Source organism: Motacilla alba, chromosome 2, assembly GCF_015832195.1.
Source record: "Motacilla alba alba isolate MOTALB_02 chromosome 2, Motacilla_alba_V1.0_pri, whole genome shotgun sequence".
Lineage (NCBI taxonomy): Eukaryota > Metazoa > Chordata > Aves > Passeriformes > Motacillidae > Motacilla > Motacilla alba.
In genome coordinates this window covers 41350533-41417859 of record NC_052017.1, presented here as the reverse complement: position 1 = coordinate 41417859, position 67327 = coordinate 41350533, and the positions used below count along the sequence as shown (strand labels likewise).

The 67327-nt window shown below is 43.8% G+C and overlaps 1 protein-coding gene across 1 annotated transcript; it reads left to right on the top strand.

Moving 5' to 3' along the window:
• The first annotated feature begins 10765 nt into the window (after nt 1-10765).
• TRIM71 (tripartite motif containing 71) lies at nt 10766-65925 on the top strand. The gene is made up of 4 exons (XM_038129528.1): nt 10766-11981; nt 52581-52748; nt 61769-61903; nt 64059-65925. The coding sequence occupies exons 1-4, from the start codon at nt 11103-11105 to the stop codon at nt 65508-65510; spliced, it is 2634 nt and encodes an 877-aa protein (XP_037985456.1). The 5' UTR covers nt 10766-11102; the 3' UTR covers nt 65511-65925.
• Nucleotides 65926-67327: the final 1402 nt, after the last annotated feature.

Sequence of the window (67327 nt, the reverse complement as noted above, 5' to 3'; positions counted from 1 at the left end):
TGAATATGATGAAGGAAGTGCTGGAGAGGAGCACTAAGGTGGTTGGAAAACTGGGGTGTGATGTGTAAAGAAAAGCTAAGAGAACTGGGCTAATTTAACCTGAGAAGACTGTGAGGACAAGAGGCAGCAGACAGGAATCGCAGCAAGGAAAATCCCACCTGGATGAAAGGAAAAGCCTTTGTTGTGAGGGGCGGATCAGACAGAGGAGCAGGAGAGGCTGGAGAACCTCCACCCCTGAAGATTTTCAAAACCACCCTGGTAGCATCTTCTGTTCCTGCTACCAATGCATCAGTCACTCTCACAGGGGCTACAAGAAATAAACATTTTTACCTAACTTATTTTCAAACTCCTACCAGAAGAGTGGGAAAAACTACCATTTACTCAGCGAAAACCTGAATGTGTTTTAGGAACAGAGATGCTGTGACTGGCCCATGGGCAGTGTAAGGGCAGGAAGGGAGTGCCTGGGGCTTCGGCAACACTTGGACTCATCACCTTGGTATGGGACTCCATGGAATGATTGAAAAAGCTTCTATGGCCACAGTTTAGCTGGAATTTGGCCTGGAGTGAAGTCAACAAGAAAGAAAAAAACCTCTAACATCAAAGCTTTCCTTTCAGGGTCAATTTACACCCTCAAATTGTCTGTTGGCTGAGTCAATCTAACAGCTCACTGCTGAACAGGGGAGGTTTACTTACCTCCAAGGACCCCCGACCTCCTCGTGCTCCAGCTCCCCATCCCATCACCTCCTCTGCTCGAGCACTCATCAGACCCTGCTGTCAGCTGCCTGGGGTGTCCACTGATGAGCAGCAAAGAGCAGGAGCTGGAGGGAAGGAGCAGGACTTGCCCCTTCCTGATGTGTTGAGCTGTTAGATCGGCTCAGCCACCTCCTGTCACCTCCTGCCAAAGGGCTGGGTGGGAGGAAGAAGGAGCTGACGGAGCTGTCTGGCTGCAAAGAAAATGCTACCGCTGGAAATGCACAAGAACAAATTTCCCTAACCTAGTGCTAGCAAGGTCACTTGAACAGGCTTGTTGTGGAAGAGGTTCCCTGGGATGCAGTGGCAGCAGACAGAGGAGGGGTCCTCTCAGAGTGCCAGTGGCAACGGCAGGACAGGCACTGGCTGCTCTGCTTGGTCCCTGCACAGGGGATTGCAGGGTGCATTTGCCACTTTCAGAGAGGAGGTCCCTGACTCTGTCCCCTCAAGTGCCCACAAGGCCAAAACAATTCCCAGGTGGATGCTTTTTCTCCATCTACCCAAGGCCAAGGAAGCAGGCTATCTCATATTGCCTGGCACAGGGTCTGATGAGAGGTGATTACTGACTGACCACTAATTTTTACATAAAAGAAGCTAGCAACATGCCTGGGTCAGATTGTCTTTCTTCTTTGTGCATCTTCTTTCTTCTTTCACAACCAAGAAGACTGTTCCCTACCACTGCTGCAAATCAATCAGTCAAAAGTTTCCTGGCTTGGTCTCCAAATAACTTATTTCTAGTTTCACCGTATAGTCCACTGTGTCTTGAGGCCATGGGACAAAAGCCAGGAGTCCTATAGTGCAACTGCTCTCTTAATTCCTTGGGTGTCTTCCCTGCTGATACATAGCAGAGATTGGCAACTAATCTATATATAGTACAGCACTGCAGCCGAGACACAATGCCTGCATTCAGCGTGCATACATGATGATGTCAGCAATGGCTCTTTAATTGCATCATGGGAAGTGAAGGGAGAAAAGAATTGGAAGAAAAAAAAAATATAAGAAAGGGGGCCCCTGGCCCCTCCACTTTACATAATTTCCTTCACTGCCAGATGGGAACGCATGGGAATGCTGGCCCTGCATCTCAGGAGCTCCCTCCCCAAAGCCTGGCATCGCCACATCTGTTTCCCTGATTTCCTACTCTTCTGATCTTCTTCACCTGCCCTGCACCCCACCACCTTGGGCGAGCTTCCTGAGATGCCGCTACAGCCATTTCATTTGGCTTCCTGAGGCTCTCTCTCCCCTTCCTTATTTTTACTTCTCCAGCTTGCAGTAGCATCCAAAGGCCTGTAGTCGTGAAACACGCTGGAAGGGCAGGGTGTGCATGCAGAGACCACACAAGCCCCCTGGCTGCTTTTATTTAAATAAAGGAGCATCTGTAGTGCCAGGCAGTGGTTCACAAAAGGGGCTGTCAGGCTCAGCGCAGCTCCACTGCTCTGCAGCTAGCAGAGAACAGAAGATATACAAACTTCTCTTCCCAGCAGACATCCATCACCATGGGTTTTATTTGAAAGGAGAAACAACACCCTCCCTGCTTTAGTACAGCAACAAGGGGAAAGATCCTCAGAGTGACAGCGTTCCCCCTCGCTAAGACCTACAATGTCAGCCAAATCAACAGCTTTAAAACTTCCCTATAAAGTTCCTGCTCCTGCAAACAGGACCTGTGGTATCCTCCATTTTAAGAAAGCTTCCCTTTGTCTTATCCCCCAGCCTATTTATAGCTGCTGTGGTGGAGGTATACTGGGAAGGCTTTACACCAGCAGGCACAGGGCCCTTCCGTGCTCAGCGAGGAGGCATGTGCAAAGGAACATTTAATAGCCTCCAAGAAACATGTGGCTCCTTGGGGCTCATTTCCTGGGAGGAGACTCTCACCCAAAGGGTTTTAGCTGCCTTTTTTCCCAGTGGCATGCGTCGGGGGCTTTGGGCTGCGACGTGACTCACCGGCTGTTTTTGTAGGTCCACTTTCACGAAGGACTGTAGGGATGCCATTGGGGTCTCATGTAGGAGAGGAGGCAGCTGCCTTCTCCCACTGCCAGAGAGAGCTGGCCAGGCCAAGAACTTCTTCCTCCTAGGCTCCCTGGCAGAGCAGTGAGGAGGGGAAAGGCCTCTTCCCAGGTCACTTCTTGTTCCCAGAGTCTTTGCAGAGAAGCCAAGATAGGAGACTCCAGCCAAGACAGGAGACTCCAACCTCTTGCGTGTCTGTGAGTACACAAAAGCCTCAACCTGTAACCTGAGCCTGGAGGAATGGCATGCTGCAAGGTAGCAGAAGCTTCCTCTGCATCCACCTTACAGCTTTCCCTACAGGAAACACAATTATAACCACAATAAATACTCACATGAACCAGAAAGTTTGATTAGCACCATGCCTGGCTGCTTGCTTGTTCATTCACTCTCGTAAAGGAGCACATTATCTTTGTATGACCAGTGTTGGTTTTAACACATAAAACTCCAAACATTTCAGGTCCAAATTAGCTCCAAGCATGTTTCCTGCTAAGGACAGTGCAGAAATACCACTGCTTTTCCCTCTCAGCAATCAATTTATACATTTGGAACTGACCTGTCTTGATCAGAGCAGCCGCAGGAGAGAGCAGCTCCTGAACGTGGGTCAGGATTAGTGCTGTATGTTACATGGAATCATCTGAGGGAGCCTGCCACGGGCTGAGGTTTACGATTTGCCAGTGCTCAGGGAATTACACTGCATGGTCCCGAGGGAGAAGCGATCTGCCCACACTCCCCAGGAATAACGATGAGGAAGCAGAAGGGGAGAGGCAGTGTTGGATGCAGGCAGTCCTAAGATGTAGAAAGATGTAGGTGACCTTCGCGGCCATTCCAAGAGATTGGAGACACTATTGTCCCTCGGAACACACTGCACAAGCACTTCACCCTTCCCAGCACAGGTCAGGCACGGCAGTGCTGCAGGCTGTTCGGGGACACTCACACCTCCCAGTTTGGGGGCTGGTAATGAATAGCTGAGGGTGCCAGGCTTCCCAGCTCCCGCCGCCAGATCTGGAGGGGAACAGCTGCCTGCGCCCGCAGTTTACACAGCTGTGGGGGAAGCGTTAGCAGCTGACAAGCCACTCTGCCTTAAGTGTCAGCATACACCAGCTCTCGCTGCTAGGGGCACTCCCCCAGCCCAGTAAAAGGATCTTGCAGATGTGAACAAGAGCGAAGGTAAGGAGAGCTTCTGAGTTACAGCCCAGTTCAACGGTGCAGAGAGGATCAATGCAGAGTGAGGCATCGGAGCAGAAGCAGTGTCAGGAAACAGGAGGCCAATAACAAAACTTTTGCAGTCATTAGCCCATAATGTTAGCACCTGCTTTCTACCTCCACCTGCTCAGATCACCTGCAGAACATGTTTGCCAGGTATGTCTATTTTGCCAAGCTTTTCCTGAAAGGGAAAATTGATCTGATGGGACATTTTGTTGAAGGTGAGTTTGAGAACCTTCAAGACTACTCCAGCATCAGTTTTCACTCCCAGTCAGTGATTTCTTGTGATTGAGACATGGATTTAGACCATTCTTAATGGTAGGCATCGCATTTAAAAGCTGTTTAGAACAGAATAAGGTGAGAAGAACCAGACATTTGCATCTTCTGGCCTTGAGCCCATCCTTGGGGGGCAATAGTTGAGCTGTCATCATCAAAGATTAAAGCCAACACAGGTACTTAGCCTAACAAGAAATCTGATTGAACAGATGGTGAATAGGGAGAGATTTGAGAAGTCTGGAAGAGGAAACTGGCTTTAGAGATACAGTCATTGGGAGGTAAAAGTGCTAAAAGTCCTTGTGATGCTAAATCCCACTATGTGGTTAGAAATTGATGATTTTTAGCCAGAATTTCTGAAAAGATGAAAGAATTTATCAGAATGCACAGGGGAAAAAAAAAAGAAGAAAGGTAATTTAGTTTTGTCTCAAATGTGTACTGTGCAGTAGGAAAGCTAGAGCGAGGCCTAAGCAGAAAGGTGCTCTTTGAGACATGATAATAGAAGTGAAAAAACCCCAAACTTTCTATAGCACATCGAAAAATGACATCTCTGCATCAGCTGCCTGCAGAGCTTAGTGCTGTAAAGCAAGACAGTAGGTGCTTGCTTCTTTCTGGGAACAGAGGATTGATGCCTAAACCTGGCAGTGTCTCTTGGGTTAAAGGTAATGTCAGCTGCTCGAGTGCAAGATCCCTGCTTCCCAAAGCCAGCCCTTGAAGACTGCAAAGATGCAAAGATGCACACCAACAAGACCCACAGATTTCACTTGCACATGTGCACAGAGGAGGCTCTTTCTGTTCCTTTCTGGATCCCATCACACCCTAACAAGCACATCTTTAAACTCAAGGTGACCCTGCTGTAGGGGAGATGGATGGGTGGAGGAGGGGGTGTCAAGAGCTTGAATTAATATGCTGAGCAAGCCAGTTTCTGATGATTTATACCATGGGGACAACACTTACTGCTTCTTTGCTCCCCAACCCTCCACCCTGCTCAAGATCCAGCATATCCTACAGGAAGCTCAGCAACACATGCAGAAAGCTGAGCTTACTACTGTACTTACTAATGGATCCAATGACAGATATATGGTTGAGCGAGAGTCAGTGTGCAGGAGCAGGCATGGCAAATTTGGAATCTGAGGCAAATTTAGAAGTTTGTGCTTGCAAGAGGAAAAATGAGGGAAGGAGAAAAAAAACCAGCACAAATCAGAGCTAAAGTGGCTGAACTTAAGTGGCACAGTTGTCCATGGAGCACAGTTGTGGTGAAAACCTAAAAAAAGATGGATATTCCTCTGAGTGTAATGAATAAGTCAATAACTGCGAGCTAAAAACCAACGACAAAACCTTCCTCTTTCATTTGTCTGGCGCTATTTGACAAATGCGAAATCTCCGAAGGCTACACCAGCATCAAGATCTTGCTAAAGACTTTCTTTGTGAGTAGACCTGTTGTAAGTGATGTTTTCATACATTGATTTACTAGATGAATTCTTGAGCAGGAGAGGCAAACATCCAAGCAGGTTGTAATGCTGAGTCTCTTGCCTCTTTGTTAACAGATAAACAAGGAAGGGGATTCTCAGGGGTAGCAGGACAGGGAGAGTTTTAGATCTTGGTAATCCCTAGGAAAGACTGCAGAATTTGAAGCTATGAACCACTGTATTAGCTTTTTATGGTTGTGGTATAGCAATATTGGAGTTGGAGTTGTTTTCTGGGCCCTTAGGTGCAAAACAGCAACACTGATAACAGGAGTTCAGACCCCTCTGTTTATCATTACCTGTGCACATTCAGGGACTTGCACCAGCTCCTCACCTACTCCTGCTCACAAGACCTGCTGAGCTCTGAGCTCACAACGCTGCCTTGGCACTCAGCACAGCAGGGCAAACCACATCAGGCTGCTGGACCACTTCACACAGGTGGCATAGGGGAGAGCTCTTTCTGTGAATGTTTGCCTCTAAAATTTCAGTAAAATATCCCCAAAGTCATGATTACTCTACCTGGTTCTATTTAACAAAGCTTTTAACCTCCAGACCCCTGGGTTTTCCAGCTGTATTGCTTTTGGCAGGAACACCATTCTGTTTGTCCTGTAGTGCTGCTGGCAGAAAGCAGATGCTTTCCTTCAAGAAAACGGAGCTTCCAAGTGGAAAGCACATCCTGGTATTCTAAGCAGATGCCAAAGAATGACTCAGGTGCAGTCTATTTTCCACTAAAATTTAAGGGAAAAAAGGAAAAAAAAATTTAATGCATCCTTTAGCTGCAGTGGCTGGGCAGTTAGTCAAGGACAGACAAACATTGCCAAATAGAGATTTTTCAGCTAGGTAGAAGCTGGCCCAGATCTTCAGAGCTTGTTAAGTGTCTCTGAAGATCTGACCATTCATGCCTAGGTTTCAGCATTGTTAGAATGTTTTAACGTTTAATGTTTTAATGCAGTTCTGACGTGATCATGACACAGCTGTGATTTCAACACAGTTTGAAAGATGGGTTTGCCTTCAGTACAAACCACATCATTTCAAATTCAGACCAGCAACAGTGTATGAATGGAGGACAAAAGAAAGAGGAGAGAAATGGGTTGAAAAAGACTGGAAAAAGGAGGATAAAATGCGAGAAACCTCAGCAGAGTGACACAAAGGAGAGCTAGCAGAATGCAGAGAAATGTCTGAGACGCTCACGTAAGCAGGGAGATTTCATTTATTTGGCACAGAGAGACAATAGCCCTGCTAACCAGGATAGCTATTGTTCTTTTGTTTTTAACAAACAAAAAGGGAAAATGTGAAGCACTAGCTTCCCAGGGAAAAATCATAAAAATAAGTTCTCATCCTGCTGTCCAACAAGGAATGAGAAGCCTCCCGCACTTCACCTATCGCCCCCACGCTGTTACTCACTCACGGTGTTTGTGGGCTTAGAAAACAAATGAAATATATTGAGGCCTCACTCTGAGGAGAACTGAGGGCGTTGTTATAGCAGAACAACTTAATTGAATCGAAAACCACCGAGTCAATGCATTAAGCAGAAAAATGCACGGTGCTATCTGCTGTGTAGTTGAGCGCACAAGTGCTCCAGCAGCCAATGCTTCAGAAGGATTATAATGCCAGTGTGTTCCCTTTAGCTTTATTTCAGCATTTTTCATAGTGAAGACAGAAAGCCATCCATAATTGGAGGAAGCCTCAAAATGTTGCATTCCTTCAGTGGTGGAAGTGGAGAGAGAAGAAAAGGAGGACTTTGATTCAGCAAGACAGAGGTGCTCCAATGCGAGGGTGACAGCTGGAGAATAAGGACCCTCTGTTCAGGGACAGTGAATTGCTTATAGCCTTTTACAAGCTCAGGGAGGGTGTAAGATGTAAACGAGCTTCGGGAGCCTTGGCACAAACACAGTGGATCCTGTCAGCAAAAAGGACCTTCCACAGCGCATAGGTAGCATCGTGAGCCCGCTAAGGACCATTTGAAGCATCGATGTGCAGAATTGCCCCCTTCAGCCGGCTTGCTGGAAAGCAAACAGCTGTCACTGAGGGAGGCAGGGGTGTCAGATATGCCTGGGGAATTTCTGCCCAATTAAAATATTTCTGAACACAAAAGATGACAGTTTCCATTGAGGGAGATGGTGCAAAGCGTTCTCTGGGAAACCCAAACAGATCAACCGTGCGCTTGTTGTTCAGGGAATTCCTGCTCTTCACAACTGACTTCATCGGGGAAAGGACAAGCTCTGCAGCATCATAACTCTCTGCAGCAACCACAGGGCAAATAAACAGAGCTGAGGCAAGGCTCAACGATTTTTTAACCTCTAGATAGTCAAAGCTGTGGTGGATTTCACCTGCATGCTCAAATGTGAACATATGGATAGGTAATATAACGAACACAGCCCCAGAGCCAAATCCTTCAGTGATGCATAAGGCAAGTTCTCAGCAGAATATACTACTGAGGGGTATAATAAATATTCATGCTTGTTTACAACTTAATGCACCTGTCTTGCCCCATGGACTTCATCAACGGTTCCCTTTGCTTGGTCTTGCATAAGGGTGTGAGCACTCCTGAGTTTCTCTGTTCTCTGAAGGGCTTTTTGAGATGTGGCATGAGCTGTGTTTAGAGCCTGCCAGCAGAAGACAAAAGGCATTTTTAAGTAGACAATTTAAATTTGTGTTATTTGTGTGTCTGAGGCCTAAATAGCATTAGTTGTTTGTACATCTAAGGGCCAAACAAACGAGAAATAGAATTAAACATATTTTAATAACCAGTTTTCCTGTTATGTGATGGTTCGGAGGATTTGTTATCATTACTGAACAGTAATTAGTTTTGAGTTTATTTTGGTTATTTACAGATGCTTCCATTCACTAATCTGTATATTTTCCCATTTTTATCACTTTTCCTGTTTTATTGACTCTCCACTCTCTAAGCCAGTTCCACGTTTTAAAATTTCTCAGCTCTCCAGTTTCCTTGTTAAGGGTGCAGTGCCATGCATCCTCTCTTGCTACCGCAAGCCCCGCTAACCAAGAGGGTGGCCACTCGGTCGTGCTGCAGAGCCGAAACTTTCCACCCACACGTTGCTGGTGGCGGGCAATTTCATTAAAACCAAAATAATTGTTGCGAAGTTTTATTTAAGTGAGGTCTCGCAGCAGCGCAAATGGCATCCCCGCTAATTTTCGCTAACTTCATCGCGTCACTCCGAAGGAGAGGAAGCGCCGGTCCCTGCCCAGCAGCAACCCACCCCACGGGCTCGCTCGCCCGCCCGGGCACGGCAGAGCCGGCGGCGACCGCAAGAGCGCGGAGAGGAGCCCGTCACCTCTAGACCGGGCGTCAGACAACAATTACTCGAGAGACTTCATGTTTGAAGCTGCATTAACGCCTCGGTGCTTTCAAAGAACGGCCCCGAAGTCCCGCTCGCATCCCAAACCCAAAAAGGGCGCGAGGGTCTGGCGACCGCCCGAGCCGCGGCGCGTCAGCCCCGCGGTGGTAGGGGGGTCCCCGGCGCTGAAACCGCCTGTATTAAAAATGGGGGGGTGGGCGAAGGGGGCTGGATGCGGGCGGATGGGGGCAGGTCGGGCCGGAGGAGGGCGAATGTTTCCTGCCCGCCGCCACCGCCCCCCGGCCGCCCCCCGCAGCCGGGCGGAAGTCAGCCCGCGCCGTCGGAGCTTAAAAGGCTCCCGCACGCCGCGCCGCCCCAGTGCCGGCGGCCGCAGCGGGGCCGGAGCCAGCGCCGCCGCCAGCCCCGCGCCCCCCCCGGGGCCGCCCTCCGCACCCCGCCCGGCGGGGAAGGCGCCCGGCGCGATGGCTCTCCCCGGATCCCACGCCGCCTGGGACGGTGCTGCCGCATCAGTGAGTAATTCCTGCTAATTTACCCCCCGGGGCCGGTGGGCTCCGGCTCGGCAGATCGCGGGGGAGGCGGGCGTTTTGGTTTTCGCTGCTTTCCTCCCGCCGCCCCCCCTCCTCTCGCCTCTTCTTCGGGTTTTATATTATTTTTGTTTTCTCAATAAAACACCACGCGAAGAGGCGAGATGACAAAGGAAATGTGATCCTAGGCGCTGCAGGGGCTCAGAGCGAGAGAGAACCGGAGAGGAGGCGGAGGAGGAGGGGGCGAGCGTAGCGCTCTCGGATAGCATTGCACAGCGGCTCCAATTTGTGCGAGCGAATATAATACACCCCCCATGAATAATTCAGGGCGGCCGGCGGGGACCTGCCGCTGCTCCTCTGCCCGGCCGCCGCAGCCTCTGCGAGCCGCGCCGAGCCCGCGGCACTGACCGGCCGGCAGCAGCCGCCCGCGCCGCCGGGTACCGCGTGTGCCGGGGCTGCTGCGGGCTCGGCGCTGCCCTCCGCGGGGAGCCCCGCGTAAAGGAAGGCGTCCGGCGGGAGCCGGGACTCGGAGAGGCGAGAGAGAGGACTGCCCTTCTTGGCCGTCCTCGGAGCCCTTTTATTCTTCCCATCTCCTCCTCCGCGTCCCGCCAGCGTGAGTCTCTGCCGGTGGGGTGGGCACCAACGCCGCCCTCCATCCCCACCCCCCAGTCATGCGGTGGTGGAGCAGGCGTCGGCGGGGGAAGACTGGAGCCGGAGAAGTCTGCCTGGCCACTGTGTTTCAGTGCCTCTCTCTCTCCTAGAGCTGCTCTGGATTGCAAAAGTGGAGGGGGGAACTGAAACGAAATTTCCCCTTCCCCCCCGACAAGCACAGGTTTAAAGGAAAAGAGGAAAAAACCCAACGCCCCAAGAAGAAAGAGCGAAACTTGAGTTAAGCCCCTGCTGCCCCACACCCGCCCGGCCGAGAGGGACTTGCACTGCCGCCCCGACCCGGTTCTGCGGCCGTGGGAACCGGAGCCAAGCCCCGGCGGACAGAGTTCGGTCCCCGCTGGATGCGGCGGGGATCGGGCGGTCGGCGCCCATGCACTTTCCGTTGAGGAAGAGGACAAGTAACCAAACCACGTTGTCAAACTGCTGACCCGAGGGGGAGATGAGAAGACTGTGTGAGGTATTGACCGATCGGGGAATCGATACAATTTGTCTAATGCAACGGGGAATCGGGGGTTAAGTACATGAGAGGGACGAGAGGATCCATTTACTGAGGGAGAACGGGACAGCTACACCTTGATACCAAAAATACTCCCCCCTCCCCGCAGCAGCCAGCCCGGCAGCGGCGAGGTACGAGGAGAGGACCCAGCTCCCTGCAGACCGCCGGATCGATGACACCGTATTTGCAAAACCGGCCCATCGATCCCACTTGGCAAAACGACTGATCGATGCCAGCTTGCTCGTAAGCTGCTTGCAGAACTACCTTCTCCCCGCGCCTCTGCTTTTCCGCCCACGCTTTTTTTTTGCTTTTTTTTCCTTTTTTTTTTTTTTTTTTTTTGAGGGTTTGAGGGAGGAGAGACACGTTTTTGCCCCCCATCGGGGAGTCAGGCCCATCGCAAATGGCTTCGTTTCCCGAGTCCGACTTCCAGATCTGCCCGCTGTGCAAGGAGATGTGCGGCTCGCCGGCTCCCCTCTCGTCCAACTCCTCCACCTCCTCGTCCTCCTCGCAGACCTCCAGTTCCTCCGGGGGCGGCGGCGGCTCCTCCTGCGGGGGCCCGCCGCGGCGGCTCCACGTCCTGCCCTGCCTGCACGCCTTCTGCCGCCAGTGCCTGGAGGCGCAGCGGCACCCCGGCGCGGGGGACGCGCTCAAGCTGCGCTGCCCCATCTGCGACCAGAAGGTGGTGATCTCGGAGCCCTCGGGCATGGACGCGCTGCCCTCCTCCAACTTCCTCCTCAGCAACCTGCTGGACGTCGTCGTCGTGGCGGCCGCCGCCGACGAGCAGAAGAACGGCCGCGCCGCCGGGGCCGGCCCCGCCGCGGGGTCGGGCGGGGGCGGCGGCGGCAACAACCGGCACCACGGCCGCCCGCCGCCGGGGCCGCCCCGCGCCGCCGGCTCCTCGCCCGCCGCCGCCGCCTCGGCCGCGCCCTCCTCGACGTCGTCGTCGTCCTCCTCCTCGGGCGGCGGCGGCTCGGCGGCGCTCCTGCTGCGGCGGCCCCACAGCCGGCAGGGCGAGCCCCGCTGCAGCTCCTGCGACGAGGGCAACGCCGCCAGCTCCCGCTGCCTCGACTGCCAGGAGCACCTGTGCGACAACTGCGTGCGGGCGCACCAGCGCGTCCGCCTCACCAAGGACCACTTCATCGAGCGCTTCGCCGCCGGCCCCGCCGCCGCCGGCCCCGCCGCGCCGCTCGCCCTCAGCCCGCCCTACCCCGCCTCGCCGTACAACATCCTCTCTGTCTTCCCCGACCGGGCCAGCTACTGCCAGCACCACGACGACGAGGTGAGCGCGGCGCGGGAGGGAGGGAGGCAGGGAAGGGGCGGCTGCCCTCCCGCCCCTGGCCGGCGCCAGAGGGCCCCCGCCCGCATCGCTCGCTGCCGGGGGGCGGCGGGGACCGGCCGCGGGGCTGGGGACAGGGGGCAGGGCCGCCCCGAGAGCGGCCGGTGCGGGGCGCGGGAGCCGCTGGCGCACCGGGGGAGGGCGTGCGGCGAGGCGGCGGCGTCCCGGGCGCGCCCCGCTCCCACCGGGCGCTGCTCCGCGCCGCCGCTCGGGAGGAGGAGGAAGAGGTGAGCCGGGGGGCCCCTCCGCGAGGTGCGGGACATGCTGTCCCCGGAGACGGCCGGCGGAGCCCCGGTTGCCCGTGAGCGGTTTGCAGCGGGGGCATTGGGCTGCTGCTGCGGGAGCTGTGCCCCTCAGAGGGAGCTCGTCGGGCGCGTACCGAGGGGTGGCGGGGCCATGGAGATGCGAGAGAAAAAGGTTTGGGGTCCCCCAGAGTCCCGATGCTAAGTTAAACTGGTTTGTGGAGTCTGCTTTGCACAGCCGTGTCCGGCGTGTAACCCACTGGAGAAAGAAAAACGAATAAACAGGGAAGGAAGATAACTGTGTTGAGAAAAGGACACCTTTTTGATTAATTAATTATAAATAGATAAAAGGCAGTGAAAAAGTTAGCAGATATACTCACGCTTGCATGTGCCAGCTACATCTACTGCTCTTGGTCAACATATTGTCTGCTTCTGTGGAGGCAAACATCTACTGATGCAAAAACAGGAACTTGCTTTACATGGTCTTAGTTTAAAACGCTTTGGCTCTGCAAGTTCTGATTCTGGTGACCCTAAGTATTGTTTCATAGATCTTAAAAGAGGCAGTGGCTTCTTCAAAATGTACTTGAAAGTGTCTGAAGCTTCATTGGGATAGTTTCTTGCTGTGATAGTTTGAAACTTGATTTTTCGTTTGAAGCTGGAAAATGGCGATCTGCTGACTTTCCCCTTTTGCTCTGGGGGTCAATGCGGGGGGATTTTGCTGGAATTTTCCAGTAACTGGTGTTGGAGGTAGTGTCCTCCCAGGATGAAATTGGACAGCACAAGGGGCTTCAGGGGAAAACCTGCCTGAGGACAGGGGCAGTACAAGAGCTTCCTGTGGGATGCTTGCTTAACAGATACACGAAGGCATTTAGCCCCGGGAAATGTGGTGATGCCTTTGTCTTCAGTTTTCAGGGACACTTTTTCTATCTCCTCTAATGTTGCTATGGCTATGAAATAATTCTAGAAAGGTTTGGCATTTTGTGTTTCTTAAAGTTGCTGGTGGCAGAGGACAGAGCGGATGAATTCTGTGGAAAAAGAAAGACCTTAAAATGACATTTGGGGGGGCATGAAGTGTGATTGAGGAGCAATCAAGTTTTTAACAAAAAGAAAAGCCCGCCCAGAAACATTATGGCAGCTGAGCTGCTTTCAGCTTTTTGTGGTATCTCAGTATCTCCCTAAGAGTGGGCTTCCTGAAGCACTTGTGTAATACTGAATGCTAGGCTGAAATGAGGCATGATGTTCTTAAGACACTAGGAAAAAACATCTTTCTGCATTCATTTTGAAGTACAACTTTGGTTTTTGTGGTACAGGCTAGAAAGCTTCTAGTTTTTGTGTTCTCAGTAGGGTGAAAGTTCTTTTTGGAGTGTGTAAAATGAAACAATTGAGGGCTTTTGGCCATAGCACAGAATATCCAGCTTCTATTGCAATGTATTCTGAATCCACTGAGTAAAAGAGTAGCTGGGATAGGAGCTCCAAGGTATTTTGTGGACTTAAAAGCTTAAATTGCAAAGGGAACAAAGGTATTCTACCCTTGCTAAAACTGTACGGCTTTTCTAGAAGTAACTTCTGAAAAAGCTTAATTTATTTTACATAAATAATTTTACTTTCAAGAGTGCACTCTGAAAAGAGTACAACTCTTAAAAGCAGTGGGTTTGGGTGTTCCTGTGTCCTGTAGACCTAGAAATTGTTTTAAAACAAGTAAGTATTTTCAAGCCTTCAGCTCCTGTTGAGAAAGGCTTTTATTCTGCAAATTAATGATCTACTGCTGTTCTTGATTAGTGCGTTTTGGTGGCTCCTTAATGCGTGTGTGCCTGATCAGTATTTGCAAGTATTTATTATTCACTCGAGAGGAATTGTTTGGGAGAGTCTGACTGTTGGGAACAGTTTGTCTGTAAATCTTTATCACTTTGGCTAAAAATATGGGTGAGGTGTACAACTTTTTTTTTTTTTTCTTCTGAGAAAGGGTGGCTGCAAAACTGTGAGGGTTATTGCTTGTTTAAGAATGCTATTTACAGCCTCATAAAAGGAACGATAATAGAAAGGCAGCCTTCCAGGAGAGTACTTAGTGCATCACTTAAGCACTTTGTTGGGCTAATAGTGTAAAAACAAACCTAAAATGCAAGGCAGGAATGGTAGCCTGAAACCTTAATATTAGTGGTTAAAAACTCGGGTTCTGCTCTGTATGTGAAGAAAAGCTGGTGAGCAGGATATTCCCTCTGATTAAGTCATGTAGGTAAGGTTTGGGCATAGGCAGATCTCATCTGCAAGCTGCTGGAAGAGTAATTCTCTTAAATGGAGAATTCTTCTTCCCCAGGATATATCTCCCTTACCCTGTTATAAGGAGTTTGACCCCATCCCGGAGGGTTTTCTGCACGAAAGTTGCTGGCTCCTCCCTTTCGTGCCTCCTTGCCTAGAACATGATACTCCTGTCCTAATATTGCTACTCATTTGTTACCTTTCATCCTGTTCCTCTCTGGTCTTTCCACCCCTCCTTCTGGGAATCACTGTCCGTTCCCCATAATTTTCCCTCATTCCACCTCCGTTTTTAGACTCCCTGGAGTGAGAAGGGAAATAGCACCGTGGGTGGCTGCTTACTGGGTGTTCCGAGTCTCAAAACAAGACTACACATACACATTTTCCAGACAAGATCCGTGTAGTTGCTCATCCTCTTAATGCCAAGAAATGCAGATTTCAGCTCTTAACTGGGATGTGTCTGGCGTGTAGTCTCTTTTTAGTCGAGATGGTTCTGGTCCTGGTTGAGCTGTTGATGGTTGAGCTGTTGACTCCTGTTGTTTGCTATGAGTACGTAACAGTCTCTGAAACAGAGAATATTGACTGTTACAGTAGTGGCAAACATTAGAGAGTGGAACCCTGAACACTGCTTTCAGGGTGGCAGTGCCTGCAGATACTACAGTGATGCATGAAAGAAGGTGACTAAAACTCTTGTGGGGTTGGTGGGAAGCAGAAGACAATTCTTTGTCATAGAGCTTCTGTTGAAATCCAGTCTGGTGCTTTATTACTGGGAACCTCACTGTCTGATGTAAAATGCACCATTAATGTGGCAGCAGGGGGAATGCTTAATTTCAGATGTTTCAAAGCATTCTACGAAAGTAACCATATTGCAACCCTGATAATTTTCTTTTGTCTGGCATTTTTTGTGTGTACAGCACTATCAATGCTACAGTAGCAACTAGGATGTTATTGTTATAAAAACCAACTAGACAGAGGAGTTGAAAAACATTGTACTTCAGTCTTACCTATAATTAAATCAAATATCCTCCCTGATATGTCAATGTGTTCTTGATTGTTTCATCTTGGACTGAAAAGGCACCTCTGTTTTTCTTTTCTGGGAAGTATGAATAGGCTGTAAACTAAACCATGATCTTAGAAAAATGTTGGAACAGTTGTAGGACACTTAGTTTATCAATACAAGCCATCTAAGTGAGTTTGCAGAAAGTGGGAAATCCCACAAGTTGCAAGTTAAATAATTGGGGTTTCATTTATGTCAGAGCTCAGGTCCTGTGTGCTTGGATATAATTTCATGATAACAGTGGTGGATGGTCAAAACACTTAAATAGTAGACTTCCAACACTTTCTAGGGAAAGTGTGGGGTTACCAGATTCAGTCAGCTTAATGATGTGTGACCCTTCTAGTTCTCATTGCTCTACAGATTCCATTTTAGAAGTGGTTCATGGACTACCAAGACAAAACCCTGTAGCAGCACAGCTCCCTCTGTTGCAAGAAAGGATTTTAAAGGTCTTTCTCCTCTTGCCCTTAGACACACTCTTTCTTCCTTCCTTCCTTCTCCTTGCATCATGTCTGTCTTTGGTCAGGTTCTTAACTGATCAAATTAATTTACAAACTTAAGATTTTTGCCAGATCAGTGAGTTGCAGTGGTTCATGGGGCTGTTGGAGCATGCAGGCGAGACTCGCTAAAATCAGATTGCTGTGTTGAGTTCTGGGGTTGCGTATATTCCTGGATTTCTTATCTTTTTAGATTACAAATAAAATGCATTCCTTCTTATTGTTTTACAGATTGTGAAAGATGCAATTTTTGGAGGATTGTACATGGATAGGGGAAAGCTTTCAACTGCATGGCTGTCAGCTGAACTGAAAGCTACTTACCTGGTACCTTGGCTAAATTTACTGATTGAGTTTGTCTAAGGTGTTATGTAGGGTAAAGCTGTGGTTTCACAGTGGGGAGCAAGCTGTCTTAACATCTCATGGCTACTCAGAGAATAGAGGCTCTCACTTCCTCCTCTGTTCTTGCCAGGCTTGGCGGTGCACGCTCAGGAGATGCTTGTGTGAGCCAATTTAACTTGCTTAACACGACAGAAAACTTTTTTTCCCTTTTGCTAGCACTGGTATAAGTTTATTTTAATTGCAGGCTGAACTGGTATGAGGGGAAAGGAGGAATGGAGTGGTTAGACAGGAATGGTAGGTTAAATGTGGTTGCCTTTGTGTAATGGCTTTCTGTACTGCCAAATGCTGAGCTTGGCTCCGTGGTGCTCCCAGTGCCATCCACCCACACGTCTCGCCAAAGTGGTTGCTGATGCAGAGGGAGTATGCCTGAGCTCCCAGTTCCAGTTCTGCATCTCTTGCTCAGGGGTTATTTGTATGAAACTGCAGTGTGTGGTACAGGCTCTTGCTGTTTCTCTTTGTACTGGTTAAGGTTTTTGCTGCCTAACAAAGAGATGAAAAATTTTAGGAGTGTATCCAGAGGCAGTGGTTTTAAAATGTGATACTTTGTGTCGCTGGTGTTGTGACTACTAGAGCTTCAGCTTTAGAGGAAAAAAATGTGCATGAGCTAGAGAAATTCATACTTCCAGGGTATGTAAGAAACTGCATATACTTCTTCGTACTCATGCAGCCTTCATTTATCATATTTACTGTGTCTTTTCTCTATTGATGCCAAATGCACATACAGGTGCCCATCTGAGGACGGTGCTTCAGATTAGGTTACTGACAGTTGTGTTTTTCTTTTTAACTTTTTTGTGATGAAGAAAGCAGGGTAGTAAGTTATTTTGTTCATATGTGATTTATGGAATGTGGATTTAACATCCTTAGGACGATAAGAGGTTGGAATAATCTTTTGTTTCACAATATTTTTTAACTTATAAATACTGTTCAGCTCTCAGATGTAAACCTCTGGGATTACTCTGCCTTACCTTCCCTTTAGATGCCTCTTCTCCATCACATCTTCAGCTCCTGGCTCTTCCCTGCATGCAGAAGTCTTTTTATTTAACTCCTCTTTAGTAAGAGAATTAAAACTTTGGGTTTTAAAACCGCTTTAATATTGGAGAATCCAAACCTCCTCTGCTTTGCAGTTGACTGGTGTTGAAATCTGCTCACCATTTTAGGGTAAATAGAGCAAAGCTGTCAGGTTTTTCTCTTGGTGATAATATGATGTTGTTACACTACTGGCTTAATTAAACATGACTTCAGACAATTTTCAGCAAGTAAAAACTGGAAGAAGCAGAAATGCCTTGGATGTTCAGGCAACTTTCATGGACTGTTTTTACTTAGAGCCTGTCTTTGACAACCCAAGAATATTGCTGTGTGTTAAGGGCATTAATGCTTGCAGGCTGCAGTGTAGACCTCTGAGGCTGTAGTGACATACAGCTGGAGATGTGCGTGCAATAAATAGGCATGAAACTAGACTACTGTATACCCATAATTCTTTAAAATTACAATTTTCTTAGAACTGATGCCTTAAAGTGTATCTTGTAACTGGGAGAGAAGGTCTAGCTGAGTTTTTGCTTCAATTTAGAGATGAAATCTTTCATCATGTGTAGTAGTTTCTCCTTTCAGCTAAATCTTCAGAGCATTTAAACATGCTTGCTAGACCGTGCTTCCTTTAAGGAAAACTACTGAATTCCTCTGTTTTAAAGTCAAGGAGGTATCATTCCTCTTTCAATATGGTCCTGACCCAGTCTTTTCCTCGTTTTCCTCCCATACTCCCTTCCTTCCTGCTAAGCTGTTGGTGTCTTTCCATCAGGCAAAGAAAGAACCACGATGTGTTGAGAGCACAGATCTTAAGCTGCATGAACAAGCACTGAATGCAAGACTAATGTTACCACAGATAAGATATCACAGAAGGGGTTTATTGTCTTCAGCTGTAACCCACTTTCAGTGGAGCAGTTACAAATATAGTCTTGGATCATAATTATGTAGTACACAATTTTTACTAATGCTTTTAGTCTGTCATTCAAAGTCTTTTAATTAAAAGTGTAGAAATACTGGATGGGACTGGCTACTGCTTGGCAATCCAAGTATTGGTTAATGTAATGAATGGATGTCCCTCATCCCAAAATATATTAGGCATATTGACTTTGTTTCAACTGTTCTCTTTGTGGGCTCAGCTGCAGCCCCTTCCATAGCTTGTTTTCTCCTTTCCCTGGCTGTGCTTGAAGAAGGGCTCTGTGGGTGGGATGGGTTTGGTCCTCCTAACAAATTAAGCCTGTGCATCTGAATCAAGTTACAGAAATGGAACAAAAAACTTGTTAAGGAATTGGAGCAATACTATCTCCTTGAGTACAAAAACTTCTTTGCTATGTAATGTCACCTCAGAAGTTATTTTATGATTCCTCTTTGCTATACCATCTTAAAGAAGAGAAATTGTATGTGGCTAAGACAGTAGTGTGCTTCTTTTCTAAAGTTCTTTTGATTCTCAGCTTCTTGTTTCTTCCTCTGCTATCAACCTCAACAAAATAAATTATTTTCAGTTATAGAGTCCATAGCTGCTAATCTTTTTTAGGTACTAAAAATGTTGGCCAGCTTTGAATGCTCTAGCTGTATAGCATAGAATGAAAAGGAATAGAACCCAGTACCCACGGATGAAGCTCATGAATATACGTTCTGTGTTGTTCAGGCATCTTGGATATGTGTGCAATACTGACAGAATTAATTCATGGTGATGTGTTCAGCTCTAGGAAATAAGAGCACCATTCCTGTTATTTCACTTGAGTGTGTAACATGCCTTGCTGAAACCCCAGATGGTGAACTTCTTGGCTAGGATGATGACTAGTTAGCAGTTTCCTTCATATGTGGTTGAAATATTTTTGAAGTGACTAAGACTTAAATGGAAACTTCAAATGCTTACTGTATTATGGTTCTATATGCTTTGTGCTGTATGCCTCTGCACTGGTGCTGACTTGGAGAAAATGGATTTTCTCCAGAAAGTAGGAGGAAAAGTTTTCTCCCAGAAGTAGGGAGGCGACTTGAGGCAAGCTCTAAACTTGTTGGACTGGCAGTGGGTTCAAGTCACTTTTCAGAGTTGGGTACTTAAAATTCTGGGCATTGTGAGGTATGCCTTGAATGCTACAGAGAAAACCTCAACTGAAGAAACATGTGAATTGTCTTTAAACTCATTTCTGCAGTAGAGAAATTACCCAACCAAAGGTGACTGCTGTCACCTCAGTAGCTATGTTTTACTCCTGTTTGTTACTACAGCATTCTCTCTCCTAAGAGCACACAAGCAATCACCAAGGCTGCTCTTATACCAGTGCTTTCTGGGGATGTGAGAATAGCAATGTGCTTGCCCTTTAATCTGTGCTGTGGGGGAGAAGGGTGCTAAAGGTGATAGCTAAAGGTAATAGCTTTTTACCTTTACTGAGCTAAAGGTAATGGCTGAACTTGTGTTGCATCATTTTCCCTCTAGTGTTGGTTAGTCTCCACGTATAACCAAAATATTTAAAGGTTTTCTGGGAAGTTTGCTGAACCTATCTTTTTCAGTTGGTTACTTGTATTACATGCCCCCCCCCCCATCCCCCGAATATATTTTGTGGATAGCCAATGTTGTTATAAACTACCATTTACTGTAAATATTTCCTTTTGCTAGGCAAGGTATTGTGAATGTACAGAACTATCAAATGTTGTGTTTGCCTGGATTAAAAGGCTGGCAGGGACCTGAAATTCAGCAATCAAACTTCAGTGTGATTCTTGGATGGTAGTGGTGGAGCTTGTTGCTGTAACTTCCCCATGTCCCATGTTGTCTTGGGTTTTGTGGGCTCTGGATGTCTAGGCACTTGCTGTCCAGAGTGGCTGGCATATGCTAAAAAACTTATGTTATACAGCCTTGTGTTCAGCTGCTCTTGGTTAACAAAAGGCAAACTATTATTTAGGGTAAACTGTCAGCTATCAAACTTCAAATCCTCCCCTTTTCCCTCCCCCTTCACTTCAGTGGTTCTTTTTAGCAGCTATTCACACTGTCAGACAGTTAAGTGTACAAAATAAAAATCCCTAGCCTTAAATATTGGGTGCGAGCAAAGCTTGAAAGCTGTCTGCATTACGGATGCCCTTAAGCTTTGTAATCCAACCTAGTGCAGCATCAGGCACTAGAGAAATGCTGCTGCCTTGTGTCAGGGTTGGTAGTGTGAAGCACCAGTGAGCCAGTCAGTACGGGTTGCCTGACGAGGTTCCTGTTGCTGATCTTCTGTCTCCTTGAATAATGCCATGTCAGGTGTGGAGGGTGTAAGGGACAGCCACCAGGTAGCTCCGGGGGTCTTGCTGCTGCTGTGTCTTGCTGTGCTTTGGAAGTCAGCTGTATAGTTCCAGAATGTTTTAGTGAGTGCATGTGTAAGTGAGGTAGAGCAGGTCTGTTGCTTTGAGGAAGAACCTTCTTAGAACATGGAAAGAAGGAGCAGCCTTAGAACATGGAAAGAAGGAGCAGCATGCCTCCAAGCCTTCCTTTTTTTTCTCCCTTTAAAAGCAGTGCTGGTAAAGGGTTAAATTCCAGCCCCCTGCAGCACACCCCGCCCCCACCGCTATATATGGTATGCCCAAAGGCACTGGAGATTTAATACATTGAAGTTGGAGCGTGAAGGGGGTCTGCAGCCTGCTAGACAAAGTCACTCAAATTTCAAGAATACTTGATCCATACAAGGATGTTACTTGAGAAAGGCATGGCTTCTCTGTTAAGAAACCGGTGGCCGAATGAGCCGGCTGAGTGTCCCAAACACAGCTTTTGTGGCCAGATGAGCAGATTGGAAACCAGATTCTCTTTAATCGATAACTGACTGATCAGCAAGCTAGCTGAAGTTGTTGTGAGAACCAGACAGCCTCCCTTCAGAGAAGTGGTTATTTGTAGGGGAAAATGAAAATTGTTTCTCCCACTGAAGTGCTTGCAAGTCATAGACTCTTGTGCAGATAATGATACAAGAGAATTCATCTGAATTGACTGAATACTAGACAGAAGTAATGGCAAATAATTTCCCCTGGCCAGTTACTGTAGAAGTACCTACAGTGTTGCAGTTATGTCCCAACAGGATGTATTTGGTGTCAACTTGTGTTAAAGGCTTTTAAATGAATGGGAAAATATTGGATGGGAAGAAAGGAGGGATAGTTTATGGAAGAAAAAAAGAAAAACAAAACCAAAATTATCATAAGAAAGAAATTGGTACTGGAAAGATCAGGCAGTGGTCTGGAGTGGATTCTACCCTGAAAGAATCAAGAAGCAACACTAAAAAACATTTGGGAATTGGAGAAGGTGAAATACAAAAGAATTCCTAGAACACTGAGGTCCCAGTCTTTCTAGTGCTGCTCTTGTATGTACTGAAATGGTAATGGGGGTAAGATTTAATATCTCCTTGCATCTTCCTCTCTTGTACTTAATACAGTTGTCATTGAGGGGGCAGATGTAATAATCCCTGCTTCCCCCAATATCATGGAAGCATTGTTAAGATTAGAATTAAGAACTGGATTGCAGTTATAAATGGTGGCTGTTGACAGAGTTCCAAAAGGTAACTACATGCCCTCTTTTAGCAGGAAGGTGCTGTCATCTTTCTCTGCTCTAGACAATGTGTGTTTTAATTGACAATATTCCATGGTAGCTCCTGCACTCTTCTTGCATTACTAATTTTTCAAGGGCTCTGAGCCTGTTGCTAGATTATTAATGTATGGCCCTTGAGCTTTCTGTTGCTGAAGCATTGCTCCCTTACTTGAATTACCCTGTGTGGTGGTTGGTGGAATGGTTCATAGGGAGGTTCATAATGGGCAGGCCAAGCAGGCTGGGCTGAGTGGAAGCAAGGCTGAAGTGTCCTAAAGTGACTTTTGCTGCATAGCTGGCAATTTACTGGAGGGCTGTCCACTCCGAACCTCCAGCCACTCCTGAGATGTGCTTTTTCCATTGGAAGTGCATTGTATGCACTTCCAATGCTTACAAATTTGATAAACTTCCTGAGTTTTAGACAATTGTGACTTGTCAAAACAAACATGGCTTTACCTTCATGTTACTGCTTTTCTGGCAAAGGTGGAATTATCCCACCTTTACATCTTGTCAAAAGTAGTTCATTACGTGCCTCTGAATCTGAACTGTTCCTCAGGAGCAGTTGTGTCAAGTCAGCCTAATTTCTTTGTCTCTTACCAAAACAAGTGGAAAGCCTCTAAGGCAATGTTCTGCTGAACCTGATGGAGAACATGTGGGCCCCTCATTCCAAGTGGCTTATTCTTCAAATAATATTTCCAAGGGAGCAGTTGTACACCTTGATGCTGTTACGCATTGGTACATTGTAGTAACAATTGAAAATTCTTTATGGTTTAGGAAGCTAGGTCTTATAGAGAGCCACTAGAGAGATTTTTTGCTGGAAGTTCTGAAGCACTGCAGTTACAATTAATATAATGTGTGCATTTCATTTCCCCTTGTAGGAGGCTTTAGCATTGACTTGGTATATAGGTAAGGTCAGCATGTCTTTGCAAAGACTGGAGTAGTTGGATTCTGTGGCTGGCCACTTGAGCTTGTAGTGGCATACTTGGGCTTGGCTTAGATCCAGAGGCTCTTCTTTCACTGGAACACTTCCTTGTCAGTCCTTTCATTTCTTTTCCTATGCCTCTGAGCCAGTGAAGGGAGTTCAAGTAGTACGTGATTACTGATAGTCTTTACTAGTGCTCCTATCTCGGTCTCTTGGCAACAATGCCAAAAAACTTTATACACTGTGAGAACAAATAGGAGAACCATAATTTAAAAGCGCAGGTGTTAACATGCGCTTACTTTCACAAACTGCAACAAAAAAAACCCCAACTTGAGCCATTTTTAAAGTTAATAGTTTTATTTTCATATCTCAGTGCTTAGATGCAAGCAATTAACTTATATTTTTATCCAGAGAGTACCATAATTTCTATAGTTGTAGAAGTTATTTAGGGTGTTGAACTACTTATAGGTTTATTTTAATTGGTTTCCAATTTGCTTGTCTAGCTGCAGAAACTTTGTGAGGAGGAGTTGCTCAGCTGCCTCATTTGGCCACTAGTTTCTTAGAGTGAAGTCATGCCTTTCAATTAACGTCCTTGTAAATATAATTCATAGCATTTTTATTCTGTACATGATATGACTTCTGACACCTGTTCTTAATGCCAGCCTGTGCCATTCAGCAGAGAACAGAGGCTGCTAAGGAGCTTCAGCTGATGAAGCTCCTCAATGGTGTGGAGTGAAGATGTATTGAAGGTCCCTTTTTCTGGTCCAAACCAGTTCATCCCATTTCCTTCCCCAGCTCTGCCTTAAACTTAGAGAAGGAAGTTGAGCATGGATACTTTGAATAAATTTTTGGTGAAAGCCATAGTTGTACATTTCATTATAACACATTCTTGTGACTAAGCATCTCACTATTAAAATGTCGTGGGTTTTGGTAGTGCAAGTCACTGTGTAAATGTGGAACAAGTGTTCATTCCTCTCAGCTGCTCAGTAATACACTTCTTCTGTTGCCATTCATTTGTCTTCATTATATATTGTCAGTGTATGCATGTAAACTTCATTTTTATATGGTATTTATGAGGGTTTGGCTAGGATAATAGGACCGGACCAACTTATTTTCTCCTAAATGAAAGATAAATCTTGACAGTTAATCAATCTAGGAATAATGTATTGAACCAGTACCCTGTCAGAACTGCTGTTTTGTCTTCACCAATGTTCAATACAGCTGTTTCAGAAAAAAAAGGAAAGCTGTTTAGTATGTATTTTAGAGTAAATGGTTTACAGTGTGTCCTTCCACTTAAATTTTTAAATTATCATGGGGAAGCCTTGATGGTGTCCTGTCTTATATTATTTTAATATTTTTCTAATGTAAGCAATACAAAAAAATCATGGTCTCAATTGGAAATACCATATAATGCATGAAATTCAATATGATCTTGTCTACAGGAGAACACAATATTTTCACCAATGTGTTTGTTTGAATTTTGAATTCATTTTAACACCATCCCAGGAGGAAACATAAAAGGAAACACTTTTCACCAGCTAGGGGATAGATTGTAAAGAGGAAGTGTTGCATATCAAAACAAAGACCAAAATAAAAAAATAGAATAGTGATACCTCCCAGCTGAGATTACTGTATGCTATCCAAATGTGCTGTCAGCAGGTGAGAGACTCACTGACATGGAATGCTGCCTTGGAAATCTTGTTTGTTTCGTCCAGTTATTTCTCAGCATATGAGAACACAGCGTTATTAACCTTATTGCGGAATTCAGGTACGCTTGTATATGGCTTGTCTGGGGATGGAAATCAGACAAACTATTTGGGATAATGATAACCTCCCTCATTCTCTCTATCCTAATTTTCAGCTTTTTGCAATTTATTCCTCCCTTTGAGAACAATTTTCTCATTATTTTTAGTGGTGTATGATTTTGCTCCAAAGCTTTCTGGTATGAAATTTTTTTCCTTAAGGTGTGCATAAGTGTTATCCACCTGTGTTAGTGGATTCAGATTTTGGATGTAGATGGGCAGTTTTCCATTTGGCTCCCCTGGCAGAGATACTTTGATAGACAGCTAGGTAATCCCTTGCAGAAGGAGGGAGGTAGTAGGGGAAATAATCCAAGGTGATTGACACAGCTCCAAATCTTGTAACTTCTTTTGGATGCACGTGTTCTAATAAGGTAGCACAAGTTTTTTTGTTTTTTTTTTTAGTAGTGTGATGTGAAATTATATAAAATGCTATACTTATTATCTAAGAAAGGAAACTCCTCCTCTTCAGAAACCCCTGTCTAGCCCAGGAAAACTGCTGCTAGTCATTCACTAGGAACCAAATGGCTGTTGTTGGAAGATACTTTCCTGGATCAGTAAGAGTCAGAATATCATGGTGTGTCTGTTGTTTTTCCCCATTTCATGTATCTGTTTTTCTCCAGGCAGGGGAGACATTCCTGCCAAATATGTATGCCATCACTCTTTCTACTACAGCTAGGTGGAAATGCCTTCAGAATGAAAGATCTTTGCAAATCGAAGTTTAAACAAACAAAAAGAAACAAAACCAGCCAAAACAAATTCTCAAAACACCCAGCTCTCATGTGGTCAAAGAAGCCACTTCTTGGAGTAAGCTGACTTGTTTCATGTTTGATCCCATATGGAGTTACGGAGGGAAACCATTCCTCAAGTGCTTTTGTTAAATAAAGCTGTTGCCATGAATTAAGCAACGCTGCCCTGGAATGTTTCTGATCATGGTCTTGCAGAGCTTGTGACCTTTGCACTGAACATGTGAACTGAAACTTCATCTTCCAGTGTTCAATAACCATGTTAAAAATTCAGAGGTGAGGCAGTCTTGGGATTTCCTTAGGCTAGCTTAAATGCCAAGTGAAATTTAAGTACCGATTTATAGAGTTACTCTTCCCTTTTTTTTTTTTTGTGCTAAGTCCAAGGTACAATTTCTATTATAAATCTGAAAATTCTTCATCAATTAATAAGACCTCCACGATTGCATAGACAATGTCTTAAAATGCTTTCATTTACAGAAGCCTACTGAAGCATTAAAATATGGCCACTTTCTTGTCTAGATGCATTCAATTACTCTAATTAGAATGTTTGTGGTAGTATACTACTACTACTTCTTAAGGCAATTGCTTTGAGCTGGTTGTGGTGCCTGCAGAGGATATTCAGTTTTAACTGGGCTGCAGCTGAAAGGGGGAGAGAAGCTGTTTAAAAACTGTGCCTCTTGCAGCTCATCACTTTGATGCCACTGGACTTCCTACCCCAACAGAATGCTATTACCAATTAGTCGTTTTCCTGTTTACCAGATAGGAACACTGCCACCTCTTGGCTACTCCCCATCCTGACCTTTCTGAAAACTTTGTTGTTTCTTGTGATGTTTTCTGGTGCAGTGTTCCTGAATAATTGGGTGGTGGTGTAGTGAAAGCCTTAATATACCATATTGTAGGCTTGAGATTTTGTATGGAGATCTTAATAATTGTGGATTCTACCCTGGAACAAAAAGATAGAGTATTACTTGGTCAAGTGACTTTCAACTCTGACCCATTGCAGTATACATCCCTTTAAAATATGCTAAGTTAAGATCTGCCCTCACTAGATTAGCTGACCACACAATTTGGCAACAGTGCTGGCATCTGAAAGTAATGTCTGGCACAAAAGAGATTCAGCCTTTACGGCATTAAAAGGGAATTGACCGAGTATTTTCTACTGATCTTTATTTGGTTTTGGTCAAAGCTGTGTTGATCAGATGGTGAATTCTACAGTTGGGGAAAAAAGGCTGTGTTAGGTTCTGATCATGTTTCTAATATCAATTTTAGTGAAGCTGGCTTGAGAAGTAGTTTAAATTATTGCAGCTTCAGGATTCCCAATATTGTGGGGGGTTATAATAGTTAGCTATTAATTCCAGAATGCTTCCCAGTTAGGAGGGAAGTTGTGCTTCTACTCAAAACCCTTTTCTTGCTGTAAGCAGCTTTGTCTTTTTCTATAAACACCCAGTGTTTTGCTGGCCACATGTTTGTCTGGTTGTGCAGTGAACTTAATTCTCGAGAAGATGCACAGAAGGGTGACTTCAGCCCAGTTAATGTGCCACAAACGAACTGAAGAATTGAGGAACACCCCCAATGCTGGCTTTTTCTCTAACAAGCCAGTCCAATGAGTGCTGGGAAGAACTCCTACTTAAACCTTGTGAGAGAGAAGTCTGACTTCTCTCTCTCTGACTTCTCTGTGAGAAGTGCTGCTTCTCGGAGGACTTTTCCCATAGAAAATTCTGGTGACAGAAAGCAGTGACACCCATAGCCCAAAGGGCTGTAAACCAGCTAGTGCAATCCCCACCTCAAGCAACAAGTTTTAGTGGAATGTAGAAACTTGAGAGAGAGACAAGGTGCTTACAGAACATGAGAGGACTTCAGTGGTTGAGTGGGATTGTCAGGATGCTAACAACATCCTGACTCCTATATTAGCAACTGGAATTAATTTCTGGATGTGTAATTTAAGCTCCATAACAGTAATAGAGGATCTGGGTTTCCAGCATCTGTTCATAAGTTGCATCTCAAAATGCTTTCTCAAAGGTGGTCTCCTTCCTGCACCCCCTACCCGAGCCCCTTCAGGTGTGGGGGTGGGAGGTCATGGTGGGGAAGTGGCTTTGTGCCGCTGTATCCCTGTTTTATGCACATCTCAAAAATGAGGCAGGTGTAAATCCAATTTCCTGTGAATGAACTTTCAAACACAGCTTCTGAAATGGTGTTTTGGAGCCTCTTGTGGGAGAGACTCTTATAGAAGAACAAGAGTGAATGGCTTGAGAAGGAGAGTAAGGAAGAGCCCGGCTTCCTCATCAGAAGGGGAAATGGGGGACCTGAGGTGCCAGTCAGTATTTCAGTGGCTCTTACTCCAGTTAAATAAATTACCTAATTAAAAAAAAAAGACACAGACTCTCGTATTACTGCATTGCAAACTAGAAAATAAGCTGCAGAGCTTTAAAGACCTTCTTGTAGCTACAGCAAATAAGGCTTCACTGTGCAGGCTATATGCTTCCTTCTTGCAGATCTTAGTGAAGCAACAGAAAAGGGTAAAAGTTGCTACACAAGCTTTTTAAGCTTTCTTGTCTGGCTTTGTGAATCAAGGTTTAGAACTGCTGGAAGTTCATTATTGGGTTTAAATGACAAGAAATTTGATAGTCTAGAAGTTACTAAAATATTTTATTGTTTAGGAGAAAACCCTCTATGTTGTGTGTAGTTTTGATGGCATACAGATTAAAGGTGTATTTTGCTGGTGCATTAATGAAAATACTACTTAGTGCCTATTTTTCAGCATCCTTATTAGTGCATTGTCAGTCGCACTGTATAAGCAGCATTGAAGGATTTTTAAAATGGAAGCTTGCTGGAGGGAGGAAGGATTGGCAAATACATGATGTATCTAAAAATTACTGGAAAGCAGTGATTTTCAAAAATGTTTCTGTAGTGGCAGATTCACTAGAATAAAATGTTAACTGAATAGTTTTGACTAATTTGTGATAAAAGTGAGGAGATAATGGAAATTTCAGGATTGCTTCCCGGCTATTATGATGGCTAAGTATTTTGCATGGAAGAACAAAAACCCACCTTAAGGATTTTTTTCGGCCTTTTTGACAAAGCTTAAGAGTTTTTAACATCTCAAAACATGTTTGACCTCCCCACCCTTAAGCCATTTTGACACTCTTTACCATTGCATTTCAACAGGAAAGAAAGATCCTTTTTATAGCCAAATGGCTTCCTCCTTCTCTTCTGCCTCTTTTCCCCTCCATCCCCCACCCCAGAGAGCCTTTCTAGTGCTCAGGCTTCAGCTGCTGCCTGGATACTGGCTACATCTGTCTTGTTTAGATGGTCCTAAGAAAAAACAGCACTGAATGTGACCGGAGGGCCAACAACAAGATATGTTTCTTTTCAAATTTGAAAGGAAGCCCTGCACTTGCTTCTGCCCGTTTCTCTAAACTGTTTTAAAATCAATCATGGCTCTTGCCGGTAAATGCTTTCAATCCCCTTCCTCCCTGAAATGGTCAAAATCCAAAACATTTGAAGAAAGTTTAACGAGTTAAATATGGTGGTGTTCACAAGCCCTTTTTTCCCCTCATACAGCTTCCAGTTTGATGAAATAAACTCTTTATGGGCTCTTGCTTTGAGACAGCCATTGGGAAAAGTTTCAAAGAGGACAGTGTGACTCTAGGTGGAATTTGGAGGTTTTCAAGTCCATAAATACTTACACTGATGGCAGACTGGGCTTTTGTACTTGCATTAAAGGGACAGCATTAAAAACTGATTTGGGACCTAAGCAGTGCTTGATGTTTTGTGGTGAAAAAGATGGTGACTGTCAGGGAAAGAGTAATTATGTGGGGCAGATGGAGGGCCGAGTAGTTCCTGTTTTGGGGGAATCATCTGATACTTTTAGAGTGTAGGATTAGGGCTGGAACAATGACAATCTCTGCCAGTCCAGAATGGAGTTACAAAAATGTGGGGTGGTGGTTCTGTTTTTTAAAGTTTCATCAGCTGGGTGAGGGGAAGCCGTGCAACTTGATCCTGTTGGTAAAATTCAGCCATAGCTAAAATGGATTTGCCCTTGTGACAATATCTTGTTACACACAAAATAGAAGGAGACTGTATTAATGCATGAGAACACGCTGATGTTTCTGCATCACAACCTGTGTGTGTCTGGCTGGAGGTGCTAACTTTTGGTTAGCAGTGCCTTTACCACCCCCCCACACTGGAAAAATGCATCTTTATAATGAACTGTGGGGAACAGAGGAGAAACAAATAGCAGAAGAAATTGCTCTTTTAAGAGTTCCTATCATCCCTTGATTAAATAATGGTTGTTACTAGTTTTATTGGTTAAGGAACTTATTAGCCATTTCATTTTTAAGAGGCTTATGCTGCAGTGAATAGTTCTGTGTGTGAGCTCTATTTTATTGCTAGCTGTGATGTTTTGAGTCATGAAAATAAATGTGTAGGAAATGCACCCTAAATAGTCGGTGTGTTACTGGTGTGAGTTGGGTATCCAAGAACCTTGTACTTTAAATTTTGTGGAAGTGTTGCTAGAGTGAAACTGAGTTTCATTGCAGCATTTCCTCTGTAGTTACAGTGCTTGAACTTTGGAATCCACTTTCCTGGCTTTTGTGTGGGGAGGCAGAGCAAAATGGATGTTTGTGCTGAACTCAGCACGTGCACTGGGCTTCAGATAACAATTATTTGGCTTTTTTAACATCCTTGTATTTGGCATGTTGAGCCAGCTACACGGGCTTGTCCTGTGAATTCGCATACAAGGAGCAGGTCAGCTCGCTGGGGCTTTAGTTTCCGCTAACCTCGTGTTGCTGCACTCGTGGTTCTGTGCAGAGATGTATAACCTCACCCAGCTCTGAGGTGGTTTTGGCTTGTGTTCTGGAACAAAGACTCTGAAGCTTGCTTCTTGGATGCATTGTAAGGACACTCTCTACCTCAAGCCAGTCTCTCTTAATGCATGCTGCAGGATTTGGTATGGAATGTGTAGCTTACTCCTAGAACAAGAGGAGCACTTTTAAAATGTGTTTCCTTGTGAAAAGCTGGATTAAATAGGAAAACAGATTTGCAAAAAAGTGAATTTAATAATTCTGACTTAATTTCCTCCAGACTTGAAGGGGTAGATTTCAATTTAATTCACTGATGTAATAAAAATTAGTGGCCTGACATCTGCTGGCTCTCAGCAGACCTCAGAGAGGTCACAAACTGGACCCGGCTGTGCCTATACTGGTGGGTTTAACAGTGCTGGCACAAGGTGACATGTACACTGGCTAGATTTTGTTTTCAACCAAGAGAGCTGTGGAGCCCTCAGAGTCCAAATTCTCTTGCAAGTAAGCTGTAGCTTTGTTTTCAGATTTCTCTTGAGAGGTGTGGAGTTCCCTGAAACGACCTTCTAATGCCCAAAGACCTCTCTGATTTGAAACCTGTGTCCCATTTTACAGCCTGTGCATGTTCCCCTGCAGAAAAATGGGGGGCTGGGGGATAGGGATGGAGATTTAATGTATTAATGATCAGCCTTGCTTTAATATTCAGTTTGCTAAAAGCTGAGGAATTTTGAGTGTGTCATAGTCCACCGTAAGGATTGGTCTCACTGCAAAAGCCCTGCACTTGGCCCATAGTTAGCTCTGTGTGCAGCCCTGTTCTGCTGATGTGGGGTGGAGGATGGACACTCACTGCACACAAGAGTAGTGTACAACTGGGGGAGCACTGAGGGCGCTAATACCAATCTCCCGGTTTTTATTCCTCTTGGGAAGCCGAAGTTTGATCTCCTCCAGCCTGGGCTCCGTGCCTCCAGCTGCTCAAAATGGAGGCTGTTTGCTGATACAAAGGGGATCGGCGATGCTGCTGCTGTTGCCGGAGGGCGTTCCCTCCCCACCACTTGGCTCCTCCAGGCGCTGGTTCTGCGGTGGCCCCAGCGAAGGGCAGTGCTGCTGCTGCTGCTGGGCCGGGAGGAGGGGCAGGCTGGCCCCTCTCCTCCCTGCCCGGCTCTTCCTTCCCACCACTGGCTTGTACATCAGCTTTTACACCTCTAGTAGTACTGCTGTCGCTTTGTTGTCATCAGTACAACAGGCTGTTTTAGTGAACTGAGCTGACTGGTGAGCAACTTCATCCTTTACAGACTGTGGATGAGTTCTCAGGGTAGTCTTCACATCATTTCTCTGGTGCCCACCACAAGGTGCTGGTGCTTGCTTGTCTAAACTGGGAGGGTGCTTGAAAGGGTGGTGGCTCTGGAAGAGGTGGGTTTGCCGGGGTGAAGCCTTGAAGCCTTTGTGAAACCTCTGCTGTGTATTTGTGAACGCAAGTCTGAGGTTGTACTGGGTGCTGCATCATGGGATAGATACATACTTCATGTCAGTTCAGAATCTTTTTGGAAATAGAGCTGACTTCCCCTGACAGCATCCACAATGCAGCCCTGGGGACTACTAATTCTGCCTAAACTAGAGGAGAGAAGTGGTGTGGGATTGGGATAGTTACCTGAAACTTGGAGCCTCTTGGGACTGAATTGAATAGCTTCTGTTTGGTAGCATGAAACCACAGTACTAAACAGCTATCTCTTGCAGTAAACCTTGAACCACATGCACCTTCAGGTCCAAAGTATTGCCTGCAGTGAATTTGCTCTTTTTTTTTTCTTCAGCTCATTAAACTATGCTACTAACAGAAGAGCAGTCTTTATCAGAAGGGACACTGGTCTACTGCATGAATTGAACACAAAAGTCAGTGTGAAATCTGTAACAGAGGGTTCTTGCCTTGTTCCTCAGTTTACCAAAGCCTTCTGCAAATACCATCTTACAGTGGAGCTTTTTACACTTTGACTTGTTTAGTTGTAATCCTTTATCTTTCAGATTTCCTGCTTGTCTGGCGCACAACTTTTCACCTGTCTTCTAATTCAATACTTGGGTGTTTGGTTTGGTTTTGTTTTTTTTTGTTGTTGTTGTTGTTTTTGTTTTTTGTTTTTTAATGTGGCTTTAACAAACAAATATAACTTCAGATGGAGGGAGGAATATTAATATACAGTGTAACAGGGGCTTCTGTTCACTGTAAGGGTCTTTTGACCTGCTTATTAGTGGGGGCATTGTTCTGGTAAGCCATTCCAGGACCCATCCTGCCAGTCTTCTGCACAGGATTAATCATTTCCTCTTGACCTCCTGCTCTCTTTTCCTAACATGTTGCATTGATCAGAATCCTTAACTCACAAGTTTGCTCCTGTTTTTTAAAGAACGGGAGGAAAAGGAGGGGGGAAGGAATGCAAAGAAATTAGATATAATGTCTGCTGTTAACATTCTTAGTAAGCTTTATTCCTTTTTTTTCTGCTTGACTCCTCCCTTCTCCCAAGAAAAGAAATCCCTTCCTGGTATGTATTAGCTCCAGATCTCAAGCATCTTGAGTGCCTCTGTTTCACTGGAATTACTTTTTCTGAGCATGCGACTTCCTGCAAGATCAGCTCTGCTCAGAAGGGTCACATTTAAAGCTTTACCCAGCTGAGGCTTTCACAGACTACTGATCTACCACATTAGAGCACTTTATTAATCTTATCTGCAGTATTTCCATCATAGGTAAGGCAGCGTCTAAAGTACTGCACGTGACTCTTGATTTCCTTCTAGGTTTTTTTTTTAATGCCAGCAGAGGGGAAGGTATTTATGGGATCATATGGGGTACCTCCTCGTGGGGAAACCTCCATGTTTGTCTTTACTGACAACATCTTTGTTAAGCCTTTAAGGGAGCTGTTGACTTTAAGGTACAAGGGTCTGCTGCCAGCCAGTCCCAGATTATATCAGTAACAGAAAGGAGGACTTGTTCTGTTCAAATCACCCATGGGTCCCTGTATTCCCCTACTACCTGTTGCTGGCAGCTGAACCAGACTTCACAGGAGTAGACCTCTCTAGACTTCAAATTTTACTTCTGCATGACCTAATTATTCCAGCCCACTTGTGCCCAAGTGTGGTCTGGTTTTGAGAAAGCTGCTGCAGCTTGTGCTTCCTTTTCTAAGGTGTTAACAGCAGCTCCAAGGGAGAGAGTTAAGCTGAAGAGAGGCAATGGGATAAAAGCAGAGGTCTGTTTCCTGTTCTCATATAACCTCTTTCTGTGAGGCTGCGTGTCAGAGGTAGAGTCTTCCACTCTTAGTCCTTGTTTAGGACCTCATCTCCTGGGAATAGATCATTTAACCTGCCTTGTATCTCTGAACAGTGATGCTGGCTGATAAGCTGTTCTAGGTGCAGTGGCCTTGCTCAGATCAGAGGAATGCTAAATGTCTGTACCCGTTCCAAGGAGTACTTTGTGCTGCTCTGAGCTACCTGGGGATTCATCTTTGTACCCCAGTTGAGGCTTGGAATGGCTCCAAAGGGCACTGAGCCATGTGACTGACAATGCACAGATTACTGAATAGCAGAAATGACAAAGCTAGACGTAGACCACGAGCTGGAAATAAAACTGGGTATAGTTGTCCTATCAAAAGCAGATGGATTAGAAGCCCTGTCTATCTAGTGATAAATTCCTAGTCCTGTGGAGTGAGAGATCTGACTTAGCCCATGCCACTAAGCCCATGGCACCTGAGGTGAGACAAAATAGCCCATTGTTCCTGAAGCTGTGGGGATTGTTAGCTTTTTTGTTAACTGCTGGTTTTGGAGGAATCGCCAAATTCCATTTTGTTTCCTGCCCTGAGGTAGGGTTTGGGACTATCCTCCCAGTAAGAAAACTATGATGGCTTGTAATGTCTTACTTCCAGAGCTGTGTGTTAAGACCATTCAAAAAGGCCACATCACAAAGCAGCATTTCACTGTCACAAAGAAATTGGGGCAAGAATTCTGAGATAATACAGGACGCTTCCTAGCAGAGAAAGCTCCATGTTTGTCTTTGCTGGCGTCGTTTTTGTTGTGTTGTGAGGCAAGGCCTTTCACAAGAACACCTCCTATGCTTGGTAGTAGACAAAGCCAGAGAAATCACCTGCACTGAAGGCGGATTCAGGCTGATAGCTCTGACACAATGCATGTGAGGGCTGGAGCTCGTCGGAGGGAGCTGTACATCTTTCCTACTTCTCTCAGAAGATCCTGTGGGCTGGGGGTGCTTTCAGCTGCGCCCAAGACCTTCCATTAGTTGTTTTTAGCTGCTCTCGGCCACCACACCCGAACATCTAGGCTATTGTCCCTGGCTGCTGCTGCTGCTGGCTGTTGTGCTCCCCTAGCATCTGGCTCTAGTGATAAGGGACACAGTAGCGAAGATGAAGAGAACTGTGCAGCCACAGAAGGGGGCCTCTTACTTGCCCCTGGTCCAGCTCCAAAGGTCTGTCTTCCTTTTCCCAAGCTTCCTCGTGGAAGGCTACAAGGTCCCTTACTGCCATTGGTTGATATCAAATGGGCCCCTTCAGTTGGGGTGTGGAAGGGGGTAGTTGCATAACATGCTTCTCTTTGCATGTGTTATCTTGATGGACTGTCTTGGCAGTTATGAGCCTGTTCAATCAGGGGAAAAAAAAGTCTATTGACTCGTTTCTAAAGCTTCAGCTGTGTGGGCATACATACAGTTGTTTTCAGCATTGAGACTACATGCTTGCAAAAAAATTACCATGGTGATCCTCCAGGAGTTTCTTGTGAATGGTTTCAAGATACAAGATGTCTTTCCACTGTAAATTCGAAGTCCTGCCTCCAGTTCCATTTACACAAATGAGAACTTATGGAAAATGTTTTTTTTTTTTCCTCGTATAAGCAGAGAAGATATTTTTCAGTTTCACAGGGCAGTCAGAATAGGGCTGAGGCAGGATCAGGGCCAATCGGTCAGTCACACCTGTGTGATTCACATCTTATTCCACTCCCATGCCATCTTCTGCTGAAGAGCACATGACTGACTCCCTGCAGTGCTGGTCCAGCATTTGGCTGCTCGTTCTGGTCCGGTTCCTGAAGAACTCTGGGGCATTGTCAAGTCTCATTTCTAGCTCAAACAAGAAACAGAACTCTGTTTTGAGGAAAGAAGTATCCAACTAGCTGGATTTTTATAAGTTTTTGTGGCAGAAGCTGTGTCAGTGCAGTATCCCAATTCCAGAAATAGCCTTATTATCCAGTCTGAAACTAATGTATTTTGCTAACTGGCCTGTTTGTATAAGAATTATTTTTTAAAACTAGAGATGTGAGGAATAGCTATTTTTAGGAAGGTCTCTTCTAAGCTTTGTACATCTTTACTCAGAGTGTGGTGATGCACTGGCACAGGTTGCCCAGAGAAGTTGTGGGTGCCCCATCCCTGGCAGTGTTCAAGGCCTGGTTGGATGGGGCTCTCCTCCTGGCGGGGGGGGTTGGAGCTGGATGGTCTTTAAGGTCCCTTCCAGCCCAACCATTCTGTGATTCTGTGGTCTTATATTCCTCTTGGAACCATGGAAGAGGTAGTACAGCAACAGCCATGAGAGCTGACTGAGGTAGCTTGCAGACATGATGCAGGCTTTGATTTTCTCTTTTGAAGGGAAAATGTATGCTAGGATAGGTACACTACACTAGGTAGAACCTATCCTCTGTCTAGGAAACAGTGGGCACATTCAGGCTGCATGAAGTGACACACTTCATGGTGTCTCAGCAGTGAATTTGAGTTTGTGTGAGTAAACCAGAACACTCACAAAAAAAAAAAAAAAAAAAAAAAAACAAACAAAACCAAAACCAAAAAAGTGTTGTATTTTTCTCAGAATGGTCCTGATGAGAAATGTGTGTCTTCTGCAATAGAAGGCTTTCGGTTACTCATTTTACTCCTTCAGTGCTACCTGAATTGATTGCAGAAAGGATTAAGATTGGTGTCATCTGTGTGTTTTGATTTGGCAAGTAGATTAAGTTTGAGGTTGCTTTCTCTGAGCAATTACCAGTGTGGTCTTTCAGCATTCTATTGGTAGAATCTGTTATTAAAAGACTTAAATATTCTTTCACTTGTCTGAGCATTAGGTTGGTATACTGTTTGAAGAGAGAAGTCTTAACAGAGTGGTTTCGCTCAGTGGCCTGTGTGTAGCACAGAACATATTCAGAATGTGCTATGTTTGTGTTGTCTTTGTGATCACAGACCTTTCATAGAAAGAAAGGATGTGAGAAGAGAGGTGGTTCTGTTCATCCTTATTCATTAAGGTAGGTGTTAAAGGTGGTGTGCTTTTCACCTTGCTGGTTGAAATAGTGATTGCATATAAAAGAGCCCTGGCCAACTGGCTTACAGTTTACCATGTGGCTTACAGCACGGAGAGGTATTTTACTGAAGTTGTTAGTGCCAAATTACAATTCTCTGAAAATATTCTTTCTCCCTGTTTCTCATCAGAGGTTGTGGATATACAACTCAGTCCATGCCCAAAGTCTCTGCTGTAGTTTTGTTTCTCACATGAAGAGCTGGCAGTCAGTAATCCTGGGACACTGATGTAGGATGGGGAAAGGAGCTCTCTATGTTCTATCTGGAAAACTTGTGCTGTTGTCACAAACAAAGACAGCAGCTTGTACTGCCCTGGCAATAAAGCATGAGTTTTGTGACCCTTTTAGACTAAAGAAATTGCTTGAAGTTGCTTAAATATGCATAGAAATGTCTTTAATCCAACTAGAAATACCTTACCTGCTGACTGCATGCAAACTGCTTTTCCCTGTTTGTGCAGGGGCTCAGCTGCTAATGGAGGCTCAGACATGCTCTCCAAGTGTCCTTTGGTTGGTCGGGAGCCCCTTTGATACCTGTGCTGTCCTTTGCCAAGCATCAATAAAACCAAACCCTTTCTAGGAACTTGGAAGCAGCCGGACCGGAGTTCTGCACATACAGTGCCAACATTCAGCCGAGCAGTTTATAAGGAGCAGTTTGAAAGAGAGGGCAGTAGTAAATGAAGTTTTAAGATCAGGGAAGCTAGAGAAAGTGGAGGCCAGTTTTTTACTTTGTCTTTCCTACATCAGTAAAAAAATAGTGGAGGTACAGGTAAACTAAAAGTGTTGTTCTGAGTTCTTCCTCTGAAGAAGCATCTATCTCCTATGTATTGTTTAAATAAATAAAGCAGTTTACTTAGGTTTTTAAGAGTAATTTCTAAAAACTGAACTCATTCCAGGAAATAAATACAATATTCTAGTATTCTCTGCAGTGAATTCTTTATGTTCTTAAATTCTGCTTGCTCTCACTGCCATATGATTAAAAGATACTTGAAGGAGTCAAATGTTGGAGTGTCTTTCCCTTAAAGCTTGATAATTTAATATTCAGTATTTGCACTTAGAGATTCACAGTGCAAATTTGGTCTAGAGAGATTAAAGTTAGTTTAATCTTTGCCTTCAAGACCTTAAACTCCTCCTTCCCACTCACCCCTTTCGAGGATAGTATTCCACTGTGCCAGATTGCCCATATTGCCACCAGAAAATTGCTTGGACCACTTCTTACAAAATCAAAGGTCAACTCCATGCCTTGGTGGCAGCTGGGAAACTAATGATTTAATGCTGCTTTGACCTTTGCCTTCCTAGTCCGTTTGAGTCTGACCCAATGTTTTAATTTTCCAATACTGCTGGGCAGTTGGCTTTTGTCTGTTTCCAGATGTAACTTGCATATTGAAGCCTGTTACTGAAGTGAGAACAAAACAACAAAACATCTCAGCCTACGAGGGGAAGTAAAAATAACAGCACCTACTCCTTTTGCTACAAAATACAGCTGTCTGATGACACTGATGCTTCTGCAACTAACCAAGGTCAGGTTTAGAATAACAGAATGTGAATATTTGTCCCAACATTCACGTCTAAAGTATGCTAACAGCAGTCTTAAGTAAATGCTGCTTTTTAACGTGTCTGTAAAAAGTAACAGAGGAAAAGCAGTATCTCTTTTCCCTCTGTTCTGCCGTCAATCTCTCTAATTAAGTATTCCCACTGGAATAAGTCAATGTTTGTTCTAAAATGGGGAAATATAGAAAAAAAATACCAGTTAGTTATTGAAAGTACACATGTTTGCCGTGGGTTAGGGAATTGAAAGAAGTGTAAAGTGAGATGCCAACCAGTGGTGACATACCCCTTTATTGTGATGGGGAAGTTCTTTTTTTTTCCTTCCCAAAACCAAAAAAACAAAACAAAACGAAAAAAAACCACAAAAAAGCCCCCCCCAAAAAACCAACAAAAAACCAGCACTCCTCAAGAGTATTTTGTCATGGATTTTTTGGTGTATACACAAGGTGAATAATGCATTAGGCTTTTGCAATACTGGTAATTTTGCACCATTGCCAGTACAGTTTGCATTTGCTGTTAATGGTGTGATAATGGTGAGGAAAGCACCCTGAGGTGACTCTTCTTTTCTTAATGAAAAGACTGCTGATTGTTTGGGAAGATCCCCCTTGAGTGCTGATGCATATGGAAGCTCCTCTTTGCCTGAAAGTGCAAATCCTTTTTTTCCCCCGCCTGGTCTGTGTGCCCATCAAGAGCAGCGGTTGGACTCCATTCCTGCCTTAACTACACTGCAGCTCTCAAAGGTCAGCTCATACCCGGGCCTGTGTGTGAGAGGTTAGTTTTGCAGAGCAGATGGGCTCCTAAAACTTTTATGGTTTCCAGTCAAATCACCTCAAGCTGTAATCTCATTAAATCTTAAGTGAATCAGTGGGTCTGGTTATTACTTGAAAGCAGCATTACAGGAAGTGATGTTCCTGATGCAGTAGGTCTGTCTTGGCAGTAAGCTACCAGAGGTACTTGCCTGTGTGTGGCTCTTGAAGCTGCTCCCTTACTTTGATAGCAAGGGTGGGATGTGGGGTGCAATGAGTTAGCCTTTTGGTACAGCACAAAGGTAGAAATGCAGCTTTTCCTGAAACCCTAATTGTGTTAGCTTTGGGAGTTTAATTTCTTCCTTGCATTTTTAATCACGCACGCCCATTGCACTGTCCCAGTGCTCATTTGTGTCTTAAAATAAATTAACAGCTACTAATTGAGGAAACCAGCATGGTGCTTAATGCTGTGCACAGTTGCAGAGAGAACTGCATGACAGCACTGTCCAAAAGCCTGACCTTCCTGTTCTTTAAGGCAACATGACTGTCTTTGGGAGAAAATAGTACATAAAATAATCTTCTGGAAGGAGGCAGGTAGCTTAGTTGGAAACTCATTTGACCAAGCAGGGTTGACTCTTAGCTTAATTGTCCTGTGCTTGGAAATCTGGTTAAGCATGTTTTGTGCCTGGTTTGCAGAAAAGCTGTTTCCTCTTTAGAGAGAATAAACCTAATCTATGACCTCCTGGTACTTGCTTCTTAGTCAACAGGGGACACGTAGGACTAGTTTGGCAATACATAAAAAATTAATGATCGTGGCATAACATGCAAGACTTGTGTACACAAGAGCGTTCATAAAACACAACCTGCTGATTGTGCAGAGATAATAAAATTTCTTCTGCCTTGCCTACCCACTTCCTCCCTCAGGATATGTGTGTGGTGCATGAGACCATACCTTGTGTTAACCCAGCCTTTTGGCTAGTTCACGTACCTAAACTGCATCAAAGTCCTGCTGATCCTTGTCAGAAATAGCTTGTTTCTAATTTAGGTGTTAGTGGTGCACTTAGCTGTAAGAATGTCCTCTTTCTTAAAATTTTATATCACAAGAAAGTGTAGATAGGGATTTTTGGTTGTCTTGTAGTAAGACTAATGTGTATTTTTTCTTTTCAAGAACTGGGCAAAGGTTTAACTTTTGCCATACTTTCCCTCTTCTTCTTTCCTTTGGTAAAGTGAATCATGTTCAAATCTTTCCCTCTAGTTCAGCCTGGATAGCTTTTCTTCCCTTTACTGATTGATTGAGCAAGCTTTCTGTATTTTCATTTATCCCGATTTAAAGGTTAAACAAGGCTACAGTTGAAGTTTAGGATCAGGCTAACTTGTCTGCAATATGTAGAAGCAATCTAAAGCTAGTGGAACCGTGGATGCTGCTATTGAAAAGACTGGTGCTTTCACTGAGGGATTCAGAGTATTTAAGCATTTTAAATATTCAGAATGCCTTTAAATTCTTAAAAAGCTCCTTGAAATTTGGTACTGAGCCATGACAGGGCAGCATCAAACTGCTAAAGTTTGGTTAGACCAAAGCTGTAGTGCTGTATAGCAGAACCACTCTGGTGTTTGTAGGAATGCCACACTGTACATTTGCCCCACGAGAACACCATGGAATGGATTAAAAATGGTGCCTATCAATCATAACTGAAACCTGGACTGTGATAGAAGATTGCCCTCGTTCTCCCAGAACTGAAGCTACTACTCAATAATGGCATCTATGGCACAGTGACAAAGTGTAGTTATTAGTGTTATTATCTGTAGGCACCTCACATCTGTCCTGCAGTTGGAAGGAGTAGTAACCATGCTGTCAGTTTCCACTTACTTGAATGTTTGTCCTGGAAAGCTTATCACTTTCCAGCATTCCCAAATTCAGAAGGAAAGCAATCAGAAGTCCTCTCCCTGAGGAAAAAGGCTATTAGAATAGGACACCGTGCAGCTCTTAAGTCTTTAACAGAAATGCTGAAAGTACATTTTCAGGGATTTAAAGAAAAAAATAAATCCTTCCACAATCAACAAAGACCACTTGGTGGAAGAGGGGCTTTAAACTTGTTTGTACCTATATTTTAGCCACTTGGAAATAAGTATCTGGTGGGTAGGTAATTCTTTCAGAATCCTGAAACTTACAGGGTTTGCTTTCGCTCTGTTGTCAGAGAGGTGAAGGGGAATAAATAAAGATGCACTTAATTTAAATTTCCAGCAGGACTTGTCTTTTCATGTATAAATATAGGTTCTCTCACTTTATTTTAATGTCTTGTTAACAAAATTTTTCTATTGTTCATGGGTTTTTTATGGTGATAGAGAAAAAAATTATTCTGTGCAAACACTTTTGACTTCCTGGAACAGCTCTGTCTTATTCTTAGATGCCTTTCCTTTATGATTTACAGTACCTTTTTTGGCTGTAACTACAGAGCTGTGTAATTATATGATAGATAGACAAGAATTTACTCATTCACTCATGAGGGATTAAAGAGTAACCTGCAGTAGTGTTTGTTATATGATTATTGAAATGCCCTGTGGCTGTTAAGACAACTAGGTCTTCCAAAACAAACATTAAATACTAGAGTTCAGTTGGAAGTAATAGTGCACTAGCACCCGTAGGATAACTCTTGCATGAGTCTTTCAGAAAATGTGATTTGTATAATCCTCCTTAAAATTAAGAGGAGTTGTAACAAGCGTATTAATCTGACAAATGCAGTCTGACATTCTACTACAAGCGTCGTAGTTTTGGTCCTCAAGGACAGCATTGTTTCTCTGAATAAGATACTCCAGAGTATGTGCCAAGCCCTATGCTGGGTGCAGATAATGATTATTTTTGACATGGATAGTACAGTTTGTTGGTGTTAGCTAAGGAAGCCTATAATGATACACTTCCAGAAACTACAGCCTGGATTTGGAGCAAACCAATTTTGTCTTTTCTTTTAATGCCATCCAAATTTGGTTTTGCTTAATTAAGATTCCTCATTTATGAGTAATCCCAAATGAAACCTCGATGTGTTGTAATTTTTTTTCCCTGCTCTGAAACATGTGCACTTAAGCTAGTAAAAATTTTACACTTGCATATTTTTGGTGTGTTAGTCTTTAAAAGAATGATGGTATAGGGGTAGAACTCAAATGTTCTTTGAAGATACTTTCCAAATGTACATATTGGCTGCTTTGGTGAAGAAGGAAGTTCCCTTAAATGCCATATTCTTTAAGGACTTCATATGTGGGTATATAGTTGTTGTAAAAAGAGTGTTTGGGACAGAGTGAGGCAAAGAAGAGTGGGCCAATTCGGTGCTGTCTTTGTGCTTTCCACAAAAGCTGTTCCACATAAGCAGTAACTAAAAACATTGCGGTATAAAACACTTGGAATGGGTTTATATGTCAGTTTTCCCAGACAAGCGTCTTGCCTGTGTTTCCTAATAAAAGGCTATAGTTGGTCATATTCACTTTGACCTGAGTTTGATGTGCATATGGCACTGGTAGTAACTGGACTTGTTTAATAGGAATGGATTGTTTCACAATTAAAGAAGAAAAAATTTAACAGTTCCTGCTGTGGGGGTTCAGTGCCACGGCTGTTCCTGTTACAGCTTTTCTCTGAAGACAGAGGTTCGAGGCAGAAGTAGGAGGAGCAGCAGAACTGTGCTGTTCCCATTAGATATCAGGGCTGCAGCAGTGCCCAGAGCCCAGTGCTGGGATGGGGTGGGGAGAAGGAGAGGAGAAAAAGATGCTACTTTCTACTCCTTCCCCAGCCTGCCTCGCACACTTGGACAGCTGGATAGTTTACCACTGAGAAAAAGTTGGGAGGACGAATTCCTTCCTCTAGTATCCCAGGTGGTCGGCTTATGCCCTAATGGGTAAATTGCTTTTATTGTTGTTCGTTTTTACTCCACATAAAAACAGAACCACAGCGATCCTATGGAAGTTTCAACAAAATTTAAACCTGATAGGGGTGTTTAATGTTTTGCATATGTACAAGTCCAGTTCTCATTGGAAGCAGCCTAATCTTCCTTGGGTAATTGCGGTGCTATCTCTGTGGGGATATTCACTCCCATAATACTGGGTCACTCTCTAGAGAGCTGATACTGGAAAGCAGGGGAGGAGGGACAGTGTCTTGTACAAGTTATGTGGACTGATTGTGCTTACCAAGCTTACTCAAACTGGAGTTACCAGAGTCTGGTAGTGGTGGTGTTAGATACCAGAATCGCTTCACTTTGCTAAATGTGTGCTAACGATCCTCTTTGTTAAAAGGCTTTGAGATTTGTTAGTCTACAAGTTGGTGCATTTTTCTTTCTTTCTAGCACAAACACTCCTTTAAAAAAGTATAAAGAGAAGCTTTTTCAAAAATTATGTAGAGATGATGTAATATTCTTAAAATGACTTTAAATGATTAATCAGTGCAGAGGCAACCTCCCCAAATAATGTATCCTCTTGAAGATGAGAGATTAAACATGTTGAGCTGCTGCCTACTGCTAGTTTTATGTTCATGTTACTTCCATGTAAAAACTACTTTATCTAAAACTTATAAATATTTGAGCACTGTTCTCTGCTAATTGTTTTGACTCTTGGTTCTTGTGCTTTTCCTCTGTGATTGTCAGTAAGACTGTATAAGCTAGGGGGAACAAGGAGACAGTGAAGCTGAAAAATGGGCTCAGAATCCATGCTTGCTTACCTTTCTAGTACTTCGTTTTTCAGTATTCTCCAGCTTCTGCAGTTTGAGTTATTCATGTGGTGCTTCAACTGTGGCAGTTTTCAAATATGTACTTTCAATCCTTTTTTTTCTCTTGTAGCAAATGAGTACTAGATGATTTAATTGAAGCATTACATGGTGTGAAAGAGTAAGTCTAAACTCACGTTATTAAGGAATACTTTTCTGAACCAAGATTTCTAGTATTGCTTAAAAAAAAAAAAAGCACAAGTTCCCCCCACAAAACCTCAAATGAAATAAAATCTTTTAAAAGCCCAGAAAAAAATCCTGAAGTAGAACTTATCACCAAGTTCAAATAGATAAAGCAGAAGCGTATCTAGATAAATGTGTTTTCTTCTCATACTCAGTTTTTTCCTAGCAGTTAAACATTATGAATTTAAGATATCTATCCTGATAGGCTTTCTGACACCCCCCGAGAAGCTCTAACAATATTAATGGGAATCAGTTGCATCAAAGTGAGTTTTGTCAGGTAGTGGTGGATTGACTAGAGACTAGCTGTATAAGAAAATCAATCCTACTCAAGACCTGTTTGTGTTGGGATCAGGGAAGTCTGTCTGTCAAACTGCACACATCCCATCTGCTTAACATGTTGTTTCTCAATTAGTTTGTCCTCACCATGAGGACTAGCTGCCCTTGAGTGAAATCTGGGAACTTTGGGGTTGTTTGTTTCTCTTCCCACTCCCTTCCCCTGATCAAATCACAAAAAGAATAACAATAATTGTCTCGAGTATATTAAGAGACAAAAACTTTTTATTTGTTTGCGAGACACAGAATGGCATCCTTACTGTCTGTCACAATTCCCTGTGAAGATCAACAGTTGCCAAGGACCTGAACTGAGAAAGTGTTCTCTGAGTGGTGTGGGAACAGCATGGGTTTGAGAAAAATGGATTTTGAGAAATGAGGCCTGTACTGATGATAGTCACAGAGATGGCACAGGAGCCTTGTGTGCACCCTGACTCTTAGTCAAGCCCTTTCTGTGCAGAGAAGGAAAGTTTTCACAAGCTCTTATGCTGAGCTGTGCGGGTAAGGGGGGGGAAGATGTTACATAAGGAGTTTGTAGAGATGTTCATGTCTGGTTCTCTCTAAAATACAAAACACCTAGTTACGATAGCAAAGAAGTTATCAACCTGTTACTGTTTACAGCATCGCTGAAATCATGGCCAAGCTGTGGATCAGAACTTGAAGGCACTCTGGTTTTCAGAGAGCTGAAGAATTTACTGGCTCTTCAGTGCAGGATTTGCAGGGACTCACAGCAGTGCCTTGGACAGATGGGCTTGAAAGTAGAACTGTGTCCTGACCCACTCTGTCAGCTACCACAGCAGGCTATTAGCTTGCATGCTTGAACTGTTGAATATTTAGATCCACCCACTGTCCCCTGTGTGCCAAGACCACCCTGCTGCTACTCATGTCATGCAGATTTGGCACAGAAGCTGCATTTAAACAGCTAATGAGTTGCATGTTGAAGCACAGGCTGGTCTCCCCTATTGAAATCCGTGAAAGAGCTGTGACTTATCTTGGACTGAGTAATCTACTAGCTACTGATACCATTGCATCTTTCCCTAGACTGGCTACGTTACCTGCTTCAGTGTTGAAACAGATGTTGTGACTTTTTAAAAACAATGTAGTGGGTTTTTTTTTCTTTTTTAAACTCCAAACAACATATTTAAAAGAAAATTGCTGAATGTCAACTTGCCATTATGTAATTAAGCAGTAGTCCACTGTGGGATAATTCTATCTGCATCACCTCAGTATTAACATTAAAAATAATATTAAGCCTTGCTTATTCCTATTTAGGAAGAATTGGACCAATGATTTAAGTTGGAAGCAAGATGCCCTTTCCAGTCCATCAGTATCTGGAATCTCTGAGGTGGTGATAAGAGTTAGATCAGCTGACTGAGTCACCTTGCACTCGAGAGCTTTTAGAAAATTAGCTGATGAGATGGCCGAAGTCCAGTGACTGGTGTGGTGCTCCCTCCATAATTAGAGTGGATCAATGGGGGCGTAGTTCATCTGGCAGAGGTGTGCCAAGAGAAGTGCTTGGAAAGCTGCAGTGCCAGGCGAGTGCCTAGAACCAGAAGCTGTAGTCATCACATGAAATTTCATTTATAAGATTTTAACTTTAAACACAGAGAATGCAATTTCATAGTGGGCTGGAGCCAGCAGATCCTTAAAACAGCTTTGTCAAAGGTGTGACTTCCTGTCTCCTGGCCCTGTTGGCAGCCTGTTGTCACACCATTTCAGTGATCAGAGTGAAGTGGAACTTGATTGTCACTTCTACCCCAAATCCATTTAAATTTGCAAATGCTGTTTGTGTTGGCAAAGGCAATTTAAATGGTCTCTGCTCCACTCCCAGCTGACTGTTAATACCTACTGGGTGTTCTGATTAATGTGGCTGTGCCTCTTTCAAAAAACTTTGCTTTTAACCTGGATGGTTTGGTTGACTCAGTGCTGTCACCAGTCTAAAATACATAGCTGTTTTTACTGGCTTCATGACATCACAGGAGGATTGAAGAAGGTAAACATTAGGAATTTTAAGAGTATAGTAGTCTGTTTGATTTACCAGCCTGTTTAACTCCACTCCAGTTAGATACTATTCTCTTCCAGTTAGAACTTGAGACGAGAAGATTTACACTGATTTCCAGCTGTGAGGTTGGCAAAGTACCAGATAGTTGTCATCGAATGTCTCTATGCCCTTAATTATGGGTTCTTCCCTCTTCCTTGTGCTGGTCCTACTGATCTTCTGATCCTAGGCTCAGCTGATAAAAATAGTTTATTCAAAAATGAATTTTATGCTTTTTGTGAAGATACCCGGATCTTTTCACTGAGACAGGATCAGTAAAGGGAGTGAGACAGGAGCAAGACGGGAGATTTAGGGCTTCCTCACAGAGTAGCTGTCAGTTTAACTGCAGAGTGAAGTGGCAGCCTTGAGCTGTGTGTGGTTTCACATTTGGGGTTTTATTTGTGAGCTTCCTTCCCCTTCATGTGCTGGGCCAAGAGATACCTGTGTGGCTGAGAAACAAGGAACAGAACCCACTGGAGCATCTGGGGAAGGAAGGGTATTAACACTAATGCTGGGGAAAAAAAAGCGTGTGGAATTACAGCTTTATTTCCTATAAACAGACTCGCATGAGCCAAGTCATCTGTTGGCTGAGCTTTTATTATTCCAGGTGTGGGGCAAGGAAATCAAGGTGAATTTAACAAAAGGGCTGAATGATCCTCTTGCACTTGATGAATTTCTAAATAGAGCAAAACCCACCTCTGTTCATCCAAGCGGCAAAGGAAGGTAACAGTAAACTAAATTCACTTTTGCCACTTGGTACAGCTACCTGTGCGTGCCCTGTGTAGGATAGGGCTGTAACACTTCAAAGTGCCCGTGCTTTTGTGGAAATTTTGTTATTAGAATACTGAGCTAAGTTCAAGAAGTAACTCTCTTGTCTGCTGTGGAGACCTTCTGGAGTTGGTGTGCAATTTCCCACTGTATGCAGAGAGGAAGATTGATGTTAAGCCAGTTTCTTCTACACCAGAGCATCAAGTTAAAATACAAGTTCTAGGAGCAATTAGATCGTTAACTGGTATCTCTGAATGCCAAATGTTTAAGGTATACTGGGAAAATTGCCTGTAGTTCTGATGTGTATCATGTGACTTGCCCATGTCTTCAGTCTTTATATTTAGCACTCAAATTTCAAATTAAGGTTCCTAAAATACTACTTTCATCATGGTGTGAATAAAGTTAATTGTCACAAATTGCCGTTGAGGTGGAAACTAAGGACCAGTTTCCTACAGAGTAAAAATATTATCTATTTTTGCTTAAACCTGCAACAATTATATGTATCAAACTCTACACCACTCACAAGGACTAGTTCATTTAAATACTGTTTAAAGAAAAGAATAAAAAATTGCTGCATTCAGGAAAGCAGCTTTTTCTTCAGGGAGGGAGGGAAGAAAAAAAAAAGAAAAAAAAACCTAACCCACAGTGCCAAGGAAGTAGGACCAAAATTCCTTCAAAAATTGCTTTATACTAAACTCGGTCATCTAAGCCTTACACACAACCTAACAAAGCCACTGGTGTTGGAGCTACTGTCAAGGGAACTTGATAGTAAAACACTTTTAGTAATGGAAAACTTTAAACTGACTATAGTAAGATTTTTTTTTTTTTAAATCATAAAATCAACCTAAGTTAATTTACAAGTACCATACTGAAACTTTTCCAAAAGTGAAAGCCAGGAGGCTACTGTTTTGTCTGTAGACTTCATTAATTGTTGGTTAAGATTACGGGGTAACTTTTTAGAGCAGACTTGCATTTTAAAAATAATGTGGCCTTATGTGTTGCTGCTTTGTACAAATTCTTAACACTGTAGGCTTAAATAAAATCCTTGCAAGATGCTGCAATGTCATGACTGAAAACAAATTTTTAATGTGATCAGATTCCCCATGCTTTATTGTCCATTTGCATGCGCATGTGCTCTGAAAATGAGAGAAGTGTTTGCAAGCTGGGAGGAGAAGGGCGCCAAGAGTATTGCTGAAAGAACATTTATTTAAACACAGTGTAAGGATAAGCCTCCTCAGATGCTGTTTCTGCTGAATTCTCCTCTGTCATGGTGCCTACTACATTCCATTGCTTTTGTCTGGGCTTGGTATTTGGGAAATTTTGGTGAGGGCTGGAAGGTGGGGGGGCATGCTGGAAGCTGGTCAGCAGTAAGGAGAGAAGGGCTGGTGTGGGAATTGTGGAGTGGGGTCAGGGTTTAACTTTAGTGGCCATTCATCAGATGATGATTGATTGCTGTGCAGTCCCGGGGGACGTTTAACAACATCTCCGCCCATCCCCCTGCCCCTTTTGAAAGCAGATGGACCAAAAAATGGGGAGAGTGACACCCAGGAATTCCTGCTGTTGTAAAATGTTTTTACGGTGCACTGTACAGCCTTTCCTGAAGCAATCACATTTATGGCCTTGCTGTTGTATTTCTTGGGCTGCTGTGGCTGTAAAAGATGAATAGCCCTGTAACATGGTTCACTGATTCTGTTTAAATTGAAGTAGGCTCCCTTTATTGTTTTGTGTCTAAAATTGTATGCCACCAATTCAGGAAATATTTCCTGTTTGGGAAATAATCAACCCATAGCTGATTTATTTTAAAATAAATCACTTTTAACTATCTCTAAAACTAGTCCCCTCTTCCTTCTGATTTCTGTCTTCACTTAATTCTGGTGGAAATTCTAAAATACTAATTAATTGAGTAGAGCAGTTTTAAAAAATAAATAAAAGCTCCTAAACTTGCTTATTAATCTTTTTTCCCCTGCTGGATAGGGTGTTGTCGGGCACCGGTTTTTATCTTTAAAATGCTATTTTTACTTAATTACTTAATAATTACTACAGAAAGGAACAATTCATTAAATGCAATTTACACAGATTATAAATTTCTTTGAAAGGAGAAATGTCTCTGCTTTCATACTTGCTGCCCATCAGAGCATTCACGTGGTTTGGAAAAACCCACAATGTTTGAAGGTATTTGCTTATAAACCAGTTTTTCCTATGTTGGGTAAATAGTGAAATTAACAGGACAATAGTTAATTTACAGCTTGATGGATCTTTTGGCTGTATAATCTCTGCCTCTTCAGATAGGGAGGGGGAAAAATTTTTAGGACTTTGCTATAGGTACTGTTTTGGTTTTTTGTTTTGTTTTGTTTTGTTTTTTTTGAGGTGGTGTGTAATTTTTTTTTTTACAAACAAATGAGTTTGTAAACTGATGTAAGCTGATGTCCACTAAGCAAGACTTAGTCTGACTCTTCCCTCTTGCTACTTCTGCCCATCCACACTTCAAGACCTAGATTTTGTTATTTGTCCTGTGAGGAGCAGGAGTTGTTTGTCCCAGAAGGAGCATTGCAATGCTGCACTAGCGGTGAACTGAGATGTGGGGAGGCCATCTCACATTGCTGGAACTGGAAGAAGGGGGGCTCTGCCAGTGCTTTGGGTGCACTGTGTGTGCATCAGTTCTGAACTGAGAACACAGCTGTGCATTGTCCTACACCTATCCCTGGTATGATTATTTTTTTTTTTTTCCAGGGAGTTGCTTGTTTGGGGGATGGGGGGAAAGGGGAGCTCTGGCTCCCCCCACCCCCCTCTATTTAGAACCAGGCATAGAAACTTAATCTAGCAGTACGTGACCTTTGTGGCCATGACCTAGGGACTGGGATGTGAGCAGGCTTGAGCTTAACAATAAACTCCTGGCTGTGGCTGCAAGCACAGGCAAGTTGGATGCTGTGCCCAAGCCCCATCAGCCCAGCTGGCACAACTTCCCCCTCTTCTTGTGCCCTGCACAGCCAGAGATTTCCCAGGTTTGTTCTCTGGAAGCATGCCCCTTTTGCTGGGTAGAGCTGATGTACAGCCTGCTGGGTGCCCCTGACAAGTGTGTGTGACACTGGCCATGGGAGGAGACCTGCCCTTGTACCCCTGCCAAGTTTGGGGCTTCTCTTGTAGTCTTTGTGCCCAGGAAGGAGTTTCTGGGGAGTTGCTAGTTCATCTTGAAGCTGACTCCTTCAGTGCTCTTCTGGTGGCTAGCTGGCTAGCTCCCCTCCCCACAGAGAGCACTAGGGATTGTGCATTTGTGATTTTCCCCTCTGGGTACTTAAGGTAAAGAGTAGTGATGGAGATCAGACCAGTATATCTACTTCTTTTTGCCCCAGCTTGCTAACTCTGTTGCTCTCCATTTTTCATCTATGGTGTTTTTACCTTTTTTGTTTTATTTGTTTGTTTGACTAAGAAATAAGTAAGGCTTTATCAATGGCTCTATATTATTTTCCCAAGACCTTCCCCTGCCATGTCCTGTGTAATCTGTCTATTTCCTAAATGAGAATATGGCTCTTGTCACTCTTCATTCGAAATTCAGGAGTGATGTTTCCCCACCACATTTTGGTGGGTGGCAAGAGGCAACTGAACAGTTTAAGCTTGGTTTATTTCTTTGGCTTGAACAGCTGGGTGACTCTTTTACTCAGTGGATGCTGTTACCTTGCAGCAGGAGAGGAGCTTTTTCTTTTGGTGTTGACTATTGTGTGGGACTAGTAATAGATTTAACTTGCTTCTGGTCTTCCGTTCATATGGTCACCATTTTCTTTTCAGCTGCTGTGCTTGACTGAGGCCCCAAATCCCTGCTGTATGTTTTTAAAGTATATCAGATTCATATGACTTAACTTGATACCTTGTCTTGGTTTTCATTCTCTCTCGACTTCTCAGTTGTTTAAGTGGAGTTATTCAGGAACATGTAATAAACATTCCCTGTAATTTCAACAGAAAAATTACAGAACTTGATGTGCAAGTGAACATGGTATACATATTTAGACAACCGCAGTGTAAGGACAAGGATCCCTCTAGTTGAGGAGGATGATGTGTTTAAACAATGCATTTCAGACCCAAGGCATTTTTTTACTTGGAAAAATGGGAATCTGAGATACTGCTTGAGGATTTAGTGTTTAAGCAGAAGCAAACATAAGTCTGTTCCAGTTTCCCTACAGCAAAACCTAATTTCAGAAAAAAAGAGGGCAGGTTTTAGTAAAATCTGACATGTGCACATGAACACACACATACCCCTTTGAGAAATTAATCCATATACCGCTTCAGCTGTTGTGCTTTTAGGAGCTTAAAATGTCACTTTCGGCAGCCCAGGCAATCCAAGGGAATCACCTGTCCTGTCCTTCCGCTTGCTTTTGAGGGAGAAGGGAAAGGGGGTTGTAATGCACCATATCATGAGCTGTTAGCTGGAGTCGGGAGTGGCTGGATGACAGCTGGGAGAAGACAGGCATATCAAACACTTGTCCAATCTTTGTTCTGCTCTTGCTCCTTTCTGTGAGGTAGGCTTCAAATATCTGGTGATGGAAAAGTTGTTCATAGTATGAAACCTCATGCCATTACACTGTTCCACAGTAATACAGATTTTCTGTTATTAGAGTCTAAGAAAAATGGTGTGTGTAGTTAAGAGCAAGACTCGAATACAGAGCTTTCTCTTGTTGGAGTGTTGTGCTCCTTCGTTTGCATCTTTGGAAACAAAAACTTGAGAGCTGATTTCTGTTTCCCTCTAAGGCAGGCTTCCATGGAAGTTGCTATTTCTGTGTGTTACTTCCCTCTACTGGATGGAATGGGAGCAGCTACTGCTGATGAATGGATCCAGCTTTCAAGGCTAACATCTTGGTCTAAGTTGTGATTTGAATATAGGGTTTGGGAGAGCTTTGTGAACAGAACAGGGATTTAGTGGTTACCCACAGGTCACTGTAGCATTCAAACGCTCAGATGGGCGTGATAAAGTTCCAGTCTTGTTTTCCAACTCGAGCATCTCGAAGCATCACTAGCATAGAAAATACTGTCATAGCAAAGGATTTTTGCTTTGTTGATGGAAGTGGCAGGGGGGAGTTTTGTCCAATATTGTTGCTGTCCTGAACATAAGGGATTTGCATATTTTGAAAAGAGAGGATGATTCTTGGCATGCATGGTTGGTTTTCCCCTTGTGAGCAGTGGGTGTGCTCCTGTTGCAGCTCTCTAGTGTATTGATTATTGAATGGCCCTCTTAAGAGAATTTGGTGTTTGTATTTGCAGGAAAAGTCTTCACCTGAAACTTGCCATAGATGCCATCTCAAATCTGTAAGTGTTGGCAGATGGCTTCCGCTCTTAAGAGGAGCTGATGTGGACACTCTTCCTAGTATTGTATTGCAAAGAAAACAATGACACTTCCATCTAACTGTTAGGGCATGATTTGGAGTTTACTGGGAAGGATAGCTCTTCCTCTGTGGAGAAACTATTGTGAAGTCTTTGCCTATTGCTTCTGCCTCTAACCATCTCCTTTATAGTTGAGCTTTTGGATTTTTATTTTTTTTAACACATCCTGGCTCTGTTTTCTTGTCATTTCTTCTTTATGTAGTGAGTTGTGTTTTTTTTTTTGCCCCCCTTCTTCCAGGTACTGCATTTCTACTGTGATACCTGTTCTGTCCCCATATGTCGGGAATGTACCATGGGACGACATGTGGGTCACAGCTTTATCTACCTCCAAGACGCCCTACAGGACTCCAGGACTCTCACCATTCAGCTCCTGGCAGATGCTCAGCAAGGACGACAGGCTATTCAAGTAAGATACTCCCAACTTGAGTACTTTATTTCCCCCTCCTTCTTCTCCCCCCTCTCCCACCCATCTTGTCTGTTACAGGGCAAGGTGTCAAGGCAAAAAGCTCTCTGCTTCTGCTGTCAGTCTTCTCACCCCTTCTGTTTTCTCAGATCTCTGACAGAAGTGGCGGTGGAGCTGAAAATAAAGTGCTGCTATATGAGTTTTGCATTCTTGCAGCATAATCCTGTCATGTAAATCACAATATATATGAAGCTCTGTACAAATGCACTTGAGTGGGAAGCATTTCAAGAAAGCTCAGATCCTGTGTGGCAGTGCCAAACCTGGTTTTGTTTTTATGACTGAGACTTTCTTTGAGCATCTTCCTGCCTGTATGGCTTCTAGCACTCTGCCTACCTTTGACTCTTGTTATGTCTTGGTGTTGCCACCAAATAGAAAATACTAATAGGCTGCTGGATTAGTGTGAAATTCCTTCACCTGCATGTGCAGAGGATCTAGAGCTATCTCCATGTGAGGATTGCCCTGCACACACAGAGGCACACTCTGCCTGTTACTGTGCTCTACCTCAGCTGTGTTTTATAGCACAAGCATCAATACCTGGCAAGGGCTGGAAAGAAGTTAGCACAGTGCTTCAAACTAGAGAAGGAGTTTTCATAGGGAAATAAACTGCAGTGATATGTAGATACTTGCTTACTTTTGCTGAGTGGTAGGTTTGAAATTATATTATTAGTAGTAGTTTTGTCTATAGGGAGACTTTGGATGGGGAGACCATAGTGGGAAGCTTCACTCCACAGCTGTTGCTATGTAGTTTTGTTAGGGTCATGTCCTAAATTTGACTTGAGTATTACAAAACTCAACACTATATGCTTTTAACTACTAAGATTTTTTTTTCTTTTTGAGTAAACTTTTGTAGAATGCCATGGATAGGGAGTTAACTTACCTTCTGAATTAACTGGGTTGTAAAGCTCTTCAGCAGTATCCATACTGAAATGCTTTACACATCCCGAAAATGACAAGAAGGAAGGAATTATACTGGTTTAAAGACCATCACTGAATTTGTCCAGGCTGTCCTAGACAAGGGCTTGCCTGTTAGTAATTAAATTATTGCTTTTGACCTCCAGGCTCTTAATCATCTAACTGGTACACCTAAATCATCTAAGGACTGTGTTTTGAAGTAGAAACTAGCAGGAGATCGTGGAGCACTACTCTGCTACTATTGCATAAATGCTTTCATGCCTGATTTTCTTCCCACTGAGCTTACTTTGCTCATTCCTTCTTTATCTTTTCCTGGCTCTTATGCTGAAGGCTCCTGCCACTGTGGTGGGTTGACTGTTGCTTGATGGTGCAGGTAAAAGTTGTGTGGTACTGGCTTTGCTCCTGTGACTTGAACAAGCAACTCTACTGAACTTAAATCATGCAGCTTTGCCCAGGTCTGGCTACAGCCCATCCAGGTTAAGAGGCTGTCTTGGAAGTATTGGCTGAGCATCTTGTGTAAAGATCAGTAAAATGAACCATGTTTTCAAGAGCTGAGTTGTTTCATTAGTTTAGTGGGGTTCTTAGTCTGGACCACTGCAGAAAAGAAGAGTAGTGAGCAAACAGATCAGTGATTAAGTTAGCAGGGTGGAAATCTGTGTGTGCATGTGCGGGAATGGGAAAATTATTTAGCCCAAGCCAGCTACTCTTGAGGCAACATCAGCAGCAACCAGAGGAGCATGTGATGCTGTTAGCAGCAGAGGTGCTCAACTCAAAGTTTTTATGGAGCAGAGCTCTCCTTATTCTTGGGGCAATATGGCTGTGAAGCTATATGTTTATCCTAGGGAGGAGACAGTGTGTCAGCATGAATTCAAAACAAATTCTAAAATAAGTACTATCTAAATTAAAAGAAATTGGCTTAAGTGGTTTTCTTAAAAGTATGGAAATAGTCAACAGAGAAGTAAATGCCAGTACAAGCTGTAACATGAGGGACACAAGACTGGAGCTCTAAGAGGCTTGAAAAGTAATACGTTGTAGTAACACTTCTTAGTGGGACTGATACACACTGCTGTACCATAAACTCTTTCTTAATAGGCTCTGAAAGTGATAGCTCCCCTGGCAGGAGATGTTGAGGATGGATGAGGAGGGGTAGTTGGGAGTAAATGGGAAAAGGTGGAATTTGAAGGGTGGTGTTGCAGGAGAGAGGAAATCAAGCCATGAGTCAACTGGCTGGAGAGTATCTGGTTAAGCAAAGTTGAAGGCTTTTAGGAAGAAATGTTTATTTAAGCTCTTCCTGTGGCTTTGGAGGAAAGATTGTTTTTCAGACTTGAAAAAAATGCTGTGAGTTGGGATACATTTCAACCTCTTGATCCACTGAAGCCTGATGTAGCCTGTCACTCCAGAAGAGTCCAAACCTCACTTTTCAAGGAATTTGAAATCCTCTGTAAGAAAGAGCAAGAAGCTTGCTTTTTTTTCCCCTCAGTGATATTTCTGCAGCAGTGGAAAGCCTTCCATGCTTCCTTGTGCTATGATGGTCCTGGCCTGAATTCCTAAGCCTGTCTCTAACTTGAGAACTTGTGCCTGTGTGATGAACTGATCCAGCTGAAAGGGTAGCTTTTCTGTGGGTTTACTTTTTGGCTGGGTCAGCCCCCTGGCTGGTTCACTCCAGTGCTACAAGGACAGTTGATGGTGCCAGGGAATGAAGCAGCAACATCCAACCGGGTTGCTGGTAAGACTCTTTCTTATTTCAGCAGAAAGCTATACTCCTAGCTGGGATACTTTTCCAGCCTTTTCAGAGACTCAGATTGATTCACAGGGTGATATGAAAGCCAAAGTTGACACTGGATAAATGGTGTGGGAGGAATCAGGACTGCTGCCTTTCTATATGTGGGGAGCGTGTCCCGCTGCCTTGTTTTACCTCACGAAAGTGCACACTTAGCTGTCTTCTTTCAGAATTTTTTCCAAGGACTAGGTCACAAACTGAACGTAAATCTGTTATGGTGAAAGATAGATGGCTTCTTCAAAATGTCACCATCTTAAAATACATCTATACGTGTGTAACTGTATATATATGTATGGATGTATGCATGTAATCTAATGCACTTGCGTAACAGTAAAGCAGTGAGTGCACGTGTTCATTTAGGGTCAATTTCCAGGTGAACATGTCAAAATACATTTTCATCTGTTCCTCTCAGATGTCTTTAAAAAGTGGGTTTATTGGAAAACAAAATAAATTCTTTCTAAGCTGAGCCTGTAATTTTTTTGCTGGGGTGCTTGACCATGCAAGCTTCTCACTGCCTGGTGAGACTGCTCATGTGCAGATCATAGCAGGAGCTGCTCTCTTATCTTTCATGAAAGGCTTAGGAGCTTCCCTCCCGAATTTGTGGGGGATGCGGTATGAAATAGATTAACACCTTTACAGGGGGTGAGGGGGTACTGTAAGAAACTCGGCTGGCCAGAGGAGGAAGCTGATCTGTTGCCTTGAGCCTCTGCCCTTCAGTGGGAGCTTCCCTGTGGGTTGCCATATGGATCTGTGCTGCTGGGAGGTCGATACCTGAGAAGGATGGCACTGCTGTGCTGCAAGGGATCTTTTTGGGGTTGTCACATTGAGTTAGCTCAGGCAGCCTTGTGCGTGGCTTTGAAGTCAGGCTTGCAGGTTTGAGAATCTGAAACGAAGCTTTGTCAACAAAATGGAGTCAATTGTGCTTTTCTAAAGCTGGGATTTGTATCAAGAGGCTGAATTTCTTTGTACTTTTAGTCCCTGCTTTGTGTGGTATTTCAGTGAGTTCCTCAGTGCAGCATATGAGCAGATGGTTACTGGGGAAGATGGATTTGACATGTGTCACTGTCCAAACTACTGTTCTGCCTAAAACTGTAGGCAAAAAGTCTGTTCTTGCAGCACAAACCAAAACGATTGTTTAGTCGTATCTGGCATGAATTAACCTGGCCTCTAGCCCTCCCTCCATCAAAGCTTTTTCTAAAATGATCTTTGTGAGGAACTCCAAGTGAGGATGTTGTAGTGTTTTACACGCGTTAGACTGAAAACTTTAAATTGGTCCAGCTATTGTGATTTGTGCTATAGCTGCAGCAGTATTACTGCAAATCCTGGTACCTTTCACTGCAATTATGTAGGATCTTCCAGTTAATTTTTCTAGTGTAAGAACATCAGGAGGCTTGTATCCAGTTCTTGATGCTGGAGAAAGCCAACTGTTATGTCCTGGTTGTTTTATCCTGCTTTGACACAGTGCAAAGTAACTGGAAAAGTTCAGTGAAACAAGACTGCTGTGTATTTTTGTGCCTTAAGGAACTGAAAGCAAACCCCACCTATGGCTGGAACACCTTCCATTTGGTGGAGGAGGGCTGACTTGAGACATACCAAAAAGTCCTTCAGGATTTTTTATAGTTAATGTGCTTTTGAAATCCAGAAAGGAGTTTGTCAGAGAAGCAGCATTTCAGCTGTTTGTTCCCCCCTGATTAGGGTTAACTTAGTCTTAAATTCCTTAATGGTAAACCTGCAAATCCTCCATACCGAGGTAGGAAAGTGTATATTTAATATTCTTTATTCAATACCTGTGGCCTATTCGCCCCTCAAATACTGAAGAATTCCTCAGTAGAACCAAAATTTGCTTTTGAGTTTGAATGTTCTCTCCAGAGGTTTGCACCTTCATTGGAAAACTTGAGATTGGGAAATTTAAGTGTTGGAATTAATGGCTGAAAAATTATAGCTCCCTCCCATCTTTGGATTGATGGAATAAAAAAAAATCCTAGGGACTTATTCAAATATGCTAATGCAAGCCAGCATTGATGAGTTGCAGTAAAGTTACCATAAGCAGCCTTTTTGTATCTCATGGTGCTGCCGCTGTGGTGTGTTGTGCTGCAGTTTGTTCAATTGGATAAATTCCTGGACTAAATTGGTGTGATCTAACATCGTGGCTCAGCACCTGGATCAACAGGCCCTGCTGTTTCAGAGACCTGAGGTAGCCTCTTCAAGTAATTATGTTCTGTGTGGACATAACTGTGGACATACTGATTTGAGTATCAGACAGCAGAAACCACTCAGTGAGGGCATCAGCACCTCTGTTGTAGCTCCTCAGAGCACAAACTTTGTAACAGTTTTTCTTTCTCCTGGAGCATTTTACGCTTCTGATTTTTTTTTTTAATTTATTTAGCAAAGCAGCACTAGTGAAAACTGTTAAATATCCCATAGGAATATTTAGGTAAACATGAAACCATAGAATTTTTTTTGTAACTTGAGGCTCTAGTTCCTACTGTTCAACAGAACACAGGAAATACAAAAAATTGCTGAATGTTGCCATTCTACAGAATGGCAAGTCTTGATTTGGGCGCCTCTGTAGTCAGCATAGGCATCCAGAAGCACGGCCAAGTTCTATAATGCTACCCTGCTACTTCTGGCTCTTGCAGTTGGTTTCTTCATAGGCTCACATTGTACCATCAGTTGCTGTAGCCACTGGAGCAAGATCATCACTAGTTTTTCCCTCAGGTGGTGAAATGTAGATACAGGGGAGCTTACATAGGACACCCAGGTGCTGATACAACTTTGCCCTTCCCCTTTTACTCAGAACTGAAATGTGCTGGTAGCAGTAGCTAGTGATGCATGTCTGCATTGCTTCATGAAAGCACGTTTGTCTGCCTCACTGGTAGCTCTGTGTGCAGTTTCCTTGTGTGGTGGCCCCCTGGAACATGCCACCTGCAGAAGGACTGCTGCTACTTCAGTTTTACTCTTGAGGAATTGGAAGTACCAGTTTCAACCCTAAAGTTTACAAGATACACTGCAAAGTAGTGTTTTACTTGTTCTTAACAAACACAAGACACTGGTGACATCTCTACTAGAATGGGGAGTGATGTTGGCCATCTTTAGAGCCCTGAGAAGCCACAGGTGGAGAAGTACAGCTGCAAATAGATGATTTACTTTATTGGCCACAGCACGAAACAAAATGGTTGTTTTCCATCTCACATTCAGTAACTCAGCACAATTCTTGGATAAACACAGGCCTTGTCTTCTGTCTCCCAAGTGTGTGAACTGATTGACCATCTAATTCACTAGCACTGGAAAAATTGGCATACCATGAGAAAAGGGCATGATAAAAGCTATTCTTCACAATGATTTGTTGTTAAAATGATTGTGTGGTGTCTGACCAGAACAAGAAACACTGTTGCTTAACATGGTTCCTAAAAAGTTGACCTCTCCAAAACAAGTTCAGCACAGAAAATGCCTGCAGAACAGCAGGAGTGAGTTTTCATAGCAGAACTCTGACACCTTATAGTAATCAAAGCGAACAAGGGATTTCCATGTGAAGAAGACTCCCAAAAGTTGTACTTGATGCTCTTGGCTTTTGTTTTGAACATAGATAAGTTGCTATTGCTGTTCCCCCCATCATACCTCTGCATGTTTGATGCTGGTCAGCCTTCCTAGGCTGTTGTAGCTTCTTTGGGCAGAGTGCAGGACCCTCTGAATTTTACCAAAACTTCACCAATATCCTGGGTGATATTAGAATCTTAGCATTTTGGGCATCGCCCACTGATCTGAGCTGTTCATACTTGGGCAAGTAAAAATAAATCCAGATGATGACATGAGTAGTTGGTAGACAACTGGTTGTGCATAACTGGTTCCTATAGCTGAAAGATCCCAGCATCCACAGGGAATTACTACATCTCCTGCTATGATGGAGTTCTTGAAAGGTGGACTCTGGATTTAGTGGGGATTAGTGAGGGAAGTTGGGATTGCTCTTAACCCTAAGGTATAATAAGGAATGTATATATATATAGATCCTAGCTCTAAATGGGTACTGAGTACGGAAAGCAAAAACCAGTAAATCAAGACTTTTATGCTTTCACAGACATTGTTAAAATCGGAATATTAGTGGATAGTTTCCCTGACGCTTCTCAAGGTGATACCTCTTTCTCTTTGCAAGAGAAGGAAGGTGTTTTGCTGTACTTGATGGGAATGCAGGTCTGTTTTGGAGGAAATGCATGCTTTTTCCCTGCTGTAGGGCAGCTTCTGTATTTGAATGGCAAAGAAGAGGCGATAGTGGCACAGTATTCTTATGTGTGTCCTCTTCTAGCTAGTTGTGAGCCTACTGGCTTTTATGAAGTTTTAATCCATGGCCGATTGTGACTTCATGTCTACTTTGCTAAATATTGTAATGAGATTTTCCTTTTTTTTTCAAATTTGCCTGCCAGAAGCTTTGTAAGAGGGCAGGGCAGGTCAGCCTCCAGTGGGACTGGGATGTATAGGCTGCCTATGAGTTTGAAGACGTTCCCTGTTAAAACTGTAGTGAGCGTGATTCTGGGAGTTCATGAAGGAGGAAGAGCTGAAAGACTTGTTCCTCTTACTGAGCCCTGGGCTGCAGGCTGGCTGTCAGGTAGCACTGCTGTTTTCCCCTGACAGTTTGCAGGAGAATTCTTTGGAGTAAAGATAGAAATGTTGTCTTGTCTGATTTTGTCTTCAAATTGTCTCCAGAGAGCGATCACCTGGCCAAGTTCAGTCTTCCTTTTTCTTTCAGAAAAGGATCTCCTATGTGACCTGGAAGAATAAATCTAGTTCAGACTAGTTGTCTTAAAATCATTTGCCTGGAATGAAAATGTCCAAGTAATGCTATATTTAAGTTTTTATGTTTTAGCATTCCAGTTGTTGGCATAAACTAGATGCTGCTGAACTGAGAGTTCAAAAATACTAACAACCTTTTAGTGAAATATGGCAGTGTGTACTGCCTGACATTCTAGATGATGCTGGATCACATTGGGTAATTCATAATTTGTAGATTGTTGCAACAGGTGGTTCTTAGATTGGTACATCCTCATAAGTACAGTTAAAATGAGAGTATCTTCCTGAAGCTTCCAAATGTACAGTAAAGCCTTTAAATTCCTTTTTAGCTGATTTCAATGAGCCTGCATTTCTGAGGAAAAATAAATGTTTCCTAATGTTCAGATGGAGCCTCTGCTTCAGTTTGTGCCCATTGGCTCTGGTCCTGTCACAGGGCAACACTGGAAAGAGCCTGGTTCTGCCCTTTCAGTGCCCTCCCTTCAAATATATGTACACTTGTAAGAACACACACCCCCCTCCCCCTTTTTTTTTTTTCAGGCTGAATACCTTCACAGGCCATCATCTTGTTCTAGAATTTTGGAACTAATAAGTTACTATTTTTTAACCTCTTTGAGGGTCACAGGTTCATCTACTGGTTCACTGTATGACAAAGGTTTTGAAAAAGTTGTTAGCCATTGCTATTGAACCTGTTCCATTGGGAATTGTGATCCTTCAGATTTGCCTGGTCTTTGTTTTTATGCCCCTTTCTGTAATGTTTTGTGAAACTTGAAAGTAGTTTAGGAAGGATTTTTTGAGGAAACTGTTTTTAGTTTGGGGCTGGGGGGGGAAGAGCCATGCTCCTTTTGAGTGGATTCTGCAGAATACTACTACAGGATGTTTTTAAAATGCTAACATTGCAAGGTTACATTAGAAATAATTTGGTCTCTACCCAAGGTGTGAATAACTATATGAATATTTTTATTGATAACCATTTGCTCTTTGTTTTTTCTTTTAAAGTTGATTATCTCCATACTTTTTTAGGAGTATTTCTGTGCAGCTCAAATGCACAGACAACACTGTCTGTTCCCTACAGTGTCATTTTTTTACTAGAAGCAGACCCATCACACAACAACAGTCTGAACATTTTGAGGGGGTAGAAAAGCTGGGTTCTCGACATGGAAGAAAACATGAGTATGAATTCTGTGCAAGTCTCTTGTTCACCATATTAGCTGCTGGCTGGAATTGCACAGTGAATTTAGTGCTGTGGTGTTGGTGCAAGGCACGATGAAGGTGTAAACTCCAGGTAATAGATATATTTTAAAGAATCCTTACAGATTTTAGGCTGCAGTGTATGAAGTGGGTGAAGAAAGCCTAGTAAGAAACTAAGAGTTTTCACTTTATGCCTTACCTGAAGGCATAACATGTAATGAAAAATGTAAGCAGCAGTCCTGTGATGTATTTTTAATTGGTTTGGTCAAGCCCTAAGTGTGTATGTCTTTTTTCTCCCCAGCTGAGTATTGAACAGGCCCAGGCTGTGGCAGAGCAAGTCGAGATGAAAGCGAAGGTGGTACAGTCTGAAGTCAAAGTAGTGACCACTAGACATAAGAAGGCCTTGGAAGAGCGGGAGTGTGAGCTGCTCTGGAAGGTATGCACCCTTACATTTGTGGTTTGTACTGCTGACAAGTGCTTTTCAAACTGAAAATTACTCAGACTACTACACAGCCAGATTCCGATATCCAAGGAAGGCTGCACGTTTCCTTAACTGGAGCCACTGGTGGGGTTTTTGTAGGGGTTGCTGGATCCTGGGAGCAGCACAGCCCCACACGTGGGCTGGGCACTCCCCCTGCTGGCCCCGCAGATGTCCCGAGAGGAGATCCCCTCTAAACAATGTCTTCAAAATACCTTTATTGGGCTGCTCTAGGATTAGGTACATAGTGTAATTGGTTTTCTGATCCTCTCCTCATACAGGACAGGAGCAAAGATGTATATCCTGTCCTATCCTATCCTATAACCCTTTTTTTGTTTTTTAGAAAGGCTGGTAGAAATGCTGTGAGACCAACTTTCACTGTCCCCATCCTTAAAAACCTTTACTGTCAATCAAGGTAGCATCCTCCCTCTAATTATGTTTTTTGAGCTAGTATAAGAAAAGAGTATCTGCACAATTCTGAACTGATGGCTCATTTCAGTTCAGCAATGCATGCGTGGTATTTTGAGAGGAGGATAGGAAAAGGCAAGTTTCAGGAAAGTAACAGGCAAGTTTCTTATTCCAGAAAAGTAATTCAGTGGTCATGGTCCCCTGCAAGAGAAGCTTTGTTTTCTTTTGTAAGTGTGAATAGCAAGATTAAAATTGCACTTTATATAGTTAGTGTACTTTGAATGCTGCTTTTTTGAGGGTTTGGATTGAGGGAGATGAGTTCACTTTTCACTGTTAACCTTCTTCAGGAAGCTTGGCAGCTCTCTGTTTTAAAGAATTCCTACGACAGGAGGAGTGGGATCTGCACCGAAGTTCTTTTTATCCTACTGTGCTGTACAAATGCACTTTGTAGGAATATCTGCACTGAGAGCAAGTTCTCTTCAAGCTGAAAAACATTATTTTAGGAAGGAAACATGGTGGTGGTAAATTATTTTAACGAAACAAACTCAGTCTATCAAGCATGCTAATAAACAATTTTGGATACCAGGGCTGAGTCTATAGATTTAGCTAAGACCTAAGATCAGAAATGTGTCTTGGACAACTATTGGAAGAAGTATCTCCAAATGTTTTTAAAAGCTTGGTAAAACCTACATACCTCAACTTACAGCATGTTTGTACATATGTTTTCTAGTCAGTGTCTAACTGAGGAGTCGTCAGACATTGAGTCTTCCTTCACTAAAATGCATTCCAGATACTGCTCTGAGGCCAAGCAAGTATTCAGACATCAGGAAATGTACTTTTGCAACAATAAAACAAAGACACGGTACATTAGTTTTATGCAGCAGGTGTCTTCGCCAGATGGTCCAAAGTGGTTTTTCACAAGTAAGGGTAGACACAAGCTTATATAGATGAGTTACAAAACAGGCATTTTTGCACCACCTTCAGTCCCTCAAGCAGGGACTGGCAGCAACCTTCTGTGTTATTTGAAGTGACATTCACAAAACATCTTGTTTTAAAGCACAAGCTCAGTATGACTGTTGGTATTTACAAGAAAATATTAAAATAATTGGACCCTAAAAATCCCTGGAGTTATCCACTCATACAAAACCAGTTCTGGCAGGCATGGGAATGACAGGAGCCCACTTGCATTAGCTGGTGCTGACTCCCAGCTCAGCCCAGTGGGACAACAACCCACCTTCTGAAATTGATCTCAGTTCTGGTTAGTGAAGCCTCAACCTCTGTTCTTCTGAGAGACTGCAATAACTTCTGTCCTCCCTGGGGGCTGGATGAGATGTGCCTTTGGATGATCTGTCAAGTACCTTGCAACTAGAAAACAGAAAAGCATTTGAGGAAGCAAATAATTACTAGGAAGCAAGTGATTCTCGCTTTCAAATGTCACTCTGGTGCAGCAGATCTGCAGAGTAGGAATGTATGGTGTTGCCCGGAGGGTAGGAGAGACTAATAATCCTAAATTTGGATAAGTAATTTGTTTTCCTTGTTTCTTCCTGTCTACGTTATGATTTTTAGAGGTTTGTTCTGCAGCTGTGTGTCAGCATGCTCTAGCAACTGTCCAACTGGCTTTTATGTAGCAGGGAGACGGAAGGAAATCTCTGTGGTCTGTCTTTCCTGATGTAAGTGCGCTTTTCTCTCCCCCATTTCCCACAAGGTGGAAAAGATTCGCCAAGTCAAGGCCAAGTCACTCTACTTGCAAGTTGAAAAGTTACGTCAGAACCTAAACAAGCTGGATAACACCATCAGTGCTGTTCAGCAGGTCCTGGAGGAGGGTCGTACCATGGATATTCTTCTGGCTCGGGACCGCATGCTGGCTCAGGTGCAGGAGCTGAAGAACGTCAGAGGCCTTCTCCAGCCACAGGAAGACGACCGGATCATGTTCACCCCCCCTGACCAGGCATTGTATATGGCCATTAAGTCAATGGGCTTTGTCAGCAGCGGGGCTTTCGCTCCCTTGACCAAAGCCACAGGGGAAGGTCTCAAGCGTGCTCTGCAGGGCAAGGTGGCCTCTTTCACTGTGATTGGCTACGACCACGATGGGGAGCCTCGCCTTTCCGGGGGTGACATGATCACTGCAGTGGTCATGGGCCCAGATGGAAACCTTTTTGGGGCAGATGTCAGCGATCAGCAGAACGGGACCTACCTGGTCAGCTATCGTCCCCAGCTGGAGGGGGAGCACCTGGTGTCCGTGATGATGTGCAACCAACACATTGAGAACAGCCCCTTCAAAGTGATGGTGAAGTCCGGGCGCAGCTACATCGGCATCGGGCTGCCGGGGCTGTCCTTCGGCAGCGAGGGAGACAGCGACGGCAAGCTCTGCCGCCCCTGGGGGGTCAGCGTCGACAAAGAAGGCTTCATCATCGTCGCCGACCGCAGTAACAACCGCATCCAGGTGTTCAAGCCGTGTGGGACCTTCCATCACAAGTTTGGCACGCTGGGCTCCCGGCCGGGCCAGTTCGATCGCCCTGCCGGCGTGGCCTGTGACATTTCGCGCAGGATCGTCGTGGCCGACAAGGACAATCATCGCATCCAGATCTTCACGTTTGAGGGGCAGTTCATTCTGAAGTTCGGGGAGAAAGGAACGAAGAACGGGCAGTTCAATTACCCATGGGATGTGGCTGTCAACGCAGAGGGCAAGATCCTGGTCTCTGACACGAGGAACCATCGCGTTCAGCTGTTCGGGCCCGACGGCGTGTTCCTTAACAAGTACGGCTTCGAAGGGGTACTCTGGAAGCACTTTGATTCCCCCAGAGGTGTGACGTTCAATCACGAGGGCCACTTGGTAGTGACGGACTTCAACAACCATCGCCTCTTGGTCATCCATCCGGATTGCCAGTCAGCACGCTTCCTGGGCTCCGAGGGCACCGGCAACGGCCAGTTCCTGCGCCCGCAGGGAGTGGCGGTGGATCAGGAAGGGCGCATCATCGTGGCCGACTCCAGGAACCACCGGGTTCAGATATTCGAGTCCAATGGTAGCTTTTTATGCAAGTTTGGCACTCAGGGAAGCGGCTTTGGTCAGATGGACCGTCCTTCAGGTATAGCTGTCACCCCTGATGGCATGATTGTTGTGGTCGACTTTGGAAACAATCGAATTCTCGTCTTCTAATCTGTGTTTGAATTAGGAAGAAACTGTCTCAGGGAAATTCTTCTAAGAGAAAATGAAAAAAATACAACGTTAATTCAAACCTACCTCATCTTTAATTTTTTTACAGATGAATGTACTTACCTTTTCTGCAGGGAGTGAGCCTGTAAAATTGAATTCTATCTACCTCATTGTCCTCCCTTCCCTCCCCAATTTCTCGCCCCCTCCCAATCCCCACATACTCATAGTTCAGAACGTTTTACCTCTTTCCCCCCCAATGGGGTTTCATGCACAAACAAGAATTGCTGTGCACATTAGGTGGTTTGTGTGGTGAGTTCTGTTAGACTAAGCCAAGAAAGGCGCTATGTAACTTTTTAAATGGAGAAAATGGTAGTAGATGTTTGTAGAGAAATTTGTGTTCTTGACCATTCTGCAGTTCTGTGGGTGGGGACATGGGAGGGAGGGACATTTGTTGTTGTTGTTGGTTTTGTTGTTTTGTTGTTTTTTTTTTTCATTGCTGCTGCAGCAGAGAACTTTTTCCTGTTCTCCTTTTTATACCTCAGTGTGTTTGATTTACTGGCGAGCACAGCATCTTGTTCCCAGACAACTTAGAACGTTTTATGAAAGTGAGTGAGATTCACTCGCCAGGAAGAGCGAGTTTGCATCTTTTTTGGCATTTCTGTGTATTTTTTTACTGAAACACAGTAATTTAACAGCACAAAGTGAAGCTGATGAAAATGCACAAAAATTCTTTAAGTTTAAACCAAATTGTTCATTTTAGTGGCTTAGTGTGGTCATTGTAAAGTTTAGATAAAAAGCAAGGCTTCCTTTAGTACATCTTGTCATTGAGAATTTAATTTTTACCTCTTTTCACCTGAAAGCTAAATTAGTTTCAAAAAAGTTACTGTTTCTTTTTATCAGTGCCCCTAATCTAGGTAACGGAAGAGGTTAGGAGGAGCATTGAAACAGGGAAAATCGAACCCTTTTGATTTACTTTCTTGTGAAATGACTTAGTGTTTTTTGCCCCTTCCCATAGAGAAACCTTAAGGGAATAATGTTTGAATTTGTTAGAAGTGGTACCTTTTTCCAAAAGTAAGAAATAAGCACAGCTTTGGAGATTCAGGGTGTGATTTGGAGAAGTCAACAGTTGTTTTGTTTTGTTTTGGAGTTTTTTGTTCAGAGAGGATTGCAATAACTCTATCACTGATTTTTTTTTTTATTTTTTTTATTTTTTGTCTTCTGGCTTCCCCAGAGGGCTGGACTGAAGATTTTGGGAATAGCTACTGTAGCTTTTAGAGTGGGTGGGGTGGGCCTGGAGCTCCCTGCTGCAGGATCTCTAGCTACAGGTCCAAGTGAAGAGTTACCAGTACCAGCTAAAGGCAAACTGCATCAAGGTGAAACTTTGCTGCTTTTTTTCCCAGGGCAGTACCAAAGACTTCTGTGTAAAATTAATGTATATGATCCTTAAAAGCTTGGAGGCAGGGGGAAGTTTGCCCTTTCGGGGATATAGAAACTGGTGTTCTGAGAAGCAGAAACTTTTGGGAAGAATAGAGATCTCTTTAGCAAAATGTGACTTTGAGTCCCTGGAAGGATTTTGTTTTATTCTTCAATTTCCTGCATTCCAGTTTAGCTGTTCAAGCAGATATGGTCTCTGCAGACCTGTAGCTTCACCCTCTGGTGTTGGCAAACAAGAATTGTTTAAAGTGGGCAACAGAGGGCTCTTATTGCTCTCTGCAATGGATAAAACTCACGTGTCAGTACTCTTGAGTTTAGAAATGCCATGGGATTTACCTTACTGTTTGCAAGAGAAGATCTTTGAAATGTAAATGTGGTCGTTGTCA

Bases quoted from the DNA above. Each gene is read 5' to 3' on its own strand.
- TRIM71 (XM_038129528.1), top strand. From the start codon at position 11,103: ATGGCTTCGTTTCCCGAGTCCGACTTCCAGATCTGCCCGCTGTGCAAG. The intron at 11,982-52,580 runs GTGAGCGCGGCG...CCCTTCTTCCAG, and splicing joins GCCAGCACCACGACGACGAG to GTACTGCATTTCTACTGTGA. The intron at 52,749-61,768 runs GTAAGATACTCC...TTTTCTCCCCAG, and splicing joins AAGGACGACAGGCTATTCAA to CTGAGTATTGAACAGGCCCA.